Consider the following 72,089-nt stretch of genomic DNA (forward strand, 5'->3'; position numbering starts at 1 on the left):
AATATTAATATTAATTTGTATATTTTTTAATCAGAGGCACCTATTAATAATCAGCGCGATTATTAAATATAATCAAACTGAATGCTAATTATTTATTCAATAAAAAAAACAACAAAAAAACCTAAATTCAATTTTAAAATTAAAAAAGAAAATACTAATAAAACAAATTTATAATATAAAACTTAAGAAAACCTGGGCAATAATCCTGTGTGGCAGCTCTTGAGTGTCCATGGTGTGGCTTCATCTTCACAAGCGTTGGATTTGCATTGATGGAGATCCACTGGTTGATGCTTGAGGATGCATCATGATGAGGCGCGAGTGAGAGGCATGGGATTTGGAAGCATTGACATTCAAACGAATTAATAAAAAGATCAGCGACGCCAAGGATCGAACCTGCGTCCCCTTTGTCACCAGTCCCCTCCTTTAACCAAATGTGTTGAATTGTACGCTGTTATTGAAGCCAACTCCAATTAAAATATATAAAATTTAAATGGATAAATTTTGAGAAAAAAAAAGAACTTGCGCGCCTCCAACGTCGTCCCCGTCTTCCAATTTTCTGGAAAATCCCAAACCTTTACCCACGGTTTTTATGCGTAGCTATAGCCCTGCCATCATCAATCTCATCATACAAGCCAAATAAATTCCAGATAAAAACACTAATCAATTAGAAATCGTCCGCTGAATCTAATGGCACCATCAATTTGGGCCAATTTTGTCTCTAATTAGATTTCCCCAAATGGAGAAACCGAAACCCTAGTGATGGCAGAATGCTTATCCTGCGGTGAAAACTCAATTAGACTACACAATAAGCGTCAAAATATCATTACCAACACAAATATATAATCAAATCATATTAACAACACGCGTAGGTATGAAATCGAAATCCAAATTTTATGGTTTAGCATAGGCGTGTTTATCACGTTTCTAGGGGCTTTGATAGATGATGATGATGATTGGTCCACGTTCGGAGATTGTCAAGGAATTTATTGGAAACCTTTATTTGATCTGAAACAGGCTGCAATTTGATCCACCACTCCCCCTAGTTCACGATTTTTCTGACCTTTGAATCCCCTTTTCTCCAGCCGATCTCCTCCCCTTTAGCAACTGTTATCCTTATGCATATATAGTAGCACGAATTAGGTCATCCCATTTGCATAAAATCCCTCTGAATCATGATATTGGAGATTGATTGAATCTTTATTTTAAATGTTTCTAAAATTATCCAATTTCAATCTTTTTCTCACTAATCTTATCCTGCATCAATTATACATCAAATATTGAGTAATGTGGTGATTGATACTGATTGGATTTATCTTTAAAATTAAATCTTTGATTTTCTCATAATTATTTGTTTTATATTACCTTTAATTGAATTAAAAAATTAATATAAAATCAAATAATTATGTAAAAAAACGTGGCCTTGGGATATGATATCGTGGATTGCTTGAGGAATAAGCTTGGATCATAAAACATTGGGCTTCTTTGCAAAAAATCCAATTTGAACCTTATTTACTTCAATATTTCACCCAAAATTCACCAACTTTGACAAGGCATATCTCCCTCAATTTTTAAGATATGGAAGAGTTCTAGGACTTTTTGGAAACCTCAAGATGTCCTCAATAATCCACTTTGGAACCTTTTTCTCATTTGAATATTTTATCTTGATGATATGGCCTTTGACAAAAAACAGCTTTTGGTTGACTTTTGAAAAGGACCTATAATCTTTTGTACCATATCTCTCAAATGAAGCATTTCTGGCCTTGGCATGTGATGGACAAAGTTGTAGAGAATCCAATTTCCTTCAAAATTAGTAACTAACCCGTGCGTTTGCACGGGTTTTGGTACGGAATGCACATTTGTTTTAAGTCCCCACTTGATATTATAATATATTTATTATATAAAAATTAGTAAAACAAAAAAATTGATAATATAAGTAAAAAAACAGTTAGACTCGATATTTTTTAAAAGTAAATATCGAGTAAAAGAAATCACTGTCCCAAAGAGAATACTTGCATATCATATATATATATATATATATATATATATATATATATATATATATATATATATATATATATATATATATATATATATATATATATATATATATATTATTGTATTTAAAATAAATATAACTTGTGATAACAATGTGAGGGTTACCAAAAATAAAAAATAAACCCGTGCTTTCGCACGGGTTCTGGTACGGGACGCGCATTTGTTTCCGATGTATATTTTTAATAGAAAAATGTCTGGTATTGGTGAAAAATAATAATTAAATGTATAGAAAAATGTCTGATACCCGTAAAAGAATAATAGTTAAATGTATAGAAAAATGTCTGGTACCCGTAAAAAAATAATAATTAAATGTATTGAAAAATATATGGTATCCGTAAAAAAAAAAAATTACAGAAAAATATCTGGTACCCGTGAAAAAATAATAATTGAATGTATAGAAAAATATCTGGTACCCGTGAAAAAATAATAATTGAATGTATAGTAAAAAATCTGTATGTGTGCGTCCGCACGGGTGGTGTGGACTGCAGATATCATGCGAATTCAAACAAATTAAAAAAAAATAAAAAAATCATTTAAAAAAAAAAGAAAAAAAGTGGTCAAAGATAAATATATAGATTAAACAAAAATAAATATTTAAAAGAAAGACATTTTTTAATAAAAACAAAATTGTATCCATTTTACAAATTTTAAAATAACTACATCAATAACTACGTGAAAGATGCTAAATCCCCCATTCCCTTAAAACAGAGGGCCTAGAAAATTAAAACCAAGGTAATAAACTTGCTTGTTGCTTCACCGACTTTCGTACCCGATGCTTTGTATATCTCATTATATTATAGACTTTGATGATCTCATTCTCCCACCAATCCAAAAGAACCGTAAAGAAGGTAACAACATAGTAATACTAATTTTGTCCAAAAAAAAAAAACATAGTAATACTAATATAATAAAAACAAAAATTATTATATTATAAAATTAAGCTGGTTTAATTTCTAGACCAAATTAGTACAACAAAAGTTATACAAAAACATTAGTTTTTTTACTTAAGTAATGTTTCCAATCACTCCCACCAATTCCTATCATCTTCCTCCATTTTCTAACCCTTCTCCGTTCCTTAATTCTGATCAAAGATAGACGAATATAAAGTTAAAAATAACCCACCAAATTTTGATGCTACTTCATGCTTAAAAACACAGAAACACATAAACCAGCAAGAGAAAAACCACATAGTTCTCGTACTTATATGTTGATCTACTCATCTTGATTACGGACTCAGAATTGTTAGCATCCTGTTTTACAAACCCGAATCTATCCTGATTCATAGTCATCACTTATTTTCCTTTCCATTCAAAGAGCACAAATTAACTCTCTCAACCCAGAACAAAAATTATATCTATTTTACCTCCTTAAACATTACAAAGACAAAAACCTGAAAACAAAAGTGCAAAAAAGATTATGTCATTATCATTTTGCTAAAACTATTGTAAAGAAAAGAGAGTGGATCTGCACACACACAGTTGTAGAATTTGCTTAGTTCATCTAAAACTATTGTAAAGAAAAGAGAGTAGATCTGCACACACACAGTTGTAGAATTCGCTTACTTCACAAAAGAGCTAAAAGAACAAAATCAGATGTGTTTGTTTGCTGCAAATAGAGAGAAACAATGTTTGGTTTGCTGCAAATAGAGAGAAACAGTGTTTGTTTGGTTTGTGTGCCAAAATCTGAAAGTATGTTCCCATAAACGCCCAGAAATGGATTTCCTACGAGCAGCAGCAGTATCCTGGTCACCAACTTTGTGTACACCTAAATCGTTAAGCAGCGTCCTACATTGAGCAAGATCGGTTATTCGTTGTCAACATGTAAACATATTCTTGAGAAATAGTTTGCAGTCTCAGGAGTGTGCGCAAATCATAAAATCACCATGTTTAGATGAGCAAATAGATTCCATTGAGAAATAATTACTAAATAACTGACGGTAAATACGGTTCATGCAATCTCATAAATTGTATTAAAGTGAAGTCACTGCGATCTATTCAGCATATTTGAACAGGAATCATAATGAATCATCTTGATTCATTCTTAATCAAAATGGAAGGTAAAAAAAGGAAAAAAATAATGATACAGGATACATGATAACTAACCGACCTGAGGATGACTCATAAAACTGTTGAGCTCCTCCTTTGTCACACCAGGCAATCCTATGATACAATGGTTAACACGCTGCTGCACCTCACCAACAATGTGCAAAATAGTTATGCTCAACAATGTAGGTGTTACAAAACACAGTCTCTATGGGTATAAACTCGGGCAGAATTGTTATACTGTCAATGAGAAACTCACAATGCACCGCGTTCAACAGGGGAAAATATTTTGAATGCCGACATAACAGTCATTGCAACGCCATCAGCTGCATCTCAATAACTCTCTCCTACTGTTATTGCCATCTTTACCATTTCGGTATCCAATGATGATGATGTCGTGACCGTCGCTACTAATAATCATCGTCACACAAATGGAACCATAATACTATTTATGTTCATTATAAATGATTAGTAAACATCATAAAACTTCAATCATTACTTACTCCTTGAATGTGGAATTAAACCGAACATCTTGAGATCACTCCCAAGATCAATTCCCATTCTTAAATTCTTAAAATATATAAGCTATGGATAAGATGATTATATTAGTCAGGTAGATTTTAAGTAATGCCTAGCTTTTACCGGGATGTCGGCGTGACTGCAGAGATAAGCTATAACCTTTTACTTGCAAGCTATAAATAAATGGTCCATTAGATCAAAGCACTGACACACTACAACAAACAACATTACCTCAAAGCCCATATTTTACTTATCAGTCCCAGAGAAAACTGTCTGATAGAAAACCACCGAGAAGTGCGACGAGAACCTCTCTTCTAGATCCCCATTTAAAACCCGGTGGAAACGAACCATCCATTCCGCAGATTTCAAGGAAATCCTCATCAATAACCATTAAATAGAAAATCAAATCACCATGAAAAGGGGTTACCTCCTAGTAAAAATATTTCAAGGAAATCCTCATCAATAACAGAATAAATTAGTTCAAGAAAGGAACATAAATGTAGGAAATGCATAAAATTGACTTCAAATACAATACCTGTGATACCACCTCCTCCTCTTTTGGGACTGCTATAGCTTTAATCAACCCTCTCACTATCATCCCTCAAAGTATACTCCATAGAAACCACCCTGTCCAGTATCTTACTGCAACAACAATGAGACCAGAAACTCGTTATTATTTGTACATGTTAGAAATTCAGAATCATTGAGAACTAATACGCAGAACCTGCAAAGCAATACCGACAGTTACGACAACCTGCACAACGGAATTACGCAGGGACCAGAGAAGAAGTAGATGAAGTAAAAACAAACATATTGGTTACAACATGACGCTTCTCATAATTACAATCTTCTCATAATGTCACATAAAAGTGAAATTTAAACACAAATGAAATAACAAATTACCATAACAGAGATATGCATTGTACAACTATTTATTACCTTCTTAGCATGAGTATCTTCATCACATGCTACCAGTAAGAGGGGGTATCGATCTAAAATTGTAAAATGAAATAATTGGCCATAAAAACCTCAAATAAAAATATATCAGTAAGAAAAAAATCAATTCAAAAAAAAAAAACTACTACATTTAGGTACTAAATTGGTCCTCGAAGATGAAACCATGTTGTGACATAGATACTCAATTTGGGGAAACTGAAGATCTTACCGTGAAAATCTGAAGTTGTGAAACATAATCTGTTTGGGATTTGTGTTATTCAATACTGTGAGCTTTCCAGCTCCATTGAGCATCAGTGAATAATCCTACAAAAGCAAAATCATATTTGAATTTAAGTTAACTATTGATTTCGCCGAGAGCGAAGTGACAAATTTTAGCAGAAAATTAAGATTTCAAAACCCTAACTTAAACGAATAATAGAATAGCGGAAATATCTTTGAACTAAATAACATATTCTAACTTGAGAAATATGGATGTATCCGTTAATGAACCCTAACTACAAAATCAAACCCCTAATTTGAAACATATAACCAAACAAATCAGAAATACATACAAAACCACAGACACAATAATGTCTAACTTTTGTAAAAAGTGACGGATCTGCAAATCCTAAGCCATGAAAGTGTCAGATCTGGAAACCATAAGACATGAAAGTGTTCGAAACTATTGTAAATACGGTGGGTGTAGGAAGGTGAGATATTGAGAAGATGTTATATTGAGAAGATGAGATATGGAGTCTGTAGAAGTAGAAGTTAGAGAGCACCACATGAAAAGAGGTGAAAGAGAGAGTGGTAGAAAGTGAAGAGCCGATGAAAAGTATAGTTGGGTTTTCAAGAAAGCCCCATTTGAAAAAGATTAGGGTTTGTTCAAGAATGTAAGAAAGAAAATTTGAAAAAAGGTAGAGAAATGACTTGGTGCAACTCGTAACCTGTAGCATAGAAAGAGTAGGTAGTAAAGGATTGCAAAGAAGCCAGCCACGTGGCTCACTATCTAAGCAAAGGGGCAGTTTGGTCCTTTCCAGAACATCAAACTTTCTTAAATTGTAGATAGGCTTTGAGTGAGAAATTTCTGATATTCCATGTGAAAGTTATGGCTGGTCAAAGTACAGTTGACTTTTGGACCGAAAACCCTAATTTAGCAACTTTGCACTTTGTTGATTTTGAAGCTTTTCCTTGATGAATCATGATCAACCCTTGATCAAATGATGAATGAAACTTCACAATATTGATGTTGACCAAAAATCAGGAGTTTTGACTATCCTTTGACCATAGTTGACTTTTTAGGTCAAATTAGTCGACCGTTGACTATCTAAGCAATTGAACGAGCAAACTTTGGAATTGAAGCTTGACTTTTGACATGGAGATACCTTGAACCATAATGAGCCATATGTAATCAATTGAAGACCTTGATTCATCAATTTCCTTAGGAGAATGCAAAACCCTAGTTTAGGAGGTCCTTGATTAGGAGAGTGTGACTTGAGTAAACCCTTGAACCCTTGAAGATGAAATGAGGTGAGAAAATTTTGGGGTATGACAGTTATGATGATAAGTTATCGTCACAATCATCATGATAAGTTACAATGATGACGTAGACTTTGCCAATAAATTGATGCTATTCAAATTAAACTAGAAGCGAAGGAATCAATCCCATGAAGGACTTAGACCATTGAACCATATTCTAAATGTTAAAGAGCAAGATATTAGTTGTGACATGCATGCACTTAAAAAAAATAGTGGTTTGTTTATGTTGTTTTTCAAGAATAATTTTATTTTTAGATTCTATATTTCTTCATCAATTTGAATTGTTGTATTTCTTTAGTGATGTGTGTGAAAAAACAAGCAATCTACATATTATATAATAAATTCGGGGTACTTTCTACAATGGTTATCTATTGTATTCGTCATGAAATGCTATTTATATTCCAAATAAATTGATGTTGTTGGGTTTCAAACCCAATACCTATATATATAAGTGTTGTGATATATAGCATGCGTCCTGACTTATAATCACTGTCTCGCGACCATGTCATCCTTTACCTCACAACGGTTGGTCAGACGTGGTGGTATCCCTTTTTCAACCGTTGTGGTACGACTTTTCTATAGTAGTGGTAATTGTCACATTAGTAATTTCTCCACCATCTTCTGGTCTCAAAACCCTAATAGCAACATATGCTTCCATTGCTTCTCAATATGCATACTCCTCTTTGGCGGAGGCTTTTTCTCGCTAGGTAGATGTTGGCCAATAAATCGACAATGAAGCTCAAAGATAATCTGAAGTTTGAAAGATCTAAGGTGATGTGGGAAACAAGATTGAGAGTGCCTTTTTAAATCTTAGCGTGCCTGTTATAATAATCATAACTTGAATAAAACAAACATGTTAATGAAAATTTGAAAGAATCAGAAGTCGATTCTACAAACAGTGCCACTATTTAGTTCAAAACTAGAAATGATCGGTAAAATGATGATGTAGTGCTTTGTTGTGGAAGATTTGTGTTTCTAATGCGATGGAGAGAAGACTAACATGCATGGTTAACACTCTAATAACAAAGTCGATAAAGAAAAGTAATGTGAGAATGAAAATGTATTTGAATCATACTTTTGATCACTTGAAATATTGTATATATGAAAGTTTGTTGTCTGATTCCTGAATCAAATATGAGACTTTATCTCGTTCGCGGACCCAAAAGAAATAACTTTTAAAATTGAATTTAAACGAATGAACATTCTCATATTTTATCATCTTAATGGCTGAATACCCGACAAATTTAATTTGAAGTCCAAAAAAGTGAAGCATAATGCTTTGACCCACAAAAAAATGAAGTGAAGCATGATGCACATAACATTTATTGTAAGCCATGATTTCGTCAGCACGTACCCCAACTCACTTGATAATGCAACGAAGGGAATGGATAGTGACGTATGACGATAGAGGTGTTACAACTGCTCCTAAGTCATACATTACGTACCCTAGTACACAGTGGCGGAGCCAGGATTTTTATGCAGCCTGGGCAAAAATTTTATACCATTAATTATTCATCTGTTTTAATTTTCACACCCTATTTTTATTGATTTTGCCCCTATTTTGCCCATAATTTTGTTTAAAAATTGACTATTAAATTGGAGGGAGTACATAGAAAATAGGGGTTGAGCCCGGGCGCTTGCCCAGGCTAGCTGGGCCTTGGCTCCGCCCCTGCTAGTACATCTACCACTTCATTAGTGTAATGTTTGACTATTCCAACATGAGTTGATATCTCTTGATTTTATAAAAATAAATTGATGTTTGCATATTCCACAACATATAAAATAGACAAGCATAAATATATTTTTTAATGATTTAGAGTTGTTTAAAGTGGTTGTTAATTGTTTTTTATGTATTGTTTTAAACGTGAATTTTAAAATTAAAATTTGTTAGGTAAAAATAGTGTTGATTTGTTATTGTTATAATATTTATTAATTATTTTAATTTATTATTATATTTCAATATTTTTATGTGAGTAAATATCTTTACTTTATGATATTAAATTATTAATTAGGTAATTATTTCTATATTTTATTAACTGATGTGATAAATAATAAAGATTAATTAAATTATTAATTAGGTAATTATTTCTATATTTTATTAACTGATGTGATAAATAATAAAGATTAATTAAATTATTAATTAGGTAATTATTTCTATATTTTATTAACTGATGTGATCAATATGAAGTTTTTTTTATTAAATAACCAATTTACCTTTTTTTAAATGTTAACAAGTAGTAGGATGTTTTATTCAAACTTGCGTCATCATTGACTGTTTTTTTATAAGTATGGAATTCTATAAATTGAATATTAGGGATACTCGAACCCATTTATAAAAGGAGAGCACAGACACTCAAAATCGAAAAAAATAACAAACTAATTGTAATTTATTTTAAGTAAAACAACGGAATTTTACTAAAATCATAGAAATTACACTTGGTAAACACAACTTTTTCGATGAAAGACATTTCCAAGCCATTAACTCAACATTTCAAATGAGATCATCCACGTTGCATTTCCATCCGTTGAAGATAATGTCGTTTCTTAAATTCCAAATTCCCCGAACCACCGCCGCCCAAATGATTCCCTCATTTCTCCTCCTTATTATAGACTTCCTAACGCAATCTCCCCATAAAGTAAAATGTTTCCAAGCGCAACGATCAAAATTCAGAACCAACCCAATCCAATAAGCCATATTTTTCCACACCAATACTGAAATCGGAAAGAAAAATAGAAGATTGTTTAAGGATTCATGTACCTCCGAACATAAGACGCGATTGAGGCCAGAAGTGGACAAAGGAATTCCACGACGAATGAGCTGATCTTTAGTTGGTACTCTATTAAGAAAGCATCTCCATACGAAAGCTCTAATGCTATACAGCACATCGGTGGACAACATAGCATTAAGAGCTTTCGCCATTCCATCATTTGTATCTCTGGAAAAGACACTTCTAGCAACCATATCGTAGCCTGTTTTTGTAATGTAACCCGAAACCAAATCGAGCCTCCAAAACGGCCTATCCAACTGGTCTTTAACCGGCGTAACAATCGCGATCAAGTCATATAATTGCTGCTGCATGTTGTCAATATTACCATCCAGGATTTGGTCCATAATGCTAAGATCACCCCACGCCCACATATCACCGTCCCACACTCCCATATCTCCCACCTTCATACATTCTTCAAGCTGATGACAAAAAGATCATAGAAAGCTTCCTTTAAACTAATGTCTCCCAACCACACCGATTCCCAAAATAGAATAATATCACCATTCCCAAGAGCGTACAATAAATTGCCAACCATTACCGAAACCGTGGACGAATTCTCCAACTTGACAATGTCCTTCCACCAAGCCGAATTAGCTAGAGAATATCTGCCTGTTGTACCAGAAGTTATAACATATTGAATGTTTCCATACTTAGCTTTCAACACTTTCAACCACAATGCTTTCTCGCCCTTAAAAATTCTCCAATTCCACTTTAACAATAAAACCGTGTTGAAGTCGTTCACCTTCTTCACCCCTAAGCCACCCTTCTCCACCGAATGACAAATTCTCTCCCAACCTACCCAATGTATCTTTCTCTTTCCCCCATTTTCTTCCCATAATAAACTAGATTGAATCTTTTGGATATCCTGACACACCTTCTTAGGGTCACGATGAAAGGGAAGTAGAAAAATGGATATGCTAGATAAAACAGATTTAAGCAAGGTTCTACCACCTAAACTGAGAAATTTGTTCTTCCAATTGCCCAACTTAGCTTCCAGCTTCTGAATAAGAGGAATCCAAATCAATGAATATGATAATTACCAATCCATTTGATTTAATGGCACAAAATTTTACTACACAAAGATTTTAGCCTAACCGCAAAAAAGTAAAAATAGAAATATATATATCAATTTTACCCTTTTATAAATCTAACTGTTCACTCTTAATTTTTTTGCCTTTCCTTGTTAACTTTTTTATATTTGGAGAGTTTTCACTTCCACATAAGTTTTCTATTTTTTAAAAGTGTTTCGGCATGTAGAATTCATCAGATTACTTCACATTTTTGGGAATTGTTCACTAGAAAACTTAAAATGAAGTTATCCAATTTTTTTAAAAAATAATACTAATTCTTTTTTGAATTTTTTATTATGTTTTAGAGATAAGAAAATTTCTCTATTATATGATAAAAATCAATCATGTGTATACATATTTTAAATTATTTAGTGTTTTTATAAAACATATTTAGACTACCTCCCGGAAGCGAATCTATCGAGGTCTCATCTATATAAGGTGTTTAAAGGGATCTTGGGGAGAACGATGGAGGAACACCATTGACAATGAGCTCCGTGGTTTCCACTCCTTTTTATGTTATTCATCGGTTCAGGCCTTAAAGGGTGATTTTAGATAGTTTGGGGGATTCAGGTGGCACGATTGTGGAATGTGTGCAACCAAGTTGATAGTCTTGCTTATCCATCGGGTGGGAGCCCCTACTTATAGTATAAACTTTGATCCTTACATAATGATTATGATTAATGACCATTATAACGTAACCTCCCATTAATCACTTGTAATGCTTGTAACTGTCATTCATAATAGCTATAATGTCTGTAAATGATTCCATAAATAGCTTGTATTGATTCATGACCCTTGACCTTCCTCTGATCGACTCGGCTATTTACTCGCTTACAACGGGTCGCCACCTGGCCTAGGTCTCTGAATTTATATCTCGACTTTACCGGTCTTACAACTCCATCTTGGTCCTAAAAAGGTGTTATCCGGCTTACACGTCGGCTTAAATATTTTAACATAAACATAAGCCCTCCGATCTTGAGGCACATCGGGACGAAGAGTTCGGTAAAGAAGATTGTTCAAAATTCTTAAGTCAACTTTGATAAATCAGCTACGCGATTGATCCAACGGTCGAAAAATGCTTTCGTGCGTCTGTAGTTTTTAGATTGGTGTTCATTGTACATCTTGGTAAGTTCTAATCCTAGAAGATCCCCAATGGATTGGATTCTTGATCTGCAACTGTCGTAAAGACTTGATGGTTTCTAGGCGTATAGAATTTGGAGAAGTTCTTGTGGTTTTCGCTTTATTTGAAGTAAGCGGAACTAGGCGGGTTATCTATGCAGAAGTAGGAGACTCCGAGTAAGTTTGTGATCTTCGCCGGTTACAGAACTTGGTTGGTTCTGGACCTACAAAAGTAGGAGATGTTAGAATAAGATTTGTTTCTACTCTTCATCTCTAAGTTTTGATGATAACAACACATATATTTTATATGTAAACAGTTTTGTTTCTAATGTTTTCTTGAGTGTGCAGATCAGAAAGCTTAGTAAGATTTAGGACTTCTTTATAAAGAATCATCAGAAATGTTGTCATCAAAAAGACTACTCTCTTTCATCTTTGTAGGTACATCATTAGTTCAATGGAATGTTGAATGTCATTCAGAAAAAGGATCTCCGTAAAACTTCTCAACATGTTGCTGCTTCAAAAGTCTCAAGTTTCTCCAGAAGAAACAAAGTCTTCAATAAGTTGTTGCTCTAGATCAGAATCAAAGTATTCATGAGATGCAAGTTGTCACTTCAAGATCAGAAGTCAAAGATATGTTCGTTAAAAGAGTTGTTGCTCATTACTATAAAGACATAGTCAAAGATCTGCTAAAAAGGATCAAATCAGAAATACAGTTTAGTTGATGATTCTTGTTCAGATATCTAGATGTGTTCCTCAGATATGTTATTGCACTATTATCTGAAGACACTATTCTATTCTGAAAGGAATCAAACACAATAGCTTGTATTGCTCGTGTTGTCTCAATATCAAATCAGTTATCTTTTCAGATACAAGTTTGATCTAAGAAGTTTTGCGTCACTCTTCAGAAAGGCCGCTATCATTAATTCTGAAAGACAAAGTTCTGCTCCTATTTAGTTATGATGTTCTTATGCCTTCCCAAAAAGTATTTTATGAACTACTCATCAGATACATCATTAGAAGAACAAAGAAAAGAAAGTGATATCTACCAAGCTTACTACATCAGAATCAGAAGTACATCATTTGAAGATAAGATCAAGAAATTTTCTTTAGAAGATTCATTACAACGTTCTGCTCAACAAATCACAAATATCAAGATGTTCGTACTAATCAAAAGTTATCTTCCACGCCATCATGTCAAAGCTGCGAGCTACAAGGCTAAGGAAGTAATGTGTTCCTATATCCAACATCTACACTTATATCCGTTGGAAAGTAACCATTGGCTTTTAAGAAAAGACTCTTCTATCCTCTCAACGTCTCTTTCTCTAAAGACTATAAATGAAGATCAAGACTTCAGAAGAAAAGTTTCTGAATGCCAACAGCCAAATCCGCTGGTTGACACTTCAATAGCAAAAAGCCAAGATGCTGGTAGTTGCAAATACAAAAGCCAAAGAGGTTGTCCGTCGCAAATGCTAAAGTTGTAATGCTACATCAATGTGAAGAATTTGATGCTCCCTAAGACATCGACTTGCTCTTTTCCCTGAATAATTCCGCTGCTTTCACTCTAAACTTCCCTTGTTCAAAGTATAAATCTTCCTAACAACTTGCATATACTGATCAGAATTGTCATGTGCATATCCTTCACATATACTGCTCCTAAGACAAACATGATGTATTTCATTTCCAATGTTACCAGTATGAGTAATATATATACTCTAATTTTTGATAGGAAGTTAGAAACATGTAAAATAAGTTGAAGCTTTCACTTTTAAATGGCTAGTAGTAATAATTCTTAACCAAAACCGAACAAGTAAGACACATAAGTAACAGATTATTTTTGGGATAATGATGATGTTCGGAAATCACTTATCTTTTGATTTCTAAGGTGATGAAAGTAGTGCAAACCGGTGAGCTCATCTCCATCGTCGAGTTTTCTCCCTCTTTTGATGGTGGCATCGTGATCTATTTCCCATTTCCATTAGGCCCATTATACTCGCAAGGAGGTGTAATCCAAGTAGGGAAGAAAATGCATCTATCAGAGCTATCACAACATATAATTGACCTGCAATAACTATTTTACTTTTCCATTTACCTGTCGACGTTGCTGTGTAGCAACTCAGCCCCGTAGCAGCGTGATTCTCCCTGGCTAACTCAAGACTTGCAAAACTAATAATCTTAGTAGGAGACGGCTACTCAAATAATGGAGTTATCCAAGCGCAGAAGACTAAGCCATAATTCCAATTGAAAAGATCATACAAAAGATAAGGATTTTATGCTAGAACAAATGATAGATTCATAATCAAAAGAAGACACTAGTTTTACTCCAACATAATACAGACCTCTGCATCATTGACTATTGACTGTTACCAACCCATAACCAGTTTTCTAAATTAATCGCAATTTCCTATTTTGACGCCTTATAACAAATAACGTTGAGGGATAATGAAATTGAATCTTACGGAATGAGATAAGAGTAAAACGTCACCCAACTACGGAGAAATCAAAGTTAGGTGACTTCCATCATGCTAGAGTAGAGAATTATTATTAATTAGATAAATTAGATATTAAGCTAATTTAGTATTTAATATTGGTTAGTCTTTATTTTAAGTGTTATTGAATTGGGCTCTTTTAATATTTAAGCTTTTATATGTAGTGTCTTCGATACATCTTAGAGAATCAAAGAAATCAATTGAAGTTTATATTTTTAGTTAGTTTTTATTGTCTTTTATTTTACAATTTTGTTAGGGTTACAATTTTGCTTCCTAACAATTGGTGCTTTCATCCTAGAACTTCAATCCTTCCATGACATATTCATTTTCTTTCATATCTTCATATGTTAGTGGTCCATTAATATTTTATCATCATTCCATTCTTCCTTATTACTCCACTGTCACAATCAAACCACATACATCATCTAACCCATACACATCATATCCACATTCACCTAACCCATACACTTCATACCAACAACAACCTTAAAATTTCAATTCACAGCGAGAAATATTTCACCAATAATTAGAAACTCTAAAAAAATATTTGATTGAAACTCATGAGATCTCAAACAAATATAGAGAGGAGTTGAGAAACAGAATCAAAATCTTTCTGATTCACTAAAAAAGTCACAAGAAAAATTGAAAGAAAAATATGCATTCAAGAGAACTACAGAGGAACAGACAGAATAAAAATAGAATTTTGGTTCACACATAATTCCTCCAGCAAAATTTCTGTCGCCTTCTTCGACGAAATTTCCGGCATCTTCTCCGGCACTACTTTCGACTACATCTCGGGTGAAGTTTTCAAAAATGACTCTGGTGTCGGATCTACAACCATATAGAGGAAAATTGAAAGAAAAATATGATCAGAGAACTACAGAAAAACATATAGTGGAAAAGAAAGAACCATAAAAAACTTATGTTATACTAAAACTGCTTCCGACAAACTTTCTAGCGTCGTCTCCTATAACTTTTCTGGTGTCTCTCCGGTAACTTTTATGACAATATCTCGATCATTGCTTCCAAAAACAACTCCATCTGAATCTATGTTAACACTTCCGACGAAACCTCCTGTAACATTTTGGAAACTTCTTCGACTTCCTTCCCAACAATGTCTCTCTAGTTATTTCCTCCCGCAAAACACAAGTTATCGGAGAAACTACCAGATCTAAATTGGCCTCCAGCAAAACCATCTGATTTGGAAAAAAATCTTCATATTCACCTTCAATTTATTTTCGGCATCTTTATTTTTTATTTCTGTTATTTTAAATTTTTATTGCGGTGTTAAAAAAATTGAAAAAGAAGAAAACAGAACAAAGAAGAAGGAAAAAGAAATAAAAGAAGGAAAAAAAATAGGAGTGGGAGAGAATAACGAAGGGGGAAATGTTTTCCTCTTTTCTCTTTAAAATAAAAAGAAAAAGATTATGTTACTTTTGGAAGATCCTAGCCGTTCAAAGAAAACACAATCTATGTGAGGCTTTAACTCTCAATTATCTGTCGCCACATGGCAGTAAAAATTCACACCCACCTTTTAAGGTCTTCCCATTTAAATTCCATGTGATCTCATTACACCACCACTACCAAATTGGTTCCACCACTACAACGCCACCCAGTCACCCACATTTCCACTACTTTCTTTCTCTCATGTGCTATGTTTTTCATTTCAATTTTGAGAATGAAAAACATGGCATAACCTTCCATGGACTCATTATTTAGACTATTAAATTTAACTATATTCTAATCATATTTTTAGAACTTTGAGGACAAGTTTCAAGTGAACATGATGACAATGTTAGAGTAGAGAATTATTATTAATTAGATAAATTAGATATTAAGTTAATTTAGTATTTAATATTAGTTAGTATTTATTTTAAATGTTATTGAACTGGGCTCTTTTAATGTTTGGACTTTTATTTGACTATCCATTATGAATACTATATATGTAGTGTCTTTGACACATTTTAGGGAATCAAAGAAATCAAATGAAATTTATTTTTTAGTTAGTTTTTATTGTCTTTTATTTTACAGCTTTTATTAGTTTTTGTTAGGGTTACAATTTTGCTTCCTAACACTCTCAATTCGAAGCTATAACACACAATACCCCATTTTGGTACATCAAACTGCAGTCGACGCATCACCGTCTTGTTGTGATCACTTATGACCTCATCCTCTTCCATTAAGATAAGTACAATAGCACGTTCATTTGGGAAATCAGACATCACAAGAATCGATCTGTTGAAAGACCATCTACATGAGGAACTTTTTGCTATAAAATTACAAAGTAATCCCTGAGATTGACATTAGAATCGATTTTCACGGCCAATATCTTAAAGTAACATCAACAATGAGAGATTATTAGAATATAAGCAAGAAACCTATTTGACTAACAGTTAGTTGCCCCAATAGTGTCGTCATGTCAATCTCGAATTTTCTATTTTCAACGATGATCCTCCGATTTATGATGGTTCTTCAACGATGACCACCAGCAGTGGACATTAGGGAACCATGGATTTTAGTTTTTAGTTTCCATTATTTGAGAAACCTTCTTCATTATTTCATGACCAAGCTTGACAAGCTTTGTAAAATTGATACCGACTACCCGTGTGGGGATCTTTCACGGTATCAAAGCTGAAAAATGAATCGAACATCCATCCAATGCTAAAGTTCTTTCATCGTGAACCTAACTTGAAGGTTTAGATTTGTTATGTTGTTCTGTGGCCCAGGAAAGTTTTGCCGGTGCCTCACGGTGGGCACCAAATGTTTTTATAAAACATATTTAAACTACCTTCAGAAGCGAATTTGGCGAAGTCTCACTTGTATAGTGTGTTTAAAGGGATCTTGGGGAGAAGGATGGAGGTCCACCATTGACGGTGACCTCCGAGGTTTCTACTCCTTTTTATGCTATTCATCGGTTCAAGCCCCAAAAGAAGATATTGGATAGTTTGGGGATTCAGGTGGCACGATCGTGGAATGGGTGCACCTAAGATGACGGCTTGCTTATCCCTCGGGTGGGAGCCCCTACTTATAGTATAGACTTTGATCTTTACTGAATGATTACGAGTAATGGCCATTACAACGTAACCACCCATTAACCAATTGTAACGCTTATATCTGTCATTCATAATAGCTGTAACGTGTATAACAGACTCCATCAATAGCTTGTATTGATTCATAACCCCTGACCTTCCTATGATCGGCCCGTCTATTTACTCGCTCACAACGGGTTGCCACCTGGCATGGGTCTTCGACGTTATACCCCGACTTTACCGGTCCTAAAGCTCCATCTCGGTCCTCAAAAGGTTTTATCCGGCTTACACATCGGCTTAAGTATTTTTAACATGTACATATATAAATTTGATACATAAGAATATGTAGTAATATCGATTAGAGATGTTAAAATCAAACATAGAGCGACTATTATCATTATACCATGAGATACCGAGAGATGATAAAGATAAACACACGTCAAATTAATAATGGATTGTGATAGAGGTGACAAGTACAATGAAGGAGAAGTAAAACACAAAGTACTACTAAAAATGTGGCTGTCTATTTAAAATTAGGTAAACACCATTTAAAGATGGTTCATGATAAAAAGTTGATATACAATATGGACTTCAAAATTGAGATTTATCTTATAGATTGGAAATTCAAACATTTGTAGTCTTCTAAATGCAGATCAGCGGAAGCATGTTGTGGATTTAACAAAGTGTGATGTTCGACCCAGACACATACTTTTGTCATTGCAAGAGAGAGATCATGAGAATGTTAATCAAATCACGCAAATGTATAAACAGAAGAGTGTGCATCAAAAAGAGGTGAAATTACCTAAAACAAATACTCAATATCTATTTAAGCTTATATAGGATACAAATTATGTGTACTGGAGTGAGGAAAGGATGAATCAAATATTATGAGAGATATTTTTTTGGTCCACCCAAATTCAGTCAAGTTATTGAATATGTTCCCCATTGTTTTGATTACGGATTACAAATAGAAAACAAAAAAATAGAGACAACAATGAGTTAGAACGACATATGAGTTACCTTATACTTATGAGTTAGGAAGATGTAAATTATGTTGGACAAGTGAATAAAAGCACAAGAGAGAGGGGGTGAATTGTGATATTCAAAATTTAAGATTAAATTTAAGATTTTATTACTTGAAGAGCAAATTGTGTTAGTATTTTTAAGATCAGGATAAAAAGAGCAACGAAAAGTAAAAATAGTAAAGTAAATAGCAAAAAGTAAGAGATAAGGGTATAGAGAGACTGCACCGGAGAATTGTCTAATTTAGTCGAATGTTGGCCTACTCCTGTCTTCAAGAGATCTTCTTGAGATATGACTATAAACTTGAGCTTTTTACAATTTATGCCTATGGACCTTTGATACAAGCATATCTAGATACTTTACAATGTAATATCCTCAAATCAAATGAAAGCTTTTCTATGGGTCGAGTTAACGAACTGATTAGAGATTTTTCAAGATGATCTCAATAACTCGACAAACTTTTTCAAGCTAAGTTCTAGAACAAAACTGAGGTTTTAAGACTGATTATTCTCAATAACCAAACATGAGTTCTAAAAATTATTGCACTCTTGAGAGTAACAATAATGGCATTTGTTTTATCAAATCTCTCATCTATTTGTTGTTGGGTTTGATTGATAGCATTATCAAGATGTATGTGGGCAGATTGCACACTTCATCTATAATTTCTCTAGAAGAAAGGTTGAGGTTTGGGGAGCATGAATTCAAAAAAAATGAAAGCATCGATTGATAAAAGGGTTCAGCAGCTACTCCCTAGATCTAGCCATTCGAAAAACACAAAACTAAGAAAAAATAGGGGTGTGCAAAAAAACCGGTTATTTATAACCAAATTGGTATCCAAATTGTTCCACTTTTTAAAACCCAATCCAAATGTTAAAATATAAAACCGGGTATCCATTTCGTTATCCAAATATAAACCGGTACCCACATTAATAATGTGGTTTAGTTATTGGGTATCCAAATTTTATTATGGATTAAATTTACATGCTTTGTCTCTTTTATGGTTCACCATATATATATATATATATATATATATATATATATATATATATATATATATATATATATATATATATATATATATATATATATATATATATAGGGGACGACTCAAGTGAGAACACTTGGTTATTATGAGAAATGAGAACAATGAATCACGGCCATTAAATTTTGATTTTGTTGATTTTAATGGACATGATTGGTTTCTCTTTCTATGATCCTTAATATTTAATTTAATTAAAACATAGAAAGAGAAACCAATCCAGTCCATTAAAATCAACAAAATCAAAATTTAATGGTCGTGATTCATTGTTCTCATTTCTCATAATAACCAAGTGTTCTCACTTGAGTCGTCCCCATATATATATATATATATATATATATATATATATATATATATATATATATATATATATATATATATATATATATGATGAAAGTTAAAGCAAGATTGAATTGGATTCTTTGTTGAGATGATTCTGTAAGAACCATGATTGATTCAATCTTTTGGCTTCTCATTCTATCTTAGATTTCTCTTGTAATACTACATGCTTTTCTAATATTGAAAAAAACTGACATCAATACTAATACATGGCTTCCATCAACACCATGCAACGTTACAACATTATCTCCACCTCTTGCAACAGAAGGCATAATTAGTTCCTATAATTAATAAACTTTACGATTAAATAGTGGAAAAGTTTTATTTTAAGTCATGGTGAATAGAGAAAAATGTAGCTTCTTTCTTTAAGTTAAGTTAATTAAAATAAGTATTGAATTAATTTTAAAATTTTGGTATTTATTCAAAATGAATAAAATAATTTATGAGAAATCGGTTTAAAAAGTTGGTATTAAGTCAAAGAGAATAAAATTGATTTTAAGTAGTGAATTGGTTTTGAGAGAAACCGTTTTAAAACTAGTTTTTTTAAAAATTGGTTTTTTGTGAGAAACCGGTTTAAAACCGAACCAATCCACATGTAAACCGATTTTAAAAAAATAAACCGGTTTTATGAAAACGGTTTTAAAATCCAAACCAAACTATATATATGGTTCAATTTCTTGATCCATGCACACCCCTAAGAAAAAATGATAAAAACTCTGAATAATTGTCTACTCTTTTATTAAACCAAAAGTTCTTTAAATACAAGCAGAATCCTATAGGATTGGACTAATGGGTCCAGCCCACTCGAAGGAATATCAAATAAACATAACAATTAAAAATAAATCATATTATTCAGGAACAAAATTTTGAATTCACTTGGACTTAGTTCTGATTAGTAAGGACCTACTATCATTTACCCATTTTTAAAGTCTTGCAAAACGTCTTAAAAAAAGTGGTCTAATTCTGGATTCAACCTAAACAATCTTATCTTATTCAATTATAATTAAGAGTTGGTATTCATTGTCCTATTTTTAATGTAATTTTCTTTAAAAATAATTAAGCAACACTTTATTTTTGTTATCCTTTGTTTGAATTCTTCTATTAAGATATTCTCTTTAATACAATTCACCTCCCACTGAAAATATCTCATGTCACCAATTCAACAAGTACATGATTTTCCATTGTGTTCATGAATTTCATGAGTTTATATACCAAATTAAAATAGCTCTTTATTACCAAAATAGTATCAAACAAATTAATTTCTTGAGGAAATTATGCAGCAGCACATGTTTACAAACATTCCTGCAGCATGTTGAAAGTTAAGAAACAGTACAAGATCATAGTATTGTATTGAATAATTATAGCCAAGACATCAACTAATTCATCATCCTAAAATCTCAACCTCATTCCTTCCCAACCACAGCATCCTTAACCTTCTGTGACTCACCCTTGGCATCCTCCCACGCTCCATCTGCAGCCTTCTCCGCCTTCTCTCCTTCCTTCTTCAACGCCTTCGTCGCCTCCTCCGCCTTCTTCGAGGCTGCCTCAACTCCTTCATCTGTCTTATCAGCCACAGAGCCTAGAGCTTCCGCGGTCTTGTCCTGCACATCAGAAGCAAACTCTTTTGCCTTCTCTCCAGCACTCTCTCCAGCAGCTAAAGCGTTGTCTGTGTCCTCTTTCGCTTTATCAGCTATCGAACCTGCGGCTTCCTTGGCCTTCTCGTTTACATCAAGTGCGACTTTCTTGAGGTCTTCTATGCCCTCACTGATGGATTCCGCGGCTCTGACGACGACTACACCGCGTCTTGTCTTTGGTGCAATTCTGTAACTTGCATGGGAATGGTTGGAAGGTGAAGATAAGATGACCCTTGAGGGTTTATGAAGGGAGAGTGAAGGGGTGTTAGGGAGTGGCTTTGAGAAGTGGCAAACTACTGTGCTTCTGGTGATGAGCATTGCTTCCATTTTTCTCTGTTTCTTCGACTGTGTTGTTGTTGTTGTTGTGTGTGTTTTGTTTTGGGAATGAAGTGAAACATGTGACTGGTTTATAGGTTGGATCTTTTGTCTTTGTTATCCGTGGAGGTAGACGTGGCGAGCAGGCGTGGTTGACACGTGGAGTTAGTTTTGCCTATTTGTTTGGGAATAGGAAATCTCTTAGCTATGTCGACGTGATTTTTCTTTTGGTTGAAACTTGCCGACTTGAGTTTTGGTGTTAAATGGGTCGACATGAATTAAACTAGGTGACAAAATCTCATATACTTTATTCGGTACAGCACACTCCCTTTGATTTTAAATACACTCTCTTTTAATATATATATATATATATATATATATATATATATATATATATATATATATATATATATATATATAATATATATATATATATATATATATATATATATATATATATATATATATATATATATATATATATATTAACGATGTAAAAATATTTTTATATTTTCAACTAATCAGAAATATGTATCCCGTCAAATTATAAACTGGAAACTTTGATCGTTTAAAGGTACAACACAGAAGTGTTTGAGTTATGTTCAAACTATTTGTTAAAATCAGAGTTTATCAAAATTTTAAAGTCTCGTCATGATGAAAGATATGAAGGTAGAGGTACTGAATGTTTAAATGGTCCAAGATATAGTTCTATAATCACATTTGTTATACGTCAGTGGCCCTTATGATAAAAGATGGTTAATTGTTCTTCTAGAAAAACATATTCCTCATAGTTTTTTTTTTTAATAGGCAATTGGATTGATAAAGCTCGCACTAGGGGTGCAACCCTTACAAAAGATTCCACTCTAAAAATAAAAAGAATCGGATAATGGAAGTTTAAACCATTCGTAATAACTTGGTCTAAACTTAGAATATCCAACACACAACCAACGCCATGAAAGAAAAACTATATTAGAGCAAATGACGTCGAAACAAAACACCTCCTCCTCGAAGATAATATCATTTCTCATAATCCAAAGACACCAAATGGTTGCGAACCAAACAAAAGTGATGAAAATCATTATTTAAATTTTGATATCCTTGATACTCCTTACACAACAAATGTGTCTACTTCATATAAAGAAGTTGATATAGCTGATGTATATGTTTTCTTGTTAAGATCCTAAAATAGTCGTATAGAAAAATTAATAAATAAATATTTTTTTTTATTGTTTTTTAATAATTTATATGTTATAATTTGTAAGTGTTATATATTAACAGGTATTATTATTTGAAATTATGTGTTTAGAGATAAGACACCAAGAGACATTTAGTCACGTGGTGGATCTTGACCCCTTCGGAATAATGTATGTAGTACACAATATTTTTGTATGTTGATTGGTTTCTTATTTGATGTAATGATGTGTAAAATGTATATCATTTCACTACAAAAAATGTTCTCTCCAGCGACGTGATTCCCACGCCACAAAAAGGAACATCACGTCACCACACATAATTTGCGACGTGAAAGAAAACGTCGCAGGGGGAGAGGTGGTAAACTTGTAGTGTCATGGCATTCACGTCACTATTCAGTGACATGTAATTCACGTCGCTATATCCTACACACAATCCAACTCATAATTCTGGCACAGCAGACATGCTGTAGGTTTGCAGGGATGGCACAAGAAACGGAGAAAGTTTGTGGCGTGTTTTTCATGACACTGATTAGTGACGTGGGAAACATGCCACTACAAAACAAACTTTTTTTTTTTAATATGCATCTAGCGACGTGGTAAGCATGTCACAAATATAGTGACATGTTTATCAAGCCACAAAGCATAATTCTTTTTAATAAAAAAATTTTAATTATTATTATTAAAAAAGGTTTTTATTATTAATAATGAATTATAATTAATATAGTAAAATATAAAATATAATTAATAAATAATTTGAATATTAATATTAATAAAATATATTTATTGAATAATATAATAAAATTTAAAATATAAGTAATAAACAAAATATAAATTAAAATTCATCATACATCAATTAAAATTTAATATGTTTCATACATTAAAATTAAAATTAAAATTAAAACTAAAACTAAAATATAATTAATATTACATAATAATTAAGTATCTCCTGGATCGGGAAAATCATCAAGGTTTAAATCTTCATCATTATCTTGTTGATTTGTCGAGGCACCACCAACTCCAACGTTTCCACCAAACATTTGATTACCGCTTCCCTGGAATTGCATAAATAGCCGCATTTGCTCCTCCATCTCCGCTTGCCTCTTGGCCATTCTCTCTATTAGGCTTTGTTGCCCCTCCATCTCCGCTTGCCTCTTCGTCATTGCCTCTATTTGCCGTTGTTGCTCCTCTAATTGGGCTTTTAACGCCATCTCACGTTGCTCTGACTCGCGTCTCGCCTCACTTATCGCCAATTGTCTTATTATTTCCATCATTTGTGGGGACAATTGTGCTGGGCGTGACGTTCCTTCCCCATCTCTTACTCTTTCAAATAAATTTCTATCACCACTTCTCAAGCATCCCGCCATACTTCCACCACCAAAAAAACATCCATTACGACCTTTTCCGCCAATGACTTCATTCCAAATATAAAAATCAACATCTGGATGAAGCGGTTGTCCTTCGCTAGGAGTAAATTTCGGATTAGTGACCAAAAATTGTACAAGCCTTTCTTGATAATCCTCCTACACATACAATAAAAATATTAAATATAAAACTTAAATTAAATTAACTTAAATAAAATAAAAATCAGTTGTCACGTGATTCTCATGCCACAACCTCAGTTGCCACATGTAAATCATGCTGCAACTTCTTAGTTGCCACATGAAAATCACGTCACAAAGTTGTCATTAAAATAAAAAAAAAATATTCATAATGTAAATTGAATAACTTACCAAAGCTTGCCGTGTACGCTCATCAACATACTCTCCCGACTTTTTCGTCCGAGTCTCCTTAACTAACTCAACCATGAGTGGTTTTCTCCCCAACCTCTTTTCCTAAATAATAAAATGAACTTTATTTAAATACATATATAATAAATAATTAATCAAAACATAACTTCAATATATAAGTGGTAGTAATTACCATGCGTCGCATATGTTCGTAGGTGCTTATACTTCCACCAGCATTAACGTGCCCACCTTTTTCAGATGCCCTCATTTTTTTGCCACTTTCAGATTTAGCTTTAAATTGAGGTGAATCCCAATAGACCAGAAGTTTATCAAGAGTGTCTTTGCCCACCCAAGCGGGATAACTACTATCACGTTCCCAACGCTTTCTAACACGTCGTAAGGTGTCAGAAAGTCTTTTTGATGCCCTAGTAAAAAAGACTTTCTTAACAGCCTTCTCGCTCAAAACATCCCATGTGCACTTTTCCTGTTGACATTAAGATAAACAGTTAGAAAATTATAATATTTTTTTTAAATAAATAATAATTCAAAAACAAATTAATTATACCTTAAATTTTTGAAACCAATCATCCTTATTTGGAACTTCTCCAAATCTCGTCCAAGCATCTTTATACATTTGCTGAATCACATAGCTCACACACTTTGCAGCTGTCCGACTCGGAGTAAAACTAAACAACAATAATTTGAATTAGCATGCGTTAAATATATATTTATATTAATAAAAAATTTATATTAATTAAAAAATTTTAAATAAGATACTTACTTATGTCCAACAGGCGTAATATAATATCTGCCATCGACGATTTGAATCTCATCCGGATTATCGTCCCCCTGAAGATTATCGCCATCCAACAAAACATCATCCTCATCCTGCTCAATATCATCCTGATCTACCTCCACATGATCATCCCCGCCTGGAGGTATAGGTGAGGTACGTGATCCCCCTGTCTGCTGGAAGGATGGGGGCACCTGTGTCGGATGTGTGGTGCGAGATCCCCCTGTCTGCTGGAAACCTGGGGGGACCTGTGGTGGAAAGCTAGGTCCAGCACTCTGCTGGTACGAATAACTAGGTCCCCCAGTCTGCTGGAATGGAAAGCTAGCTCCCCCAGTCTGCTGGAATGGAAAGCTAGGTCTCCCAGTCTGCTGGAATGGAAAGCTAGGTCCCCCAGTCTGCTGGAATGGATAGCTAGGTCCCCCAGTATGCTGAAATGAATAACTAGGTGGGCTAATAAAAGATGGAGAGGAGAGTAATGGCATAAGAGGCTGAGTGCTGGCCAAAGACATGCGGTCTGGCTGAGTCTGTGGGCGGGAAGATACTGGCGTCTGAAGTGCCCCGCATACCACTACCCTCGGACGTTTACCTTTAGTCTTCTCAGATTGGGGTCGCATTTTACCTATTTATATAGAATACACAATTAATCAAATATATAAATATTCAAACCACACATTTTCATTAATATATATATCTTCATTAAAACATTCAATGGATGGTTCATTAGTATAATTACAAACACATGTTCTCATTAATATACATCATTATCATTATCATTATCATTATCATCATGCTCTTCATCCATATCATTATCATTATCATCATGCTCTTCATCCATATCATTCTCGTCATCTGATGTGACATTCTCATCATGCTCTCCGTCGATATTATCTTCAACCAACAATATAGACGCCTCAACTTCATACCCCTCAACTGTTGTATCAGACAAACTTGTAATTTGTTCAACTGCAATCACCTCATTAATTGGTCCAACTTCATCAACTTGGAAAGGAAGATCTTCCACTAGATCGCCACTTTCAATATGGGCCAATGGTTTTGTTTTAATTACAACACAACAGCCTCGTTTACGTGGCACAAATGAAGGATAAGGAACATAATAAACTTGCCTAACAACATGTGACATTATGAAAGGGTCATACTGTTTGTACCTTCGGCCCATTTGAATCTCAACAGTACCATATGTCTTGTCTATTTTTGTGCCTCTAGTTGGATCATACCATTCACAATAAAATAAGACAACTTTATTTTCGGAGTCCAAGTAATTGTATTCCAACTCGTAGATATGTTTAACAAAGCCATAGAAGTCATCTTCACCCCCATCAGTAACTCCTTTTACAAATACACCACTGTTTTTTGTTTTTTTCCCTTCAGTCCAAGTCTCAGTGTGAAATTTATATCCGTTCACGAAATACGTGTGCCATTCATTTGCGCTTCGATTAGGGCCTTCAGATAAACTTCTCAAATGGAGTATTTCTGGAGTCGGTGTAACAATGCCTGACAATCTATGTTTGAACCATATTAGAAATTGATCATGAATGACACTGGATGTTGATTGTACACCGGTACTTTGCAAATAGAAGTTGTTGAATTCCCTAAAAAAAAACACTATAAGTTTCAATGTTATTTTCACACTATAAATAAAATAAAATAGTTGGGTATACTTACTTAAGATATGGTTTAACTTCAACGCAGTTGATCAAGACATGAACATGTGCAGATTGCATTTCTTGTTGGGTCAACCAATGAACAACCTTCTTTCCAGATGGACGGCCTGGAAGCCCGAAGACTGATAATGTGAATTGACTTCTCTCATTAACATTTACCGGATTCCTTATGATTCTTGGAGTTAACACCAAGTTGTTGAAATAATGACTGCAAAAATGTGTTGTCTCCCGATGCAAGTAATGTGCACATATTGACCCTTCAACCCTAGCTTTATTTTTCACTGACCGCTTAGAATCACCCATAAACCTTTCAAAGGGATACATCCACCTATAATGAACAGGTCCTCCAAGATAAGCTTCATATGCAAGATGCACAGGTAGATGTTCCATGGAGTCAAAAAAACCAGGCGGAAATATTTGTTCCAACTTACAGAGAATGACTGGAATATTTTGGTCCAACTTAATGATGTCGTCCACTCTTAAAGTTGAAGCACAAATATCTCTAAAGAAATGACTAATTTCTGTTAGTGGGTTAATCACATGTTTGGGTAGAGAGCCAAACGCAATTGGTAGCAATTGTTCCATAAAAATGTGGCAATCATGACTTTTCATACCATGCAACTTCCCAGTGTTAGCATCGGCACACCTTGCTAAACTTGAAGAATACCCATCAGGCATCCTCAATTCCTTTAACCATTGACAAACCGCTTTAGCTTCTTGTGAAGTCAGAGTGTAACAAGCCTTGGGTTTTAAAAAATTTCCATTCGGTTGACGCTTCAACTCCAACTCTTTTCGATTACACCACTTTTCCATGTCTTGTCTAGCCTTCTCATTATCTTTTGTTTTGTCTTTAACATTCATCACTGTGTTAAATACATTATCAAAAAAATTCTTCTCAATATGCATAACATCAAGATTATGGCGCAACAAGTTATCTTTCCAATATGGGAGGTCCCAAAATATACTTCTTTTTGTCCAATTGTGGTCGACCCCGTATCCTGGAATTCTAAATGCTTTACCAATATCTGTGAATTTTGGAAAATCACAAACTTGTTCCCATACAGCACCTGGTGACAATCGAGGTGGAGGATGATCTCTTACCACTTCGTCTTTTTTGAAATCCGTCTTGTTTTTTCTATAGGTATGATTTCTTGGTAGAAATCGGCGGTGACAGTCAAACCACGAGCTCTTTTTCCCTTTATCCAACGTAAAAGCCTTAGTGTGTTCCATGCAATGCGGACAACCCATTTTTCCATGCGTACCCCAACCAGACAACATGCCATATGCTGGAAAGTCATTAATTGTCCACATTAAGGCAGCTCGCAAAGTAAAATTTTGTTTACGGGATATATCATAAGTGCATTCTCCAATCCACAACCTTTTCAAATCATCAATTAAAGGTTGTAAGTAGACATCAATTCCAGCTTTTGGACTCGACGGGCCTGGAATGATACATGTCAGAAACATGTATGGTTTTGTCATGCACATCTCGGGAGGGAGGTTGTAAGGGGTTACAATAACTGGCCAACAAGAATATGCAGTTCCCGACCCTTGGACATACGGAGTAAATCCATCAGAGCATAATCCCAGCCTGACATTTCTAGGTTCTGCGGCAAAATCAGGATGCATCCGATCAAAGTGCTTCCATGCCTCGCCATCAGATGGATGTCGCATAGTGCCTGGAATTGTTTTGTTTGTATGATGCCACGTCATATGACTTGCACTATGCATTGAAGCAAACATTCTTTTTAACCTTGGTATAATCGGGAGATAAAACATGGACCTCACTGCTACACGTGTTTGTTGACGGTTAATGGCTTTACTTTGGACTTGATATCTTGGACTTTCACAGAACTTACATTCCTCCAACAATCCATCATTAGTACCAAACTCATTGTCATAAAACAACATGCAACCATTAGTGCAACAATCAATTTTTCTTGCACTTAAACCCAACCTCGACACTAACTTCTTTGCTTCATAAAAAGTTTTAGGCAAGTTGTCTTTCGTTGCAGTTGAGTCCAACATCATTTTTATGAAGAATTCCAAACACTTATCAGGGACATTCCAATTTGCCTTGGCAGCCAATAATCTCACACACATTGATAACTTTGAATCTGACGACCCCTCAAACAACGGTATATTCATCTCATTCAACAACTGATAAAATCTTTGTGCTTCCTCATTCGGCAACTCTTCCCCATCAAAATCTTCAGGTTGATCATAGGTCACGTTCACACCGAAAGCATCCTCAACCATGTCACCAATCAGATTAAAATTTTCCTCGTATTCCATAGTCGGACGACTGCTTGAAGCATGCGTATTGCTAGTCTCTGGCACATTCATCGGCAGTTGTTCACCATTAGACGTCCAAACCCAATAATTTTCAATGAAACCTCTTCTATACAAATGACGTTCTACTTCCTCTGGGTCACTAATTATACATCTACAGTCACATTTAAGACAAGGGCACCTAACTCCCCCTTCGCTTCGACAACATTCCTGAGCAAACGCCCACTTTATAAACCCATTAACTCCTTCTATAAAATTGGGTTTAAGTCCACTTCTTCCTGGATACAATCTATCGTACATCCAACTACGATAGTACAAATAATATTCCATACTGCACATATTCAATCATTATCTTTTTAGTAACTATAATTATAATTTAACTATATTAAATCATTCAACCTACTACATCACATCATGTAACTAAACAAATTTTAAAACAATATCATTTTAAAAGAAGTTATATTAAAAAAAATACTACATCACATTGTTTTTTTCTATACAATGGTGTTTTCTACATCAATTTTTTAATACATATAGACAATTTTTAAAGTAAAATTATATATAACACAATTTTAAAAATATTTCAACATAAAAAATTATTATAAAAAACATATCTGTTTATCAATCAAATTTTTTAATACATATTTATTTTTATATATTTTTAATAATTATCAATCAAATTTATTATTTACTATAAAAAACTATAAAAAATTATTATAAAAAACATTTCACTTTTTAAATATAAATACTTTTTAACAAAAAAAAAGTAACAAATAAATATTCTATTTTTTATTTAAATATAAATACCTTTTATTTAAAAAAACATTTCACTTTTTAAATATAAATACTTTTTAACAAAAAAAAAGTAACAAATAAAATATTCTATTTTTTATTTAAACACAAATAATACCTTTTACATTTCACTTTTTTAATATAAATACTTTTTATACATATAATATTCTGTTTTTTATTTATAATTTTTTAAAAATCTGTTTTTAATAATATATATCTATATTCTGTTTTTTATATATAATTTTTTATATTCTGTTTTTTATATATAATTTTTTAAACTTATTTTTAATAACATTTATAATATGTTTAAAATCTAGTATAACATTTATAACATTTAAAAACATTTCACTTTTTATACATATTTACATTCTGTTTTTTACATATACTTTTTTAAACTTATTTTTAATAACATTTATAATATGTTTCTAATAATATAAATATCTATATATAATCTGTTTTTATTAAAACTAATATTCTTTTTTTCAATAAAATATATATATAATAGATATAACATGCATGTATATTATCTTATTAAAACTAATAATTTTTTTTCAATAAAATTATATATAACAGATTTAATAGATATAACAGATTTTATTATAAAAATTATACATAATAGATATAACAGATTTAATATAATATCTAAAAATTATATATAACAGATTTCAATAAAATATATACTAGATTTAATAAAACATTAAAGTGTATAACAGAATAAATTATACCTACAAATACAAAAACTATACCTAATAACACATTAAATAAAATATAAATGCTAAAAATACCTCTATCTTCCTCTATTATTTCTTCTAATGTTCCCTTGGAAGCTCCTTCAAACACAAATAATACCTACAAAAAACAGATTTTTGTTAAGAACAAAATTAGAGCATAACATATTTTATAAAATGAAATAAGAAATTAAAATGGTTTTGAAATATACCTTGCAATTGAAATTAAATTGGGGAAGAGATTGGGGAAGAAGAGTTGAAGAGAAATGAAGAAGAAAAATGAAGAAGAGAAATGAAAATGGGTTTGAGAGATGGTGAGTTTGAGAGAATGAAGAAGAGTTATGAGAGATAATGGTGAGGAACGAAGCTGGTCTGGGAAACATATAATAAATGTAGCGACATGCTTGCAACGTCGCTAATTTGCCAAATGCAAATCACGTCGCTAGTTTGCCAACGGTCACCTGCTCTGCAAAACGCTGCAAATGTCTGCCAATCAGAGGCGTGTATTTCACGTCGCTAGTTTCACACGTGGAATACACGTCGCTAGTCAGCCAACGGTCAACAACAGACTGCACAATGTCTGACTGAGTCAGGCTACTTTATTAGCGACGTGAATATCATGTCTCTAGTTTGAATTTCAAAATTTTTAAACTCCCCCCATTTGAAATCCACCGCCCATTTTTATTTTATTTTATTTTTTCAAGTAGCGACGTGATGATAATGCCACTATTTTTTTTTTAAAATTAAATATGCTGACACACCCATTTAATATGTAACTTGTAATACTTTATTAATATAATATGTAGTGACGTGATTATCACGTCGCAACAGTCATTATTCTAACACGTGATAATCACGTCACTATATTATGCAGCTAGGGAGCTTGTTTCTTGTAGTGTTTAATTTTGATTTAACACATGTTTTTGGTTCATAATAGTTGTTAATTTATTTTTAATCCACAAATGTATTGTTTTGTTGTTTCTAGATTGTTTTTTATTCCGAAAAAAATAAGTAAAAAAATGAGAATTATATTAAATAAAAATATATAAATTTAAAAAGTAAAATATTTTCAAACGATTGCTTCTTGCAACCATGGTGTAGCTCGTTATTCAATTTAATAAACATAAAAAATGATGTTGTTGAACTAATGACGTTTCCACTTTTTAATTTAGTTGTTTATTTCAACTATGATAATATGTAGCATGCTTTCCAATTTATTACCACGACCAATAACCCGTGGTGATAAGTAAGTTACTTATTACCACATCCTTCGATACCATGAACCATCTTCCGTGACTAAATTTGTATGTCAAATGTGGTAAAAAAGGTATTTGTTGCAAATAATGGTATAAAACCACACAACACATCTATGCAGCCACACTTGCAACTTCATATAAAGTTTGTTAGTTAATTTCTAAAACCTACAATTTTCAGAAGATTAATTGGAAGATTTTTATACTTAACTCACTCTAGACATGAAATTTCATATGCGGTAAGTAAGCTTAGTCAATTTTTGGCTGCACCATCGGATGAATATTTTAGCTCGGTTACAAGTATCTCAAAAACAATCTTGGTAGTGGTTTGTTTTTTAGCTCATCATCTGCACTAACTCACAAAGGATTTTTTGATTATGATTGAGAGCATTACCATGTCCAAATACTAGGAGTCTAGGAGATCCACAACAGGTTTTTGTTTTTCCTTGAAGTTCATTACTTAGTTGGAAAGATATATATTGATTAATTAGTTCATCAGTTTTTAAATTAATATCCCTTATTCATCAATCCAAGGAGGAAAACGAATCTGCCAGAGTCAAAGAATAACACATTCACATACTAGAAAATTTGGTATCCGTTAGATTAAAATCCAATGGTTGAAAAGAATACAAATTTTATTCATCTTCAAGCTCCATCCTTCCCAGCCACAGCCTCCTTGATCTTCTGTGACTCATCCTTGGTCGCCTCCCACGCTCCTTCTCCTGCCTCCTTGGCCTTCTCCCCTTCATTCTTCAGAGCCTCCGTCGCGCTCTCAAATCCTTCTTTTGTCTTATCAACCACAGAACCAATTCCTTCAGCGGCTTTGTCCTTCGCATCATAAGCATAATCTCTCGCCTTCTCTCCAGCACTCTCTACCGCCTCTACAGCCTGGTTTGTACCTTCCGTGGCCTTATCCACAACCGAACCGGCTGCTTCCTTTGCTGCCTCTACAGCCTTCTCTGATCCTTCTTTCGCTTGATCAAATATCGAACCCGCGGCTTCCTTTGTCTTCTTGTTCGCGTCAAGTGCGATTCTTTTGACGTCTTCTATGCCTTCGCTGATGGACTCGGCGGCTCTGACGACTACTCCGCGTCTTGTCTTTGTTGCATATTTGAAAGTTATATGTGCATGGTTGGAAGCTGAAGATAAGAAGACCCTTGAGGATTTTTGAAGGGAGAGTGAAGGGACGCTAGGGAGGAGTGGCTTTGTGAAGTGGCAGAGTACTGTGTTTCTCATAATGAGCATTGCTTCCATGTTTCTTAAATTCTTCGAGTTTGTGTTTGATGACAGAGTTTGTGTTTCTGATACAGTTTTCTAATGAAACATGTGAATGGTTTATATTCTGTTATCAGTGGAAGTAAAAGGTAGCAAACAAGTGGGATTGAGACGTGTTTGGTCCAAGCACTGTTTAATTGTGTCGACGTGATTTTTTTCTTTTAGTAGTGGAATTGTGCCGACGTGATTTTTGCATTAAATGGGCCGACATGAAATAATACTAGGTGGTAAACTCTCTATAATATTAATTGGAGTTTAGTGTCATATTTTGTTGCATTTGGATGGGTGGTCAATATTTTTCTCATGTTTAAAATTATCAACTATTATTTGAGTGAAGACCCATTTTAGTCCCTCACAAAAATCAGACAACCTAAATTAGTCTCTCACAAAAAAAGGACTCGATTTAATCCCTTACAAAATTTAACCGGACCATATTAGTCATTTTGTTAATATTTTTATTAAATCGATTTTTTCATATTTTTAAACCGTGACTGGACTGCTACGTTGGCTTTTATATTTTCTTTTCATTTTTAAAATACTAAATTAATTTTTAATTATAATTTCATTTTTAAACAATTTTGATTTAAAAATATCAAAAAGGCAAAAAAAAATTTATAAGGCAAAATTATTTCTAAGATTTTTAATAATATTAAATAAATATGAATTTAAAACAAAAATTATAAAATTTATATCAATGGGATTTCGAGCCTCTTTGACTTACTAATTTCAAATAATACACCAATTTAAAAATAAAATTTATTAAATGCAAAACCTCAATATATTTAATCAATTAGAAAGAAATTAAATTATATGTAATTGAAATTAAATAACACACAAATAAATATTTATTTATTTCGAATTAATTCAAATTAAATAATAACTAATTACTTTAATAGCAATTCAACTAATTATTAAATTTTTTAATAAATTTAAATTAAATAATCAATTAATTTTTAAAATTATTTAGTTAAATTTGTTCTGAATTATTAACTTAAGTATTCATTATTAATAATATTAACGATTTAAATTAAATAATCAATTAATTTTTAAAATTATTAGTTAAATTTGTTCTGAATTATTAACTTAAGTATTCATTACTAATAATATTAACAATATAAATTGACTTGTCTAGTTGTAAAGTCACTATCATTTAACTTGAACGGATTTGAATTTGAGACCCCGTTTGTACAAATTTTAATTTTTTTTTGTTTTAAATTCTATATTATTTAATATTTCTAAAAATTATAAGAATTATTTGTCATGAATATACATTGGACTAGTGGTAAGGACTTAAGATATTGGTTAAAGGTCATAGGTTCAATTCCATATAATTTTTTTTTTTTGGTTTTTTTGATATTATTAATTCAGAATTGTTTAAAAATGAAATTATAATTAAAAATTAATTTAGTATTTAAAAAATAAAAAATAAAAAATAAAAGCCAACGTTGCAGTCCAATCACGGTATAAAAGTATGAAAAAAAACCGATTTGGTAAAAATATTAACATAAGGACTAATATGGTCCGGTTAAATTTTGTAAGAGATTAAATCGAGTTCTTTATTTTGTGAGGAACTAATTTGGGTTGTGTGATTTTTGTGAGGGACCAAAATGGGCCTTCACTCACTATTATTTTTTGAGAAACGTTATTCTTACAATTTATTTGACACCTACACCGTAGTATATTACGGTTTTGATTTTTTTTTTTAATATTTAATTATTATATTTTATTTTATTCTGAAAACAAGCACATACCAAAAAGTATTTTATACGGTGTAACTGGATAAGTGTATGATATTGGGTGTATAAATAGCAACCCTCTTATTTTTTGAGTAATGCTACTCTTACACCAAATTCCTACACCCAATACTTACACCAAACACTGTTCACCGTATTTATACGGTGAACAGTATTTTTAAAATAAAATAATAATATTTATAAAAAATATTTTTTATTTTTAAAATTACGGACGACACTATTCATGTACGAACGTGCATTAACCAACTTCATTATTGCATTAACCAAATTTTTACATTGTATTAATTAAGTTTGATGACTGCTAAAAATTATTTTTAATACCTGGATTTTGTATTAACCAACTTCATTACTACATTAACCAAGTTTTTACACTGTATTAACCAAGTTTGGTGACTGCTAAAAATTATTTTTAATACCTGGATGTTGCATTAACCAACTTCATTATTGTATTAACCAAATTTTTATACTGCATTAACCAAATTTGAATAATGTTATTCTCACACCCATGAACAGTACTTTACAGTAGTCACCAAATTTGGTTAATGCAATGTAAATTGTTGGTTAATGAAGTTATAAAGTTGGTTAATGACACAAATTTAAAAAATAAAAAATTATTTATTATTATAATAATATTTTACTGTTCATAAAATATATATTTTTATTTAAAAAACACTATTCACCGTATAAATACGGTGAATAGTGTTGGGTGTAAGTATTTGGTGTAGAAAGTGGTGTATGAGTAGCACTACTCTTATTTTTTTTATCAGAAATGATATCTTGACACTAGGTTATACACTACACCGTATAATTTTTTTACAAATACTGGTTTTTATGTCATTTATCAAACAAATAAGGGTAGAATGGTGTTACCCTAGGATTTCGACTTATTAAATAATGGTAAATAATCCCTAAAACAGGTGAGATTAGTAAAGAATCTAAAGAGAAAAGTCTGACTAAAAGGTCTTGTTTAGTCAGAGCTGACGTTCGACTATCTATAAATCATCATTGCCAAGGTTCGACTAGAATTAGTCAATATGCATGTTCGACTAGAACAAACAGAAAAAACTTAGACGTTTTGTTTAAGTATAACCCTGAAGTCGGAAGACATCAGAAGTTAAGAAGCAGTTTCAAGCAGTTTTCTGGCAGTTTTCACAGGACGCGTGAAGGTCTCACAGTTGAAGATCTTGCATGTCGAAGACACGTGTTGAATGATAATCAGTCGACCGTTAGTAGTAGTTATTTTATTTTTACTATTTAAGCAAGTTCCATAGGAACAGTTTAGGGTCCGCATTTTCTACAAAACACAAGTAAACTCAAATCTCTGTGCAATAATGAGTGACGAGTGCAACTTTGGAATGTACGTATGCGTACCAGTTTAATTTATGCAATCATTTTACGTTCTATTTCATTTTCAGTGCACATTTACTGCTCTTTTATTGCTTTTATTTACTTTAAAGCCTCTAATTTCAGTGTTTACTTTTACTTTAAAGTCACTGTTGCATTTAATACAAACCAGATACACGTAATAAACAAATTAAAGCAATTAGTCCTGGAATATTCTAGTTGATTCCGCAAAAGTAACCTTTAAAAAGGAAACTAGCGCTTGTTTACCATTTTTCTGGGTAAACAAATTGGCACGCCCAGTGGGACCCGTCAATTGCTGTTTGTTTTACATTTGTTAGTGTAATAATTATGTATGATACTAAGAAGTGGTCGAAAATTAACTAACATGTTTGAAGTTAATACAAATGATTCTGACCTTTCTAGAAATCAAGGAGTTGTTCTAACCGGAACAACGTCACAAAATGCCGCAAATTCATCCCCAGTTAGAACAACACATACTAGTGGATCGACGGCAGCAACGTTGGTATCATCACCAATGAATGTACGGTCGCCGTTTAACCCATTACGACCACCGTTTCATGGGATGCTACCTCCACCAGGTTTTAACCCTCAGTTTGGAATGCCCACGTCTATGATGCAAGGTTTACACACAAATCCTTCATTATATTCCGACAGTATGATGGCAACAAGCACATCAAATCCAGGGGGTCGACCTATGGGCATAAGTTACATTAATCAAACATTGCCTTCTTTGAGTAATACGTCGATGTTGTCAATCCGACAACAAATAGACGAAAGCAATCACGAAATGGTGAATGCTCTTACTCAACAAATGGGAACTGTATTTACTCCCATGATAAATAATACGAATCAAAGTTATGAAATATTGGCTGGACAAATGGCCAGAATTGCAGATTTCTTTGGAGCGCCCCCGCAACCAAACCTTTCGACTACCCAAGGGTCGAATGTGAGAGGAGTCGAACCTACAAGACAAGGAGACCAAATTGAACAAGAAATCCCTAGAGTAGTACAACGGCATCAAGATGCTGATCAGGTTCTTAGAAATATCCAGCAAGATGTCAATGTTGGACACAATAATATCTCTAATGTAGTCGAGCAAAGTTTAGTTCAGAATGGAATAAATGTAGGTTTGCATAGACCAAATTTTGTTTCTCCATTGTCAGAATACGTAAGGCAAACAGAATTGCCTAGGGGTTGGAAAGTCCCAAAATTTACCAAATTTGCTGGTGAGACTGGCGAGTCGACAGTCAAACATATTGCTAGGTTCCAGACAGAGGCTGGAGAAATAGCAAACAATGAAAATCTAAAGATGAAATATTTTCCAAGTTCTTTAACAAAAAATGCGTTTACTTGGTTCACTACCTTATCTCCACAATCTTTGTTTTCATGGAACCAATTAGAACGATTGTTCCATGAGCAATTTTATATGGGACAGTCGAAGATTAGTTTGAAAGAATTAGCTGGAGTTAGGCGAAAGGGTACAGAACCAATCGATGACTATCTAAACCGTTTTAGGTTACTGAAAGCTAGATGTTTCACATAAATTCCTGAACATGAGTTAGTCGAAATGGCTGCAGGTGGGTTAGATTATTCCATAAGGAAGAAATTAGACACCCAACATTTGAGAGATATGGCACAATTGGCAGATAGAGTACGCCAGGTCGAAAGGCTAAAAGCTGAAAAAGCCAGAGTTAGTAAATATCATAAGAAAGAAAAGATAGCTTATGTTACTACAAATGAGTTCGACTCTAATAGTGATAGTGAATACGAAGAGGGAGAAGTTAATGTGGCTGAATTAAAGCCAGGACCACCGTATGTTTGTAAATTACTCAAGCCTTCAAAAGATAAGAATCTGACTGAAAGTAAAAACGAAAAATTTTCTAGTAAAACATACTCATTTGATATAACAAAATGTGATGAGATATTTGATTTGTTGGTTACTGATGGGCAAATCATAATACCCCCAGGGCTTAAAAATCCTCCTCTTGAACAAAAGAAAAAAAAGAGGATTTTGTAAATTACATAATTTCTTGGGTCATAAGACTTCTCAATGTGTCCTTTTCAGGGATTTGGTGCAGAAAGCTTTGAAGGAAGGAAGGCTACAATTTGGAGAAAAAACAAAATCATCAATGCAGGTTGATACTGATCCCCTGCAGGTCGGAGAAGCTCATTATACTAAGCTTGCTAATGTGATGATGGTCGAAGCTACTGACGGTTTCGGCGGGAAGAAAGACGGTGCTACTGATGGCAAAGTCTTGAGTATGGTGTATCCTGAACCAAGGGAGAGTCTTCTGAAATTCCTTGAGAGATGTCACAATAATAACTCTCAAGTTGGATTGTGCCTGAGATGTGATGCTGTTTTCAACGTTGACGCTGCTAACAAAGTGAGGTTCGACCCTCGTCGAGGCAAGAATCGCCAATTTGTGTATACAGGGGAAAATAGTGGTCGAAGGGCTGGAGAATACAGGAAGATGTTTGAAAAGCCAAGGACTTTCCGTCCTAAGATGGATGTCCCTGAAGACAAATGGGTGAAACCCATTAACTTCAGAGGTAAGCGTCCTGAATGGTAGATCCAAGGTGCTGGAGCAAATGCTGAAGGATCTTGGACTGATAGTGGATCTAAGAGGAAAGATTACATATCTCCAAACTACAAAGGAAAGAATCCTATGACTCGAACGCAGTGGAGGCGTTATCAGAGAAGTCACAAGAATGGACAGGAGAACTCGAAAATGGTGTAGGCGGGATTTTCTCATTATCAGCCAAAACCATTTCACAGGAAGTTGACTGAAGAGCAGGCGAAAATAGCAAATGAGAGACTGGCTGCGGGAATGATCTTAGGGAAGAAACTCATCAAAGAGTTAGTCGATGATGATACTCCGACTCTCAATAAAGGAAAAGAGCCTGAGTATTCCCCACTGTCCGACGAAGAGGTCGATGATAATTTTGACATAGAGTCAGATGAGTTGTTAATTGACTGTGGAATTGTATCTGTGCTTCCAGCAGAATTCGACAGAGTGTCTGAGGTATCTGAGAGTGAAGATGATTACCTTCCAGATGAAAATGTGGAAGAGACACCTGTTTGCTACTACGTGATGGGAAAAGGAGTAGTAGAAGAACAAAAGGCTGTATTTGAAAAGCCAGGTCATGGGATGAAGTATCATTTGAAACCCCTATTCATAAGGGAAAAAGTAGATGGGGTACCAATAAACAAAGTATTTGTCGATGGTGGAGCTGCTGTGAACTTAATGCCTTACTCCTCACTTCAGAAAGTGGGAAAGTCTGATAAAGACTTAAGACCCCATAATATGGTACTGTCTAACTATGAGGGCAAGACAAGTGAAATACTTGGAGTGATTCAGGTAAAATTGGCTGTTGGTTCGACTGTAAGGCCAACCATCTTTATGGTGATTGCATCTCAGGCAAATTTTAAACTGCTCCTGGGTCGGGAATGGATCCATGGTATTGGGGCAGTTCCTTCCACCCTACATCAACGTGTGGCCATTTGGAGGCCAGATGGAATAGTCGAAAATATTGAGGCTGACCAAAGCTATTATAAGACTAAGAATGGTCGTAAGCATTTCGACCAACACCTTGCAAATGTGGCTCCGTGCTACAAAGCGGAAGAGGTCTATTCTTCTGACGAAAGTGTGTCTAAATATTTGAATTTGGACCCAAATTATGGCTTCATCTGGAATAAAGAAGATCCCAATGAGCCATTAAATAAGGAAAATCCTCCAGAGCAGAGGATGGCGGTCAAAGATGATGACCACTGAGTCAGAATACATGGCTCGAATAACGGCTTATTTGGCCGAAAACAAAATAAAAACGGCTTTAGAAGCCGATTTGGAGAAAGATATGGCTTTTGAGGCCATGATTGTAAAAAATGAAAATAATCAAGAAGTTGATCACCAGATCGAAAGATTTGATGGGATATACGACGACGAACCTTTGGGCTTCGAGATGGATCCTCTGGGATCGGTAAAAAGATTGCAAGCTCAAGATCCCCTGGAAGAAATCGATTTAGGGGATGGAATCATTAAAAGACCTACATATGTAAGCACGAAGCTTGCAAGTGATTTAAAAACCAAGTTGATTCGACTCCTAAAAGAATACAAAGATTGTTTTGCTTGGGATTATCATGAGATGCCTGGTTTGGGTAGACATGTGGTTGAGCATCGACTACCATTAAACCCAGGTAAGAAACCTATCAAGCAGCTTCCTAGAAGATTTGCGCCAGAGGTTATGGAAAAAATCAAAGTAGAAATTGAAAGATTTCTGAAAAGCAAATTCATTCGAACCGCGAGGGGATTTCCTGGGCTTCGTGGTACACAAGAAGGGTATTGAGATAAACCAAAGCAAGACGAAAGCAATCTTGGAGCTAAAGGCGCCAGAAACAAAGAAACAACTCTAGTCATTATTGGGGAAAATTAATTTCTTGAGGAGATTTATTTCAAATCTAAGTGGCAAAACGAAGATTTTTTCACCACTTGTGAAGCTCAAGAATCAAGATCAATTTAAATGGGAGCAAGAACATCAACAGGCATTCGACCAAATAAAAGCTTATTTAACTAAGCCTCCTATTTTGTTACCCCCCAATAGGACAAAAAGTATGAAATTGTACATAGCTGCATCAGGCTCGACAATTGGGAGTATGTTAGCCCAAGAAGATGATAATGGCGTCGAAAGAGCTATATATTATCTAAGTCGAACATTAGTAGATGCTGAAACTAGGTATAATGATATTGAAAAGTTATGTTTATGCTTGTACTTCTCATGTAATAAACTTAAGCAATATATAAAGCCTGTTGATTTGTATGTGTCCTCTCATTTTGATGTTATTAAACATATGTTGTCTAAACCAATTTTGCATAGTCGAATTGGTAAATGGGCCTTAGCGCTAACTGAATTTTCCTTAACATATGTTCCTTTCAAAGCTATGAAAGGACAAGTTGTAGATGATTTTATAGTCGAACATGGGTTAGTCGAGTTCTCTGCAAATCTAGTCGAACAAACTAACTGGAAGTTGTTTTTTGACAGTTCTAGTCACAAAAATGGATCAGGCATTGGAGTCTTGATTATTTCTCCTAAAGGACTTCCAACAAAGTTCCATTATAAAATGAAAGAAGTATGCTCTAATAATGAGGTCGAATACGAAGCCTTGATAACTGGTTTGAAGGCCCTAATAGACTTAGGGGCAACACGAGTTGAAATTCGAGGTGATTTTGAGCTGGTGATTCGACAAATCAAGAAAGAGTATAAATGCATCAAAGAAAATCTAATAATGTATTATGCAATTGTGATACGCTTGTTAGAAAAATTCGAACATGTTGAGATCTTGCATGTATCGAGATCTAATAATTACATTGCCAATGAATTGGCACAAATTGCTTCTGGGTATAGAGTTTCTAAAAACAAGTTAGAAGATATGGTCAAGATCAAAAATAAAGAAACCCATGAAATATTAGACAAGTTAGGTCAATTATCGACGTCAAAATTCGAGGGGGTAGATGATAAAGTTGAAAGTAAAGATGTGTACGCCTTGGAAATTTTTGCCATCGACGATATGACAATTTCTGATTGGAGAAACCCATTGGTTCAGTATCTAAATAATCCAGTCGGAGGAACTGACCGAAAGATTAAATACAAAGCTCTAAACTATGTGATATTAGGAAATGATTTATATAAGAAAACAGCTGAAGGCGTATTGTTGAAATGCTTAAGTGAAGCTGAAGCATATTTGGCTGTGTCAGAGGTTCATAGTGGTGTGTGTGGAGCTCACCAGTCAGGCCTTAAGATGAAGTGGTTGTTGTTTAGACAAGGTTTATATTGGCCAACAATGTTAAAAGATTGTATTGAATATGCAAGAGGGTGCCAAGAGTGTCAGAAATTTTCAGGTATTCAACATGTTCCAGCCAGTGAATTGCATGCCATTGTTAAACCTTGGCCTTTTAGAGGATGGGCTTTGGATTTAATAGGAGAAATCAAACCCGCGTCTTTGAAACAACAAAGATTCATTTTAGTAGGAATAGATTATTTTACTAAATGGATAGAAGCAATTCCCCTGGTTAATGCTGATCAAGAAGCAGTGATTAGTTTTATACAAAAACACATCATTTACAGATATGGAATTCCAGAAACTATCACTACTGACCAGGGATCAGTTTTTGTTGGTCGAAAGATGCAAGCTTTTGCAGCAGAAACAGGATTTAAATTGCTAACATCCACTCCATATTACGCTCAGGCTAATGGTCAGGTCGAAGCTGCTAATAAAGTTATTATAAATTTGATAAAAAAGCATGTGGGAAAAAAGCCAAGAAATTGGCATCAAACGCTCGACCAAATCCTTTGGGCTTGTCGGACGTCACCAAAGGAAGCAATAAATACTACCCCATTTCGTTTGACTTTTGGGCATGATGTTGTATTGCCTGCAGAAATTCATTTACAGTCAACAAGTATTCAACGAAAAAACAGTCTTTCGTCTGACGAATACTGGAGTATGATGTTAGATGAATTAGTAGAATTAGACGAAGAACGACTAATAGCGTTGGATAGGTTAATAAGACAAAAGGAAAAAGTGTCGAAAGCTTACAACAAGAAAGTCAAAGAGAAAACATTCATGGTAGGTGATTATGTATGGAAAGTTATTTTACCCATGGATCAAAGGAATAAGTTATTGGGTAAATGGTCCCCAAGTTGGGAAGGACCGTTCAAAATTTTGCAAGTGTTTTTAAACAATGCATATGAAATTGAAGAACTAAATTCAGATGGTCGAATCTTGAGGATAAATGGTAAATATTTGAAAAAATATAAACCTATACTTCAAGAAATTCGCATAAGAGAATAAAAACTAAGAGATTATATTAAATGGCCAAAACTTGGCCAATCATTACAAAAAGTTCCTTTATAAAATGCATTGACAGTCATTACTAAATATAACCAGCTAGTCGAAAACAAAATTACAAAGTTGGAAAGTTGTTCCTAAAATAGGCTAACTTGGCTGACTCAAAGTCAATCTTAGAATCAAGTCGAGACAAATTTTGTCTAAGCTGTCGAATGCTGCTTTCCAACTTGAGGGCATTTTCACCATGACCAAGTCCTTTCAAGACTTCTTGGTTAATAATTTCAGGCGAAGGGATCTCTTCAGTTTGAGTCAAATTGATTTTCTCTTGTTCAAGATCTTGAATCTTCTTGTTGAGGGCATTAATTTGAGCCTTGTAGTCAGCAATCTTGTTGTCGATCTCTCCCTTCTTATCAGAAAACTTTAAAGTTTTCTCCTGAAATTCTTTAACCTTTTTGGTCGAAGCTGCACTGGCATCCCATTCCCTCTCCATTTCACGCTCTTTGTTCTTTGCTTGACGAGTAATGTTCTTCTTCGTCATAAGGTCCCTCCAGAGCTGGTCGAAGTACGCCTCGAAATCAAAGAAGAATTGAACAACAACTGCTGGAAGAGAAGCTTTGATTAATAAGTCTAGGATCTTACGAATTTCTCCACCAAGATGTTCGGAACTCTCAAGAACAGCGAGAAACTCAGGTTCGTTCAGATGGGCTTTTAGCTGGCATATAGCTTCGACAAGAGAAGCATCAATCTCAGCATCAGGATTGATAGATTGAGCAGGAATCTCAACAGAACTTGGTCGCAACTTCTGAAGTCGAAAGAGAGCTTCTAAAGGGTTAGTCTTCTTCAAGTCCAGAATTTCCTCCTGACTAAGAGAACTGTTGGAGTTAGTATCGTCAGCAATAGGATGTTGTCTGGACTGAGAAGCTGCATTGTGTTCTGGTCGAGGGACATCAACAGCTTCAGCATTTTTTGTGGCAGGTGCTTGCTCGATGATGGGTTTGTCTTGGGGTTCAGTTCGACTTCGACCAGGAGTGTTAGCCGAATCAGTGGTGCTTCCAAAAGCGTCAGTCCTTTGAGGGCTAAAAAGGTTGGAGTCAGGAGTAGCTTCAGCAATTTTTTCAGCAACCTCGACAACTTTCTCCTGAGTGTGGTCGACAGTTGGTGCATTCCATTCAGAAAAAGTGTTAGAAAACAGAGATATTGAAAGAGATATATTGGAAGAGAATGTTAAGTTACCTCAGGAGGAATTTGAGACGAAGAGATTGTTGGAGCTGTTTGAGGTTTGACAACCACTTTGGGAATGTTCTTTACAACTTTCCGTCTCTTTGGTGGAGTCGGAAGCGGGGGTCGTGAAAAAATCTCACTTTCTTGATTCGGTGGAGACGTAGTTTTGTCTGATTCAGTAGGAACTACCAACTGAAAAGAAAAAATAACAATTAACGAAGGTTAAGGTAGATTTGACAAGATTAAAGATCAAGTTAAGTACCTTTCTAAGAGTTTTGTTTTTCTTGGTGGTGGTGCTGTTCGACGTACTGGGGTGCTTTCGACCTGGCTTAGGGGCAGGAGCTTCGATTTGATTAGTAAGATCAGGCCCTGAAAGATCTAAAATTGATATTAGAATATTGCTGTTGGAAATAAAAGAAAATGAAAGCAGATGTAAGATACTTACTTATGGTAAGTTGATCCTCCAACTTGTCGAACGCAGTATTCAGTTTCTTGATAAAAGAATCTCCATCAAATAGTTGGTAGTATTCAGACCACCACTCACTAAACTCTTTAGTTGTAAAATAGGAGTTTTGAAAGGTGAAAGTTGGGTGTTCCAAAGATTGTTTGTTATGAAACTTTAAACAATCAAGGTGTTGACGAGATGTAAACGGTCGACCGGAGTAACAAATGTCATTGTCATGAGAATATAGGCTTTTGGGCAGCATCTGGCTCAAACCAAATTGTCGAGAGACCAAATTTGGTTGATAACTTACAAACCCATATCACTTGCCTGTCGACTCAATACGATGAGAGAGAAGTGTTGGGGTCAGAAAAGCAGCCCAAATAGCATTTAGTTGAGCTCGAAGGGTTGGAGTGTTCCCAGGGAAAACAACTTTAAACCAAGTCGACCCAAAACATCTGTTGGAGAAAGGAGCCATTGAAGCAATGAATGTTTTGCATTCGGAAAATACCTTCACATACTTAATGAGGTTGGGTCTGTTAGATTCATCTTGAGGGGTTTGGAAAGCAAGCTTGACACCTTCGACTCTCCGGTCGTACATGACCTCCAGAACAGATCGAGAGACAGTATAGCCAACCTGTGACTCGAAGGTGGCATTCAACCAGTGTTGCAAGAGCCAATAAGGTCCCGACAGAGAGAGTTGTTTTGGAGTTTCATGCAGGTGTTTGATCCTTAAAGATGCTATGCCTAAAGTATGGTAAAGATAAGCAAGGAGAAGCTTACCTAAAGAGACCTTTTGACCTTCATGAATCTGAATAGCCAAAGGTATGTAAGCTTTAGCAATCTGAACTGATCCTGGACAAAACAGATAGTATGAGAGCCAGTAGGTGAGGAAGGCAACATGCTCTTCGTCAGAGACTTCTTTTGTCGACTTGTCATAATGATCTTGCATATACTTGGTGATGGTAGCGTTGGTGATGTTGAAATTCATTTCTGTGGGAAGAGTTGGGTCGAAGATCTCACCCAATGCCGAAAGCCCTGTGATGGCAGCCACGTCGAAGAGAGTGGGAGTCATCATTCCACAGGGAAGGTGGAAGGTGTTAGTCGAACCCTCCCAGAAAAATATCGAAGCAAGTAGCAATGGAGGACAAACCTTATGATCAGTTCTGGATAGTTGTATGGTGTCGAAGATGCCTAATTCGTCCCATCTTTGTTGCTTTTTCGCTTGAACTTTGTTAAGCCAAGCCAAATACTCTTTGTTGCCAGGAGCTGGAGTCGAACGAAACACCCTAAGTGAAGGGTCCTTAAACTTCAAGTCGAGGGGACGTGGTTTGTCGAAAGCTATAGGCATGGTGGTTTGGAAGCAAGGAAAGAAACCAATGGTTTGTTCTGGATGGTAACGATGATCTGGTAATGGCCCTGAGAAAGCCATTAATTTATCAGTAATTTGAAAAGGGATTAACATCTGGTTTTGCCAAATAATGGCTTTGGCTTCTGTGAGGTTGGGTTGAGGAACAAAATCCAACCCTTGTTCTTCTTCTTCACGAGACATAATAAACCCTAAAGGGTTAGCACCTGTAGCGTAAACGGTAGTGTTGGTGGTTGCAGCAGCCATTGTTGTGTATGGATGGAGAAGAAGAAAATGGTTAAAAGTTAGAAGAAGAGTGTTTCTTTCTGAAACGTTTGAGAAGAGAAGGAAACGAGAAGAAAGAAAGAAAAAGGAGAAGGAACTTGCACTTATATATAAGCTGGTAGTGACGTCAGCAGAAATCGTGCAAAAAGAAGTTGTTGAAATCAAAGGTCATGTCAAAGAAACGCTTTGGAAACTAGTTTTTAGAAAGTGGGGAGCAGTTATAGCCCACTACCTAAGATTTAGGTAATAATTAGTGCCTAGGGATGTGCAAAGTAATCATGGCGTCAGAAGAGAACAAAAGTCGAAACCTAAGAAAGAAATGAAACGCCATTTTTCTCTTTCCTGAAGTCAGTCGAAAGAAGTCGCTTGGGGGGAAATTTGTTACCCTAGGATTTCGACTTATTAAATACTGGTAAATAATCCCTAAAACAGGTGAGATTAGTAAAGAATCTAAAGAGAAAAGTATGACTAAAAGGTCTTGTTTAGTCAGAGCTGACGTTCGACTATCTATAAATCATCATTGCCAAGGTTCGACTAGAATTAGTCAATATGCATGTTCGACTAGAACAAACAGAAAAAACTTAGACGTTTTGTTTAAGTATAACCCTGAAGTCGGAAGGCATCAGAAGTTAAGAAGCAGTTTCAAGCAGTTTTCTGGCAGTTTTCACAGGACGCGTGGAGGTCTCACAGTTGAAGATCTTGCATGTCGAAGACACGTGTTGAATGATAATCAGTCGACCGTTAGTAGTATTTATTTTATTTTTACTATTTAAGCAAGTTCCATAGGAACAGTTTAGGGTCCGCATTTTCTACAAAACACAAGTAAACTCAAATCTCTGTGCAATAATGAGTGACGAGTTCAACTTTGGAATGTACGTATGCGTACCAGTTTAATTTATGCAATCATTTTACGTTCTATTTCATTTTCAGTGCACATTTACTGCTCTTTTATTGCTTTTATTTACTTTAAAGCCTTTAATTTCAGTGTTTACTTTTACTTTAAAGTCACTGTTGCATTTAATACAAACCAGATACACGTAATAAACAAATTAAAGCAATTAGTCCTGGAATATTCTAGTTGATTCTGCAAAAGTAATCTTTAAAAAGGAAACTAGCGCTTGTTTACCATTTTTCTGGGTAAACAAATGGTAAATAGAAAGTGAAGATTTGGTCAACATAAATTGAGTGTTATGACTAACCAGCTATTATTTCAGATACATAATTCTTTTCTCTCTCATCAACTCATCGCCTCTCTCTCACAAAGTTATAGAAGTGGTGCTCTTCTCCTCTCATCAAACAAATTTGCAGACAAATTCACGGCGCCTTCTTCTTCTCTCAACCAACAGCGAAGCTTTTCCTGACTCAATAAATTTGCATGGTGCTCTTCCTCTCTCAACCCGACGGAGACGCTCTTCCTCCAACAAACAAATTTGCATAGGAAGTGTTGAAGAACACAATGTTGAAGTCTGTTTCAACATTGATATATTGCTGACATTTGTTTTAAGTCTTGAAAATCTCCTTTATTTTTGTATTGATTATGTTTTTCATTTTGATTTGTTTTAACAAATTTCCTTTATTTTGTACTAATTTTAGTTTTCAATTTGGTTTGTTTTGTTATCAGGTTGAGTTCTTTATTGTTAAACATGGCATAATCATAAAGTCAACAAAATGTGTGAGCAGCCAAGGAAGCATGGGCAAGAGACTACGATGTATCTCAGTTTGATTTGTATGATGTATCTGTCTGTAATAACTAAACTTTAAGCAGTATTAACGAAAATTTTGAACTACATTAACCAAGTTTGATTTACTAATTTTGCTTTGTTTTGATGTAAGAGTCTATATTAACCAACCTTTAAATATCATTAACTAAGTTCGTACATTGCATTAACCATTTCTACTTTATCATTTTTTTATGTTTTGATGTCTGAGTCTATATCAACCAAAATTGAAACGCCATTAACCAAATTCTTGCACTACATTAACTAACTTTGTTTTACCAATTTTTTTGTGTTTGAATGTTTGGGTCTATTTTAGCTAAACTTTAAATGTTGTTAACTAAGTTTTTGAATTGTATTAACCTCTTTGTTTTACAGTTTTTGTATGTTTTTATATCTAAATCTATATTAACCAAACTTTAAACTTCAATAACCAAGTTCTTGCACTACAATAACCAATTATGCTTTATCAATTTTTATAACAAAATAAAGAAAGAAAGAGAAAATGTGATAGTGGTGGAAAAGTGAAGAGAGAGAAAAAAATTATAGAATAAAATATGATTCTATTATATATATTTAATCAGAGATAGAGTAAATGGCGTGATTATTTAATTAATTTTTTGCAGTAAAAATGAACAGGAGAGATACGGTGTAGTGTAGGATAAAGTGTCATCATAGCAAAACTGTTTTTTATTCCTCATATTTATACTCTTACTCTTGTCTTTAATCATGTCTATGTTAACTTTGTGTAGTTGCTCCTAAGCTTGAATAAAAGAAAAGAGTTATTTTAAGCAGTCGACGGTCAACGTAAAACTTCGTCGAATTTTTATGGTATAAAATAACTATGAAACAATCTTAATATTTAGTCGTTACCCAGAAGCAACACATTGAATGGCTCGAGTAAAGTGTCAAAAGAGCAAGAGTTTCCATATTTTTGTGAACGGGTGTGGCTAAAGAAGTTAGTTCATGAAAATAAGATTTGTTTTGGATCATGGAATATAGACACGCATATTGGAAAATCTATGGAAATATTAGACACTATAGTCAGGAGAAAGATCAATTTCATGTGCCTAAAAGAAACTAAGTGGACAACTAAAATAAGTTACAAAATAAGTTAGCAACATGTGATCGATTGGGTCAGAGGGGAATCATTGTCGGATTTGATAGTTGTAGATGCGTATTTTGCAATGGGGAGATCGAAAGCATTGATCATTTATTTTAGCATGTGGTATGACAAGAAGAATATGGTCCTCTGTTTATTATTGGCTTGATATTTTGGTATCTCAGGTTCATGATTGTTCAGTAGACAGCTGCTGCACTCACTTCTCCAAATTTTGTTTGGACCCGGATGAAGGGAAAGGTCTCTAAAGGCAGGAAAGGGGCGGTATGGCTTGCAACGGTCTGGTGCGTATGGATCACTCGGAATGGGATAGTCTTCAACAATGAAATTACTGATGTTGAGGAGATTGTTCATAAAGTTAAGATGTTTTCATGGTGGTGACTTCAAATTAGATTCAAACCGTCTGAATTGTAACTTTTACGAGTAGTGTAAACGTCCCTGTGATTTCTTTTGTTTAGTAGGTTCGTTTAGTTTTATTCTACTTAAATTTTCATCCTTTGTGTATTTGGGTTTGACTACACCTAGTGCTAAGATTTGGAATACAAAGTTGTTTATAAAAAAATTGAAAAGGCGAAAGAATTATACAACTAGCAATTTAAGCTTTGGTACACCGAAAAAGTTTGATCGAGAAATGGAGTGAGAAATATTATGGATAAGGAGTGGAAGAATGGTATTGTGGATGTGAGAAGAGTAGGAGATCAAATCATAGCCTTAAAATTTATAGTGGACCAAGACACCTTTAATGTTATTAGTGCTTACTCGCGTCAGGTTGGGTTAGCAAAACACCTTAAGTTAAAATTCTATGAGGACTTAGAAGGCTTGCTTCAAGATATACCGCAAAGATAAAAGCTTTTTCTATGATGTGATCTAAATGGACATGTAGGGAGCATGGAAAGAAGTTTTTAGAGTGTGCATGGGGGTATGGTCTCGAGGAGGTAAATATGGAGGGTAATTATATCTTGGAGTTTTCGTCAACTTTTGATCTTACTATAGCTAATACCTTCTTTAGGAAAAGATATGAGCATCTTAACACATATAAGAGTGGGTGAAACGTTCTCATATATATTTTTATTTCTTATTAGGAAGTCGGATAGGAATATTTTTTTGGACTGTAAAGTTATTGCGGTAGAGAGCTTGACTACCTAACACGGAGTATTGGTTATGGATGTAAGAATTAAGATGAGAGAAAAGAGAAGAAATCACTTAGGAGAACCACAGAATAAGGGGTGCCATTTGAAGAGTGAAAAATAAGGAAGTTTTCAACACAAGATTTTGGAAATGGGGTTCGGACAACTACATGGAAGTGCAAATGAGATGGCCCAAGAGATTAGAAAAACAACCAAAGAGACATTGGAAGAATCAAAAGCTTTTGGTCCAAGGGATAAACAGTCGTGGTGGCGGAATGAAAGTGTTCTGAGTAAAGTTGAAGTAAAAAAGAATGTTTTAAATAATGGTCTAGATGTAAAAGGGCCAAAAGTTGGGGAAAATATAAGAAAGTTAAGAACAAGACCAAGAAGGTTATGAGTAAATTAAGAGCCCAAGCTTTTGACAAATTTTATCAATCTTTAGGAATCAAGGAGGGTGAAAAATATATCTATAGGCTTGCTAAGGAAAGAGAAAGAAAAACAAGAGATTTGGACCAAGTGAATTGTGTTAAAGGTGAACAAGGCAAAGTCTTGGTTCAGGAAAAAGATATAAAGGATAGGTGGAAGACATATTTCTACAGTCTATTTAATAAAGGATATGATTTCTCACCGAACTCTAGACAAGTCAATATTATTGAAGAGGATCAAAATTTTAATTATTACCGTAGCATTCAGAAACTAGAGGAAAAACTAGTGTTGAAAAATATGAGTAATAGTAAGGCGGTTGGACCATACAACATACCTATTTAAGTGTAGAACATTCTTTGAGATAGAGGTATTGAATGTCTTACCAAACACTTTAATAAAATTATTAGGGCAAAGAAAATTTCTGATGAATGGATAAGAAGAACTTTAGTTCCAATCTATAAGAACAATGGGGTATACAAAATTGTTAAAAATATAGGGGTTAAGATTATGAGTCATGATCGGAAAAATAGCAAGTGTACTATTTTCACGATGTAGTAATAAAAGGTAAACTCCAAGTATCGATCTCGAGGACTGCGTTGGATTATAATTTCTAAGGGTAAATTAAAATAAACAGAAAGTAACTTGATGCCTTTGCACTAATATGAGTATATGCCAAGGCAATGTGTATGATTTGCTCTGTAACAACCCTGGATCCTGAAATGAGATCTCTTCAACAAGTTCATTATATTCAATTACTAAATCTTTAGAGTGTTTTCTCATAAATCCTTATTGAGAAATCCTTTGGTTTTTCATCTATAAAACCTAAGTCCTTAGAGCAAAAAAGATAAAACCAAGCTTTTTATTATCGAGAGTTTCTTAGTGACCATAGGGTATCCCTAGTCCTAGGTGATATCTACTATGGTTCAATCGTATAAAAACCTTAACAATTGCGGTCCGGCAAATTATTAACCACATAACAATATGTATTGGTCCGATAAAGAAGCATTAAAACAGTATACAATTGAATTGAATAACACGAACATGGAATTGATCTAATCAAAATTTCAAAGTCATTACAAACCAAATCAGGGACACCCCCTAGCATTGGGGGGTTTAGCTACTCATATTGTTCAAAAGAAATTCAAATATATAAAAGTTAAACATTACAGATAATCCTGGAATTTTTGATCTTCAATTGCTCTTGCTCATGAATGATCTCCGTTCTTCAACAATCTCATACGTTACTCGCTCTCAATCTATTTCAATTTCTTCCTGGTGTAAAAGATACCCCATCTCTTCTCAATCATTCACTATATATTGCAAACCCTTATTTTAAGTCGGAAAGTACCAAAACGCTCTTCTGGATCACTTTTTGAGTAAAAATCACAAAAAACATGCAAATCAGCGTAACAAGCCAACACGGGCCGTGTTAGGCAACACTGGTACCCGTGTTGGTCCTCTAGATCCATCAATTAAATTTTCAGCACTCAGTAGTAGCAACACGGGTCGTGTTGTGTAACACGGGTGCCCTTGTTGCTCCACTATCTTCCATCTATTTCTGTTTCTTTGGCTTGCCCAGCAACACGGGTCGTGTTGCCCAACACGGGCGCCCATGTTGCTTCACTGAGTCTTTTCCTTCTTCTTTCTTCCAGCTCTTTACTTCCGACACTTTTTGCAATGTATACAGTAAACCATCTCCTAGATCCGAGGCACCATAGAACAAACAAACCAAAGCATAAAATGGGAAAATAACTCGAAAACTAATTAAAGTATGAAAAATGCAAATGCACTCATAAATACTTAAACGGACTTGAAAAGACTATACTATGACATGAAGTAGTGCAAAATACCTGGATTATCGTCAGGAAAGTGACAAAAACATAGTGAGAATCATGATCGATCACAACCCCAAACTTATCTCATTGCTTGTCCTCAAGCGATGCTCGAGAAACAAACAGGGATCCCCCAATTTATTCACAGTCATCTTACCACATTACTGCTGAGATCTTTCGCAGCTTCCTTTGTAAATGCAAGCTTCTCAAGCATAGTGTGTTTTGATGAAGACAATATGGACATCAAGCTTTTATAAAGGATGTGCAAAAAGAATTTCAAGTATCAAGCAAAAATACATCATTTCAAAGTCTTGAAGAATTTGTGAAGATTCAAGGATCAAGCTAAAATGTCAAAGGTATAAACAATACTCACTTTGACATATAATTGTTCACAAATATATTTTCATGCATATCATAATCATACTACAAAGTGTCATCCCTCAAAAGTTCATTTAAAACCTTTTTCATAGTTAAAATTCAAAATAAAGGTTTTAGGAACCGGGTTGTCCCTATGGGGGAACCGGTTCCCAGCATTCTCTTTTTTCAGCATTCTGTGGTTTACTATGGGGAACCGGGTTGTCCCTATGCAGGAACCGGTTCCCACGTTCAAAATTCAAATTTTCTGCTGTAACGTTCAGCAGGAACCGGGTTGTCCCAGGCAGGAACCGGTTCCTACTGAACCAGTGTGTTTTTTCATTGCATGATCTTATTCAAACGAATTCTTTTTCATACCACTTGATCATTGCATTGTTTCATGGAAAAATAACCATTCAAAGAGGTGTTTAACACACTATAAATTCTACATATTTCAAAATCATTATTCACCTTCTTCATTAACAATTCATACTCATAAATTTCATTATTTCCAAGTGTCCACAAACCAGAATTTTTATATGAAACTTTCTACACACATTTTCATAGAGAATTCATTCAAAGTTTCATGCATACATTATTGTGAACACTTATATTCAGTTTGAGAATTGTTTATTTGAAGAAGAAGATCAATCCAAGATTGATAGTGCTATACAAACTTCATCTAAATCTCTTGTAAAAGTTCAAAGAAAATTATCTCCTTACTATCCAGGATTGTTGGAAGTAAGTGGTGTGTTTGAAGAGGATTGTTCTTCATTCACATTAGTGTTGATTGATCTTAAAGGTATTAAGAACCTTTGATCACCCTATAGGTTAGATAGTAGGCATAGGCTTGTACAATAATTCTAACTATAGTGAAATCTCTTTCGTGTTTGAAAGGGGACTGGAGTACTCTCGAATTGTGAGGGGAACCAGTATATATCGTTGCGTTCTTTACTTTTCCGCACTTTATTGCATTCATCACCATTACCAAAGAAAAGAAAAGAACCTTACAAAAACCTTCAAACACTTAACCAAAAATTATTAGAAGTATTCTCATAAAACCGATTAAATTTTTGAAAACCTAATTCACCCCCCCTCTTAGGCGCAATCTTATACTTACATTTGGCATCAGAGCAAGTTATAGGTAACTTGTTCCTAAAGATCCATAATGGCTTCCGCAAATCAAAGACCGGTTTTCAAAGATGGTGGTTCTAACAACAAGCCTCCATTGTTTTGTGGTGAATATTTTGACTTTTGGAAAATCCAAATGAAGGCTCATCTAGAAGCACAAGGAGAAGAAGTTTGGGAGGCTGTCCTACAAGGTCCTCATGTTCCTACAACGGTCGTTAATGGTTTTGGATCGGAGAAACCTAAAGCGTCATGGGATGATAATGATAGAAAAAGGGTTCTTGCTGACAAAAAGGCGATCAGTCTTCTTCATGGTGCTCTTAGTATGGATGAATTCTTCCGAATATCAACATGTACAACATCAAAGGAAATTTGGGATACTCTTGTAGAAACTCATGAAGGTACCGCTGAAGTTAAAAGATCAAGGTTGAATACTTTAAGCCAAGAGTACGAACTGTTTAGAATGAAGCCCGGAGAAACTATTCTCGATTTGCAAAAACGATTCGTACATTTGACAAATCACTTGAAGGCACTTGGTAAGACTCTTACTACCGAAGAACTTAATCTTAAAGTGCTCAGATCTTTGACAAGGGAGTGGCAACCAAAAGTGACGGCGATATCCGAAAAGAAGAATTTATCAAAACTTACTTCCGCAACACTATTTGGAAAACTTCAAGAATATGAGACAGAACTTGGAAGATTGGAAAAGCATGAGAACTTAGAGAAGAAATCCAAAGGCATTGCATTAAAAGTAGATTCAATAGAAAGCAAAATAAAAGACGCATCGGATGAAGATGAAAACTTCTTGCTTCTTGTAAAAAGGTTAGGCAAGTTTTTTGGTAATAAAACTAATATTGATAATACTAACTATGTCAAAAGAAAGAAATTCTCAAAGCATAAAGATAAAGAAGCATCCACTTCATCACAAGAAGTTACATGCTATGAATGTGGGAAACAAGGACACATAAAGCCGGAATGTCCAAAGCTTTCGAAGAAGAATGTATTCAAAGGCAAAAGGGAGTTCAAAAATAAAAAGGCCTACATAGCATGGGAAGATAATGAAGTAAGTTCCTCATCGGACTCCGATAGTGACGAAAGTGCAAACCTAGCACTAATGGCATCACACCACTCCGACGATGAAGAAGGCGAGGTTTGCTTGAAGACCACTTCAAACCTATGGTATCTAGATAGTGGTTGTTCAAAGCATATGACGGGTGACCTAAACCAATTTTCAGATCTAAGGTTAAAGGCCAAGGGTTTTGTCACTTATGGAGACAACAATAAGGGAAGAATTCTTGGCAAAGGCAAAGTTGGTGCACCACCTTTCACATCCATTGAAGATGTTCTTTATGTTGAAGGACTAAAGCATAATCTTCTAAGCATTAGCCAACTTTGTGACAAAGGCTTCAAGATCAAATTCACTAAGGAAGAATGCTTGATCATCGATGAAGTCACCAATGAGGTAAAACTCAAAGGTACAAGAATTAATAACATTTTTATGATTTCTTTAAATGATTTATCTTTGAAAGTAAAATGTCTTTTGGTAAACAATAATGAATCATGGTTATGGCATAAAAGAGCAGCCCATATTCATATGGATCATTTAAATAAGTTAACCAAACATGATCTTGTCATTGGCTTACCTAAGATAAAGTTTGTCAAAGATAAACTATGTGATGCTTGTCAAAAGGGAAAGCAAACCAAATCGTCTTTCAAACCAAAGAATGTGGTGACTACAACAAGACCACTTCAATTATTGCATATGGATTTATTTGGTCCATCAAGGACAAGAAGCTTCGGAGGTAATGTATACGCTTTAGTTATTTTTGATGATTATTCTAGATATTCTTGGACTTTGTTTCTTGTGCAGAAAAGTGATGCTTTTAGAGCCTTTAAGAAGTATGCAAAACAAATCCAAAATGAAAAATCATTAAAGATTGTATCCATAAGAAGTGATCATGGTGGAGAATTTCAAAATGCATCGTTTGAAGAATTTTGTGAAGAACATGGTATCTCTCATAATTTTTCAGCACCAAGAACTCCACAACAAAATGGAGTAGTTGAAAGGAAAAATAGGTTTCTAGTGGAACTTGCAAGAACAATGCTTAGTGATGCAAATCTTCCTAAATATTTTTGGGCGGATGCGGTTAGTACGGCATGTTATGTTGGAAATCGAGTAATCATTAGACCTATCTTAAAGAAGACTCCATATGAACTCTTCAAAGGAAGAAAGCCAAACATTGCTCACTTTCACATTTTTGGATGCAAGTGCTTTGTTCTCAACAATGACAAAGACAATCTTGGTAAGTTTGATGAGAAATCCGACGAAGGTATATTTCTTGGTTATTCTCTTTCTAGTAAAGCATATAGAATTTATAATAAAAGAACTTTAACTATTGAAGAATCTATGCATGTATCTTTTGATGAGACTAACACTTCCAAAGAGGAAATAGTTGTTTGTGATGATGATGATCCTTTAGATTTACCCCCGGAAGAACCTTCAAATGATACAATTGTGAAGGCACCGGAAGAACTTTCAAATGATATAATTGTGAAGGCACCGGAAGTACAACAAGAAAGTGTTCAACAAGAAAGTGTACAACAAGAATCAAACACCAATGATCTACCAAAAGAATGGAGAACTCATAGAGATCATCCTATTGATAAAGTTATTGGTGATATTAGTCAAGGAGTTGCAACAAGATTAAATCTCAAAGATGCTTGCTTACACATGGCTTTTGTTTCTCAAATTGAACCTTCCAAAGTTGATGAAGCCTTAGGAGACGATCAATGGATAAATGCAATGCAAGAAGAATTAAATCAATTCGAAAGAAATCAAGTTTGGGAACTTGTTCCTAGACCAAGTAACAAACACATCATAGGTACTCGATGGGTGTTTAAGAACAAGCTTGATGAGAATGGTATAATTGTTCGAAACAAAGCAAGATTGGTGGCCCAAGGTTACAATCAAGAAGAAGGAATCGACTTTGAAGAAACATTTGCTCCGGTTGCAAGGTTAGAAGCTATTCGTCTTTTACTTGCTTATGCATGTTCATTAAATTTTCAGCTTTATCAAATGGACGTCAAGAGCGCATTCTTGAATGGCTACATCAATGAAGAAGTCTATGTCAAACAACCCCCGGGATTTGAAGACTTCAAGAATCCTTCACATGTCTTTAAGTTGAGAAAGGCTCTTTATGGATTAAAGCAAGCACCTAGAGCATGGTATGATAGACTTAGCAATTTTTTGTGTGAAAAGGGTTTCGAAAAGGGTAAGGTTGATAAAACTTTGTTCATTAAGAAAATCAAGAGTAACACTTTATTGGTTCAAGTCTATGTTGATGATATCATTTTTGGATCGACTAACAAAGAAATGTGTGAGGAATTCTCATTGATGATGCAAGGAGAATTCGAGATGTCTATGATGGGAAAGATGAACTACTTTCTTGGACTACAAATTAAGCAACTCAAAGATGGAATTTTTATCAATCAATCCAAATATTGTAAAGAACTATTAAAGAAGTTTGATATGGACAATTGTAAAGCAATGAATACTCCAATGGGCTCCGGTACATATGTTGATCAAGATGAATCCGGTACTCCAATTGATATTACCAAGTATCGAGGTATGATTGGTTCTTTATTGTATTTGACGGCAAGCCGTCCTGACATAATGTTTAGTGTTTGTCTTTGTGCTCGCTTTCAAGCAAATCCAAAGGAATCACATCTTATGGCGGTTAAAAGGATCATGAAGTATCTCAAAGGAACAACCAACGTTGGCTTATGGTATCCTAAAGGTAGTGTTTGCAATTTAATTGGTTATTCTGACACGGATTATGCAGGATGTAAAACTGATCGTAAAAGCACAAGTGGTACTTGTCACATTCTTGGAAATGCATTAGTATCATGGGCTTGTAAAAAGCAAGCATGTGTTGCTCTTAGTACGGCCGAAGCAGAATACATAGCAGCGGGTAGTTGTTGTGCACAAATTCTTTGGCTTAAGCAACAACTTCGTGACTACGGACTTGATCTCGGATGTATTCCTCTTCGATGCGACAATACAAGTGCTATAAATATTACAAAGAATCCGGTCATGCATTCAAGAACCAAACACATAGACATTCGACATCATTTTCTTCGCGATCATGTACTTAAAGGAGATGTTGAAGTCACTTTTGTAGATACTCATAATCAACTTGCGGATATCTTCACCAAGCCTCTCCCAAAAGAATCGTTTTACAAAATTCGACGAGAGCTTGGAATTTTAGACGAAGGTGATGTTTAAAATTTATTCGTCATTTTCATACATCAAAGGTACAAGTTTCTAAATTTTTAAGTTAAAAGTGCTTTATAAATGTTCATTCATTATGACTTGGTAAATATGTATGATATGTATGCTTTATATTTCATAAAATAAAAGATTTTGGAAATTTTCAGTCCAGGAACCGGTTCCCATGTAGGGACGAACCGGTTCCCCATACTAATTTCCAGAGGCCTGTTTTCTTTGTGTCTCAGGAACCGGTTCCCATGTAGGGACGAACCGGTTCCCACGTACATTTTCCAGATTTTTGCTTATCTTGTTTGGCTGTACATGAAGGTATGTGTGGTCATTATTGTTTTGCCTTATTTTTTCTATTTATTTATTTTAGTTCACACCACACATTTATTCTCTTTTACTCTCATTCACACACATTTACTTTCATTATTCACATACATTCATCTTCATCTTCTTCAAACACCCTTCCACCTCCATAGTCAAACCCCATTCAAAGCTCCATTATCTCACCATAACTCTCCAAATTAAATTACCCACTACCTCTAAACACTATATAATCCTCCACTCTTTCACACAATTCACTCAAATCCTTCTCCACTCACCAAATCCTAAAAACTCAACTTAAACCCTAACTTTCAACTCCTTTCAACAATGGCACCCAAAGTTTCAAGAAGTGCAAAGGGAAAGAACAAAATGGGAGAGACAAGTGAAGATCCTCAAGAGATCCAACCAACGGTCAAGAGTCGGAGACTCACATTCAACATCCGGAGTCGAAAACTCCTTGCGGCAAAATACGGTAAACTACCCGATTTCCCTAATCACAGCTTCAATTTTCCGAGTAGACTAGCTAATGCAGGGGTAGCTAATTTTGTGCTTGACCATGGTGATTATTATCCGGATTTGGTTAGAGAGTTTTACCACAATCTTAGGATAGTAACCGATGAATTTGATGATTTCACATAATTGTCAAAAGTTTCAAATAAGGAAATATGCTTAGATGTTGAGGAATTTGGAAGAGTGTTAGGAATTCCATCTCAAGGCTTAGTGCTCCTTCAAGGTAACATACCGGAGGATTGGCAACCGTATAGTAAGATTGATGTTTTTGTGGATATGTGCCGACCAACTCAACGCGAGTCAGTTCGCCAACAGCTTGCTATCAAGTTTAACATGTTCGGTTCAAGCTTATCGGTGAGTGATAGGATGCTCCATCTTATCATTGCTTATGTTTTATTTCCAAAGAATTCTAACCATTCCAGGGTCAATGAGTTCGAGTTGATGGTTTTGCTTGCTCTAAGGCGGGTCATTGAAGTCAATTGGGCGCTTTCAATTATGCGCCACATGCAGCTTATGGCTTCCCTTAAAGGAGGCTTACCTTATGCAAGGGCCATCTCTCATATTGTTCGGAATGCTGGTGTTCTCCTCCAACGGGAACCAAAGAAAAATATGGATGAACAAGAGTGTGCTATCACCACCGCTACCGCTCTTAAAAATACGGAAGAGTCCCGAAGGTGGATACACAATGGATATGATGTTTTCCAAGCTTTGTTCTATTCAAACATCCATTGATAACAACAAGAGGGAGAATAACTATGAGCATAACCTTATGAGAAGACAAATGCGGGAAATTCAACGGACTCAAAGGCGTATCTTAGCTCATTATGAGGGAGAGGAAGGAAGTGATGAAGAAGAAGAAGAACAAGAGGATGATGATGAAGAACACATGGATGAAAGTGACTAAATTATGTGTTTTAATTTCTATGTAATGTTTTCTTTCTATTATTCGTATTTTACTTATGTTTTCTAGACAATGTTCCATTTATGTTCGTGATGTTTAGGACTATTTATGTTTGTGTGTTGTAATCGTAAAAGACTACGTTTCGTATCGTTTAAATTTATGTTTGTGTTGAATTTATGTTTGTGTTATTTTTCATATACTTTTTATCTTTTTCCCCATCCTTTTTGATAATAACAAAGGGGGAGAAGAATATGCATGTGTTTTTGTTGTTGTTTTTGTTTCAAAGAAAAATGCAGGCCATTGTTAAAATTATCAAATGAAACTCATCACCATAAATCAAGGAATCATGGATTTAGGGGGAGTCTCTAACATAGGGGGAGCCTTGCAATGTTCAACATAAACACAAAGCACAAAAACAACTTTTTCAAAACATTTTCAAGACTTGGTTGTCATCATCAAAAAGGGGGAGAATGTAAATGCAAGCTTCTCAAGCATAGTGTGTTTTGATGAAGACAATATGGACATCAAGCTTTTATAAAGGATGTGCAAAAAGAATTTCAAGTATCAAGCAAAAATACATCATTTCAAAGTCTTGAAGAATTTGTGAAGATTCAAGGATCAAGCTAAAATGTCAAAGGTATAAACAATACTCACTTTGACATATAATTGTTCACAAATATATTTTCATGCATATCATAATCATACTACAAAGTGTCATCCCTCAAAAGTTCATTTAAAACCTTTTTCATAGTTAAAATTCAAAATAAAGGTTTTAGGAACCGGGTTGTCCCTATGGGGGAACCGGTTCCCAGCATTCTCTTTTTTCAGCATTCTGTGGTTTACTATGGGGAACCGGGTTGTCCCTATGCAGGAACCGGTTCCCACGTTCAAAATTCAAATTTTCTGCTGTAACGTTCAGCAGGAACCGGGTTGTCCCAGGCAGGAACCGGTTCCTACTGAACCAGTGTGTTTTTTCATTGCATGATCTTATTCAAACGAATTCTTTTTCATACCACTTGATCATTGCATTGTTTCATGGAAAAATAACCATTCAAAGAGGTGTTTAACACACTATAAATTCTACATATTTCAAAATCATTATTCACCTTCTTCATTAACAATTCATACTCATAAATTTCATTATTTCCAAGTGTCCACAAACCAGAATTTTTATATGAAACTTTCTACACACATTTTCATAGAGAATTCATTCAAAGTTTCATGCATACATTATTGTGAACACTTATATTCAGTTTGAGAATTGTTTATTTGAAGAAGAAGATCAATCCAAGATTGATAGTGCTATACAAACTTCATCTAAATCTCTTGTAAAAGTTCAAAGAAAATTATCTCCTTACTATCCAGGATTGTTGGAAGTAAGTGGTGTGTTTGAAGAGGATTGTTCTTCATTCACATTAGTGTTGATTGATCTTAAAGGTATTAAGAACCTTTGATCACCCTATAGGTTAGATAGTAGGCATAGGCTTGTACAATAATTCTAACTATAGTGAAATCTCTTTCGTGTTTGAAAGGGGACTGGAGTACTCTCGGATTGTGAGGGGAACCAGTATATATCGTTGCGTTCTTTACTTTTCCGCACTTTATTGCATTCATCACCATTACCAAAGAAAAGAAAAGAACCTTACAAAAACCTTCAAACACTTAACCAAAAATTATTAGAAGTATTCTCATAAAACCGATTAAATTTTTGAAAACCTAATTCACCCCCCCTCTTAGGCGCAATCTTATACTTACATCCTTTCTCTTGGCCTTTCAATATTTCCTTCTTCCCCGAATTTAGCGATTCAGCTATACTTCCACATCGAGGTATCTCTATACCTGTAAGCTATTCACACTCTCACCAAAGCTCTCGGGTTAAAGTGTTTGCACTCAATAATCAAAGCATGCAAAGTCAGCTCAAAGGTTTGTATAACATTTATCTCCATCTCATACACACACGACACATACTTTTTGAGGTCTTTCAAGGTTGTAACGGGGCTAAGGGACAAGGTGGGATGAACAAACAAACGGAAAAACTAGTGGCTTTTGGATCAGCATCAGAGTTGCTACTTCGATCACTGTGTTATTTCACTGTTCCCAATCATAAACGTCGGACACCGTTTCTTAAGATTCTTGAATTACTACTCATGTATTTCTTTGAGCATATCTTTTCTTTCACAGCTTCATTTTCAGATCAAATCCTCCTATAGGTAAGTGCTTTTGTACTTATCATTTCTTTTCTCTTTTTTTTCACTTTTCTCTATATTATCCCTTTTTTTTTTGCACTTACCTACTCTTTTCTGTTTTCGGTGTACCGACCCCAAACTTAAATTGTTTCACAGATCAAAATCAACACCCTTATCTAAGCATGTTGTCATACCCCCAAATTTGCCCATCCCATTTCTCTTATTCAAGCTCATACCAAAGTGCAATGCTAAAAAACACACCCTCCTAAACAATGGCTCAAGAAGTTAGGGTTTTGAGTTCTCTAAAGAAAATCAATGAATCAAAGTCTCCAATGCATTTAATATGGCTTATGATGTTTCAAACTATCTCCATGATAAAATTCAGGTTTCAATTCCAAGGATTGACCACTCAATTGCTCAGAAAGTCAACAGTCGACTGGTTTGACCTAAAAGTCAACTGTGGTCAAAGTACAGTCAAAACTCCTGATTTTTTGTCAACAACCTTATTTTGAAGTATCATTCATCATTTGATCAAGGATTGATCACGATTCATCAAGAAAAGATCAGAAATCAACAAAACCTAAAAGTTTCTAAATTAGGGTTTCATAGGAGAATGTCAACTGAACTTTGACTAGCCATAACTTCCACATGGAACATCAGAAATTTCCCATTCAAAGCTAATTTCGAAGGGAATTTACTTCTCTAAAAGTTTGTCTCTCACAAGCCAAGTCCAAAAATTCTTCATTAAAGAGATATGGATTAAAAGATTATAGGTCCTTTTTGAAAGTCAACCAAAAGCAATTTTTCGTCAAAGCCCATATCATCAAGATAAAATCCTCAAATGGAAAAAAGCTTCCAAAGCGGCTTGTAGAGGACATCTTGAGGTTTTCAAAAAGCCCTAGAACTCTTCCATATCTTAAAAATTGTGGGAGATATGCCTTGTCAAAGTTGGACAATTTTGAGAAGAAAAATGAGAAATAAAAGGCTCAAAACTGAATCTTTTTGCAAAGGGACCGTAATGTCTTGGTTCATATTTTCCAAATGGTGAATCTAATGACCATGGGACCAATTTCATTTGAAAGATAATTGAATTTCCTTCAAAATGAGCTTTGGTTTGAATTTTTTGGATGAAGGGTGAGAGAGTTATGACCAGTCAAAGTTCAATTGACTTTTTAGGAGAAAACCCTAATTTTGAAACTTAGGGTTTTGCTGATTTTTGATCTTTCCTTGATGAATTATGATCAACCAATGATCAAATGATGAATCTTTTGACAAAATATGGATGTTGACAAAAAATTTCATTTTTGACTGTCTGTTGACTTTTCGGTCAAACTGGTCGTCTGTTGACTGTTTGAGCTGCTGACTGTGCGTCTGAGCGAATTGAAATTTGAAAATTTGTATGGTGGTACTTTGAGATATATGGAGGTCCATGAAATCCATTTGAAGTCTCATAAAACTTGTTCTCCTGAAAAAAACAAGAAACCCTAGTTAGGGACTATTTGTGTAGGAGACAATTAAGCGTACCTGATTTTTGTGCAGTGCTGAGCCTCTGCTAATCATGTGATATTCAGAAGACTTCTAGAACAAAAATCTTGGAATTTTGAAATTCAAAAGTTTGATTTGATTGATGGTACAAAACACTGAGAATTGTACTGTCAGCGGGTTTGACTGTCAACTGACTGTTCAGGCATTAACGTAGCGGTTAAAGTGAAAATTCAACAGTCAAAGTTAATTTTTTCTTTTTTTGTTTTTTTGTTGTGTTAATGGTGAAAATTTATTTACATGAGTTGTTAGAAAAACACAAACATCATAAATAAATAATGTATACTGTACGCGAGCGAAATTACCGATAATAACCCTGAAAAACATTTAATGCACAGAAAATAAATATTTAACTGGCAGAAAACACACAAAATATTATCTTAATAATTAAACAACAATATGACAAATAGTACGACATTTAATACTGACAGTACAAATATTACATAATATAATGAACAGTACGACAAATAAACGGTATATTATTTAAAAAACAAAAGATACGACAAACTTTAAGAATGACGATTAATAACCCATGCTATAAATAATAACATATAGATGATTGGGAGTGTAAACAACCCAGGTCCGCGTTTTTCAGGACTATGCAGACAGAAGAAGGACATGATTACCACCACGACGGTGATGACCATAAGAAAACACGTTTCCATCCGCTTCGCCATTCTTGCCGGGGAAGAAGAGAGAATGAATATGATGTAGAAATTTTGAGGGATGAGTTAGAATTTGATGTGAGATTTTATGGAAAAAATGAGATGTATTTATAGAATGAAAAGAAGGATAGAGACGTTGGGGAATGAGGTGATTCCGTACAAAAAAGGAAAATTTGAGTGGTAGTAGGATTTGAAAGAAAGTGTATGGTAGGGTTTGCAAAGAGAGATATAGAATAAAGTTAGGATTTGATTTTGAAAGTAAGATATTTGAAAAGAAAGGAAAAGATTTTTGAAAATAATAGAATATAGTACAAAAATTATTGGGAAACAAAAAATTAATAATAATTTACTTGTTACCAGTACAGTCTGAATCCCCGGACTCTGCGCCTGCAAAAAGATTTAATTCTGTACCAATTGCGTCAATACTATTTATCTGCAAATAAATCTCAAATAAACAGCGTGTGTGAAATGATAAACAGTAATTGGCGTTTGCGAAAGAATAAATTCAACAGCGAGCCAAAATACCGTATAAGAAAAATTCTAAAAACCGAGTGTTCATAAAATCAGGATATTTATGGAATAAAATCCAAGATTATATGAAACTCCCAATTTTTAGACAGAAGTCTGTTGCCTTCTTTCTGAAAAAGATGCGGGCAAATTTTGGGGTATAACAGGACCCAATCTTCCTTGGCCCAATCTTCACTCTAAAGTTATCCAAGGCCTCAAGATTCAATTGTCATGAAATTGTTTGGTTTATTTGATTTATTATGAATTTTTATTCATTTAAAAATAATTAAAATTAAGTAAATCAATAAAAAAATCAAAGATTATGATTAGGATATCTTTGAACCAATTTCAATCAACAATTATATCACATAATTAACCCAATTTCGTGCATATTGAAATTGAAAGAGATTGAACCAATATTGGACCAAATTTGGAAGCTTTTATGAATCAAATTTCTCCAAATTGCAATTTAAGATTCAACAAGATTCTTTCAAGTTTTATTTGCCCTAATTCAACCTTATATATACATATAACAAATCCAGAGGCAAGGGGACGAGTTCATAAGGATTGGCAGGCAAGGGAATCAGTTCAAAAGCTCAAAGAATTTCAAGAAAAATCTTGAATTCGGTTAGAGAGATTGGAGGGGATTCAAAGACATTTGAAGGCTTAAACATGTTCAGGAAGCATTCTTGATCATTCCTCAATCAATATCCAGGCCTAAATCACACGGAATTGTAAGCACCAGGCCAAGGTTTACTCTTTAATTTTCAAACTCGATTCCTTTAATCCATGTACAATTAGTGTTTTTCGATGGCATATTTATGTTTACAATGATGTTACAATGCTTTCTGGAATGTTTAATTGATGTTTAAGTGCAGGCATGGCAATCCACCATGGTTACGGTTCCATGTTCATGACTTGGGGCCATTAGGATAGAGGATAAATTAGCCAAAATTAATGGTACCATTGGATTCAGTGAATGATTTCTAGTCGATCCATGGCCTTAGTCTTGGTGTACCATTCGTTTTTGCTGAGTTTTGAAATGCAGGACCTATGGAGACGTTTAAAAACCGTGGGAAAAAAGTCTGGTTCGAAAAGCTTGAGGGAGGAAGATGACGAGTGCAGCGCGCGCGTTTCCAGATTCAAAAAAGCCCAGTTTTCCTTATTAACAATTTTGTTGCATTATTTTTCAATTAATCAACAAAGCGCGTTTGGGAAGGCACTCTGTTTGGCAAATGGCAAGGCACTGGTTCGATCCTCATCTCACGCATTATTTTTCAATATTTTGTTTCAATGGATCCTGTGCAGGTGCCCCACGCGTAACCTTGATATATCTTTAGATCTCCACCATCCAGTCCTTCCCATAATCAGAATCAACGCTTGAGAAACGCAGCCCCACGATAGACCCTCAACAGGCGCCACACCTAATCACAGAGCTAAGCTTTCTTTTCTTTTTCTAAATTCTTTTTATTTTTTCTTTTATTCTAATTGTTTTATTTTCTGTTCAACTACCAAACTTTTTTTTTTCAATCTTTTTTTTATCCTTTTAAATCAACAATTTTTATTTTAATAATTATTTTAAATTAGATAATAATTAGCTTATTAATTTTTATTAGATTAATTTATTTTATTTTTTAAGAGCAATTAGAATAATTAATTTGATTAACTTAGTTTTAATTTAGGTTTTGATTAATAATCTTAATTTAGGTTTTAATTAATAATTTAGGCAAATAAATTAGGATCTATAAAAAGAATTTAATCAGGGTTAGCTAAATTTTAAAATTAATTAGGTTAAAAAACCAATAATTAATTTTTAGGTTTGTTAGCCTCGATTCATTTTGAAACCCTAGTAGCCATAGGTTTTTAGGTAGATGTCATCCATTAACTTAGTGTCTTTTCTCATAAAACCCTATTCCCTAGAAATCAGGGTTTACCCTCTCTTCAAAACTTTTTGTTTGCCTTGCCTTTATTTATTCTATTAACCTGGTTGTCTTAATCAATTATGTGTTTCGATCTTTAATGCACTAAAAATTTCTCTGCTTTGTGTCTGACTTTTCGGGGTTAACCAAGATCCTCCGGCTACGCGCCATACCAGATCGAAAAGCTAAGTTCTAATTTCTTTTCTTGTTTAAACATCGTTTTATTTTATTTTGCCTTTTTGCCCAAAATAGGGTTTGCCTCAAATAGTCAATGAATTACTCCTACACTCACCCCTCGTATTTTTCCTTCATTGATTTTCAGGGTTAACCAACCGGTTAAAGCTCAAACCTTAGGTAACCCTAAACTCATTCTTCCGATATTATTACTTGTGTTTAACCTATTTTTTATTGGGTTATATTATTGCTCTTTCCCCCTTCCCCATGGCTATATATTTTGTAACTGCACCTGGTTTGTATTGCTTGGCCTTGAAGGCACTTAAATTGTTGTGCATTATATTATAACTGTGTGGTTAGTAATTCTAGGGTGTGCAATTCTGAACAGAATTAGAATAACTAATTTACAGGATAATATATCTGAATCAACCACGTGATTATGCACCCACACACCTTTTATGGTAACCTTTCTTGTTGCCTGTTGCATGTTGCCTTGTTTGTTACAGAATAGTCAAGTCCCTCGGATTCCGAGGATGCCTCAACAAATGTTGCCCCCAGTTCATTCTTATCACAAAAAGATCATAAGTCCCTTCGATGTTGCCTTCGTTTATATGATCTCGTCCCTCGAGGTTGCCTATGATATGATGTGATAGTCCCTTTCGATTATTGAGGCGTCCTCTTTGGTTGCCTAAAATGACTGTTCTATCCTTACCTTAGACTATCTGCCCTCTTTATGGCAAGGGACAGTCTTATGGTGAACGAACTCTCGATGACCCTTTAAACCTCCAATAAAAGGACTTCCTTCCCTCCTATGGTATGGATAGCCCTGAAAGGCTAAAAGAATTTTTATGATTTTAAGGTAATTACCTCCTAATTGCTTGCTCTGGTTTAAATTCTTTTTACCTTTTTTTATGAAAAACCTTCAAAAAGGCTACCCTTATTAACAAGCTAAAGTCCTTATTCCAATGCTTTTCTATACATTTCTAAACTTTTGAAAACAAGTGAGCCAAGAAATTAAGAGCCCGTGGAAAACCATGGATGCAAAGGGTTCCTTACACCTTCCCTTTGTATAAATTACCCCCCAAACTCAAAATTTCTTTTAAAAGGTTTTTCCTATTCTTTTAGCCTTTCTATATATTGGATAAAATAAAAGTCGGTGGTGACTCTTGCTGTCCGCAACATGTCTTTAAAGTCTGTTCACCGTATTACAGAACTGGCGACTCTACTGGGGATTTTTCGAATAAAAGAGGGGTTACCTTAAAAGTTTAGGATCACTTAAATGTTTTCCATTGTTTGCTTTGTTTACTTTATTCTTCAGGGCTGTTTTGGGAATTAAATGAAGGACGAATCCTACACCCGGATTCAAGTACACCTAAGATAGGAAGTGGCATAGTCATGGTGAGTTCCTTCATGTATGTGGAGGATTGGTCAATATGAGAGCTCACACTTAAGTTAGGCCTCTATGGGTGTTTGCATTCTTCTCTTGTATGAGGGAGGTTCGTGCGAATGTCCGTGGGTGAGTCGGAGCTTAAGGACCTTTAGTTACCTTTAACCCATCTTGACTTTTAGGAACGTAGTGGGGGAACTACTCTTGATGTATGTTATGGGCATAGTCGCTACCCGATACTACAGCTCAGATAGGTTCTTTCTCAAAGTATCATTGCATGGTATGTATGTATCATGTTCGAGGGTGCTTTAGGAGGGCTGACAATTCTGGGTAACTCGGTAGAACCCGTTGCTGATATCATCCTTATCCTTAGAAGTGCCTTTGGGGAAGGGTACCTCACCTGGTCAACCCCACGCAAGCCAAGCCTAAGAAGATTGTGTGATTTGTGTGGACTTATTTGTGTTTGTGTATCATGCATACATGAATCATTCAAGCATATCATGACTAACCCATTTCAAGGAATTAAAGGATCTTAACGGTATGCTGTTTTGTAGCTTTTTGAATATGGAAATCAAAGTTCGTAAACCGTTCTTCCTTAATTTCAAGAAAGTGCCTACGCCATTGAAGGTTTTTTATGACAACATTTCTGGTTCTCTCAGATTCAGTGAGTCTCTCAACATGCTTATAAGTTTGGTGTGAACTAATGTGGATGAAATTCTTCTCAATACTATGATTCAGTTTTATGATCCTCTGCTACATTGCTTCACCTTCAGAGATTTTCAGTTGGTACCATCCTTGGAGGAGTTCTCGTACTTGCTGGGACTTCCTATACTTGATCGGATTCCTTATACTAGTAAATAAAAAGACCCTAAATGGGAAGACATTGCTTCTGCCCTACACCTACCAAAAGCTGAAATTGAGAAGGTTTGGATTAGTAAGAAAGAATATTCTGGATTACCTCTTGACTTCCTCTACGAAAAGGCGGAGATTTTTGCTAAGGCTTCAACCATGGATGCTTTAGAGGGTGTTTTATCTTTACTAATTTATGGGCAAGTATTATTCCACCATTATGATAAAATTATTGATGTGGCTGCTATCAAGATATTCCTCAGTAAGAATCCCGTTCCTACTCTACTCGATGGCTTGTTACATTCTATCCATTTTCGAGCGTCAAAAAGGAAAGGTTGTATTCTTGGATGTGCTCCTCTATTACATAAGTGGTTTATTTCGCACTTACCCCGCTCCGTAAGAAAGAGTGAAGAAGGTTTAACTTGGGCTCAGAGAATTATGAAGCTTTCTTTTGACGACATCACCTGGTATCAAAAGGAGTTTGAGAGAACTTTGTTGTTTGATTGTTGTGGAGAATTCCCAAACATAGCTCTTCTTGGTGTTCATGGAGGAATAACATATAATCCTATTTTTGCTCGACATCAGTTCGGTTTCGCTTTAAAAGAAAAGTCGTGTTCCTTATATATTAGTGCAGAATATTTTAGCTATGATTCTGATGAAGCTACGAAAAGAGATCTCTTCATTAAAGCCTGTTCAAAAGTAAAGAAAGTTGGTGCAAAAGACATAGGGAGGAGAAACTACATCCCATTAGGCCCATACTTCCAATGGATCTATGACAGAGTTGTGGAGTTTGGGATGCCATACCCATCTGATACGCCTATAGTACTAAGAATAGCTCCTCCTGCTGTTCCGGTTGCGTTTGTGCCATATGTCCCTGCTCGAAACTAAGATCTTGTTGCAACTGTTAACCAATTAAAGAGAGAAAGGGATGACTTTCAGAGACGTTTGCGAGAAGCTGAAGCTGAAAAAGAAGTATTGATAGCAAATGCTAAAGAGCGAGAGACTTTACTTGACTATTTTTCTCGCAAATGGAAGATTGAATATTTTGTTTCCCCATATCAGATCAATTCATGGGAGGGGGAAATTTCCAGGCTTATCCAAGAAAGAGAAGAAATGATCAAGGCACACATGGAAGAAGTCAGGACTTTGAAAAAGAAGCGTTGTCAAGAAGACAAAAGTCCCAGATTTTAGATTTCTATGTTATTATTATTATTATTATTATTATTATTTATTTCTTTCTTTTTTTGCATCTTCACTTTGATGTAACCAAAGGATTATGACCATATGAATTCGTAACTTAATTAATAATAATGTTTTTTCCTTTTGTTTGAATATGTGTTAAAATCCTTTTAGTTCCTTGAAAACATTGCATACGCATACGCATAATCATTCATTGCATCACAGGTTTTCATAATACAGGTGTCTCATCTCTCCGCTGTTTATTTCAGTGAGAAAATGGATCTCGAACAATCTGTCAAGAATCTCCAAGCTCAGAATGCTGAATTCCAAGCTTTGATCCTTAACTTGGCCAAGGGGCAAGAAGAATTGAAGACACTTCTGATCAAGAAGGATAGGGACCAACATAGGCAGCAAGATGGTCAAGATAAATGGAAATCCAAACCCAAGCGATCATTCATTCCGTTGCACATGCCGCTGTCTCAAGTTCTGCAACAACTGCTCATTCAGAACTTGATAACCCTATTACCTCCATATTCATTTCCTACCAATCCCACTCCTGGGTATAAGTACCATGCAAGATGTGCTTATCATTCGAATAGTCCTGGTCATGATACAGAAGATTGTTGGCAATTAAAGCACAAGATTCAAGACTTAATTGATGAAAAGATCATTGATTTCTACTCACCTAAGAAAACTCATATGGCTAATACTGTACACAACCCGAAAGGTCGTAATGAATGCAACCTATCTGTTGGGGCAGTTCCACAACAACAAAGAAAGTCAGACACTCCTAAGCATCAATTCACCCCAATCAATATGTCACTGGCTCAGGAATTACAATATTTGGTGAAGTCAGAATTGATTACTTTAAAGGATCCCCCTAAGAATCCTAGTACTTTCCCTCCTCGTTATAATCCTAATGCGAGATGTGCATACCACTTTGGTAGCCCTGGTCATGATACAAATAGTTGCTGGACGCTGAGGAACAAGATTCAAGACATGATCGATGCTGGTGAAATTGAATTCAACCATCCCAATACTCCTGTAGTGATCACTACTCCCAG

At 34.7% G+C, this 72,089-nt stretch overlaps 2 protein-coding genes and 2 pseudogenes across 2 annotated transcripts; 1 reads left to right on the forward strand and 3 right to left on the reverse strand.

Moving 5' to 3' along the window:
• Positions 1 to 21,167: 21,167 nt before the first annotated feature.
• On the reverse strand, positions 21,168 to 21,961 carry LOC131623462 (late embryogenesis abundant protein ECP63-like; annotated as a pseudogene).
• A 2,080-nt stretch (positions 21,962 to 24,041) lies between these two features.
• LOC131596337 (uncharacterized) lies at positions 24,042 to 28,556 on the reverse strand. The gene is made up of 6 exons (XM_058868964.1): positions 28,328 to 28,556; positions 25,615 to 26,245; positions 25,399 to 25,519; positions 25,027 to 25,317; positions 24,837 to 24,938; positions 24,042 to 24,626 (listed from the first exon to the last, which is right to left on the reverse strand). Exons 1-6 carry the CDS (start codon positions 28,554 to 28,556, stop codon positions 24,042 to 24,044), a joined length of 1,959 nt encoding a protein of 652 aa, XP_058724947.1.
• Positions 28,557 to 32,895: 4,339 nt separating this feature from the next.
• LOC131623472 (uncharacterized protein ECU03_1610-like) lies at positions 32,896 to 33,663 on the reverse strand (annotated as a pseudogene).
• A 36,342-nt stretch (positions 33,664 to 70,005) lies between these two features.
• Positions 70,006 to 70,734, forward strand: LOC131596345 (uncharacterized). Its single transcript, XM_058868974.1, has one exon. It carries the CDS (start codon positions 70,006 to 70,008, stop codon positions 70,732 to 70,734), a length of 729 nt encoding a protein of 242 aa, XP_058724957.1.
• The last annotated feature ends 1,355 nt before the right edge of the window (positions 70,735 to 72,089 follow it).

This window comes from Vicia villosa, linkage group LG1 (assembly GCF_029867415.1).
Source record: "Vicia villosa cultivar HV-30 ecotype Madison, WI linkage group LG1, Vvil1.0, whole genome shotgun sequence".
Classification (NCBI taxonomy): Eukaryota; Viridiplantae; Streptophyta; class Magnoliopsida; order Fabales; family Fabaceae; genus Vicia; species Vicia villosa.

Excerpts from the sequence above, each read along its gene's own strand:
- LOC131596337 (XM_058868964.1), bottom strand. The coding sequence starts at position 28,556 with ATGGGTTGTCCGCATTGCATGGAACACACTAAGGCTTTTACGTTGGAT. Across the intron at positions 25,318-25,398 it reads ATTGGTTTCAAAAATTTAAG|GAAAAGTGCACATGGGATGT; the intron begins GTATAATTAATT and ends TAATGTCAACAG. Across the intron at positions 24,939-25,026 it reads ACGAACATATGCGACGCATG|GAAAAGAGGTTGGGGAGAAA; the intron begins GTAATTACTACC and ends TTTATTATTTAG.
- LOC131596345 (XM_058868974.1), top strand. The coding sequence starts at position 70,006 with ATGGATGCTTTAGAGGGTGTTTTATCTTTACTAATTTATGGGCAAGTA.